Source organism: Choloepus didactylus, chromosome 10, assembly GCF_015220235.1.
Source record: "Choloepus didactylus isolate mChoDid1 chromosome 10, mChoDid1.pri, whole genome shotgun sequence".
Classification (NCBI taxonomy): domain Eukaryota; kingdom Metazoa; phylum Chordata; class Mammalia; order Pilosa; family Megalonychidae; genus Choloepus; species Choloepus didactylus.
In genome coordinates, this window is record NC_051316.1 from 16,903,361 (window position 1) to 16,975,449 (window position 72,089).

The window sequence follows — 72,089 nt, forward strand, 5'->3', positions numbered from 1 at the left end:
GACTTCTCCAGCTGAGATTTTTCTGTTTCTTTGATACAGCATTTTCAGAGTCATTCTTTAGTCTCTACTACCCTCCAGAATTCTAAGCAAGTGGAATTTGTCTTTTTATTTGCTAAATCTCTGGAGAGGCTTTCTCAAGGGATGTCTTACATTGCCATGTTGATGACCTCACCTGTTGTGTTGTTTTGGTTGAAATGTATGAAGAAAATCCAGACTTAGATATGGAATTGTAAATGGGAGGGGTACTTTAATCATCTTTCCAAATAATTGTGTATATTCTTCTTTGACAGTATCCCCAAATTTGACAAGTGGTTGGTTCTTAAAGGTTAGTTGCAAAGTGGAATCTAGAACCATAGTAATAAATTTGTCATATTCTTTTGCATTATAATTCTTTGGTCTACCTTGCACTTTGGATGGCTCTTTTACCCATGTATGATCTTGACCTTGTGGCGTCCTTGAAAGGGTCACTTTTGAACCACATCTTAAGAATTGTTGCAGTGAATCAAAGATGCTATGACGGAACCTGAATGCGGGAAGTGGTTAGAGAAGTTGAAAGGAAAAGTGGAAGTGTATAGAGATGGATAGATACGGCATCACCAGGGAACTGTGACTAATTCTATTTAGTGGAAAAGGGAAATTCTGCTATTATGAAAACCAGAACTTTGCTGTGAAATTTCTGGCCTGGGTAGATGATGGTACTGTTCACTGATAATAGAACACAATGGGAGACATAGTTTTGGGCAAAATGAGGTGGATTCTTTTGGATATGTTGGTATTTGGGTGCTTATTAAGACATTAAAGATAGACCTGTTTTACACACACACACGTGTGTGTGTGTGTGTGTATATATATATAATTACTCTTCAGAAAATCTGTAAACTTCTGAATTCCTAACAAATTCACAGGATTTCAGATAAGAGATTGTGGATCTTTATGGTCTCTATTTCACAGACAAGGAAATGAGACACAGAATGGTTAAGTAATTTTCCCATATTCACACAGCCAATCAGGCTGCCACACTAGGCTGTAATCCTACTATGATATCCAATATCAAGTAAAGCTTTACATCCACCCATCTCTTGTCCATTTATCCAGCCAGCCAGCCATTTATCTATTTCAAAACACTTACTGAGACTCCTCTGTATCTCAGACTGTAAGACAATGGTTCAAAGTTACTGTGGAAGTGATAAAATTTTCTAAAATAAATAAGCAAGGTTTACAGAAAGTATTATTTTCATAGATGTTACTCAAGGGTTCTGAGAACTGAAGGGGTGATTTAATATTCATCTGAGTCCTAGCTGTGTTGGGTATTGATCAATAGGGTTTGCCCACACCTCTCACTGTTTCCTCAAGGGCAGAGACCACATCTCATCTCATATATCCTTTCTATTTTCCCAGTGGGACCCATGTTAGCATTTGAATACTGTGGTATCTCAAAAAAATTGACAGAGAGGAACTGAATGATGAATTTGCTTTGTAGTACAAGAGACAGCAGGACAAAAACAGAGCTTTACAGATGCAATTCATATAGCAGCCTCCAGAGGAATTGCAAAAATATTTTCTGAAAACAGAAGAAAAAGAAAAAATGTCTTATAATTTCATTAGAGAAAACTGCTGTCAAAGGGGAAGTAAAAGATTGTGGGAATGGAATACAAAATAATATAGCCTAGCGAATACTCCTGCAATTATGGGGAGGCCCATGGGTAAAGCTATTTAAGAATCTTGAGCTTACAGCAAGCTCAGAGGTAATAGCATAATAACTGGAGAAGAGATTCACTGGTTCTAGGCCAAAAAACACCCACCATGCAATCTCAAGTGAGTGTGTGGGGGAGTAGATGAAGAAATTCAACTTGGAGGAATTGAGGGCAAGGGTGAAATTGCATTGCATGGCAGAGAACAGAATGACATCTACATTACAGGGGGTGGGCACAGATCTCAGATTGCCTGGAAAATACCCACACCATTTCTGGGAATTTTGGCTGAATCGTGTTTGGAGACCTGGAAATGAAACTTCCCACAGATTTTGCTTGGATGAAATGGTGTGTTTCGGACTTGACTCCACTAATGTGTTAGATCAAATTATATATACCTTCAAAAGACAAGTTCTTAATCTGCATTTCTGTGGGTGTGATCCCATTTGTAACTAGGACCTTTTGAGGATGTACTGTCAGTTAAGGTGTAGACTTATTTGTGAATAGGATTTTCTGAGAGTCTATTTAGGGATGGCCAAACTGAAGCAGCAGAGGCCTTAATCTGTATTACTGGAGGCTTTGTAAAAATCAGAAGTCAGAGAAAGACACAGGAGACCAAGGGCATCTTCCTGTGACAAGAGGCAGAGATGCAAGCCAAGGAACCTCAAGGATTGCTTCAAGCCAGCCCCACGTTCTACAGACGTTGAGGAGATAGCATGGCCTTGATGATGCCTCAGTTTGGGGCTTCTGGCTTCTAAAACCATAATCCAATAAATTCCTGTTGTTAAACCAACCCATCGTGTGGTGTTGTTTATAGCAGCCTGGCAAACTAAGACACCTAATAGCCAGTTGGAGATCTGCAGGAAACCAATTTAACCTGTTGGGTTCTTAAGGAGACCTGGACTTTTGCATGAACACAACCCAAACCACTATTGGAGGAAATGACTCCAGACACACTGGGTCTTCATTGCAATTCCAGCACCTTGTCTGATAATCGACCACAATGTGCCTGCATCGGGCCTCCTTCGGGAACATGCCCTGCTTCCATGTTAGGGTCAGTGGCTAATGCTTCAGAAGCTCCCACTTGGGCTCTGTGTTCACCCATGAGCTAAAGGAGCCCTACCGTGCGCTCACCACATAAGTAAGCCTTGCCTGCCTCCTGGGCCTTGGCTCAGCATCTCTGCCTTGTTGTGATGGTCCTGAGCTGTGAACATGAGGAACCTGAACCCCAGGGTCCTCATGTGCTAACTTTTGACAAAGGATGTATTTTGTGTAACTACATCAAGGGTACACATTTATGATATGCATACATACTTATATGTGATAAGCATATTTTGCTACACTATATATTATACTTTAATAAAAATTGAAACAGTTAATTGATTAAAAAAAGCTAAAGATGTAGATCATATATCTAATTGAAAAAAAATTAGAATCTGGTTTTGCAGTATCATGGTTAAGATCATATTTTATTTAGAGAAATTAAAACCACAAAGATGAATCTAATCAATGTATGTGCTGCCTGTTAGTTTTTGAAAAAATTTTATTTAAAATATCATGTCATGTTTATCTCAATTCCTGAATTCCGAATGAAATTAAAATGAACTTTAGAGACCCTCCCTTCATTCCATAGAATAGCTGTTGAAGGGACTTAGAATTCACCACTTTTGGCCTTCATTTCTCAACCTTAATCAGTTTCTCCTGGTGGAGGGAGAGAAATGGAACTTTATGGACTGAGGCTAGAGACTAAAAGAAAGACTACAATGACTAAAAATCCAAATACATAAAATAAAACTTTCCTATTGCCATGCTAAACCATGTAAAGAAAAGAAGGAAACAGACATGTGTGAACTGTCCTCCAGAAACAATGACAAGTTTCCAGAGGTCTTTAATGTTGGGGAACCCGGGAGCAGAACATTTGCAAGCTGTAGTGGGGATGCTTTAACAATCTTTACTCCCTTTCCTTTTAAAATGCATTTGTTGCTAACTGGGACAAATTGATCCCCTCCTGTTATAAAACCATCCCAGGGGAATACCTGTTGTCATGTGTGGGCATGCCTTATCAATGCAGCCACACCTGGCAGATCACAGGGGCCCTGGGGTATTCAGAGAGTGACTTGTGAAGGTGCTGTAAGGGGATATTGGAGATGGGCCCTGGGTCTTCTCCTGCACATCTGGCCACCATGCTCTGAAAGCAAGAAGATAGAGGCCATTTTCTGCAGCCCAAAGGGTCTTGTTGGGCTGTTTTATTCCAAAGGGAGTGCAAAGAATCTGGCTCAGGAACAACACCCTAAGAGAGAATCTCCTTCCTCTCACACAGACTCAGAAATCTGTTATCTCATTCTATTATATTTTATTTAAAGTTGACTCATTACCTTCAGCAGATAAATATGTTCAGGAATCTCCAATCAGATAAACACCTGCACCCTACCCACATTTCCCCTACCTGCACACCTGTCTTCCTGCCCTTCCAGCAATCACTGTACCTGGCTTCTTCTCTTCACACCTGAGTTAACAAAACACAGGTGAGGGCCATCTCCCATTCTGCCCCAGTCTGGCTTCTATTCCCTATATTACACCAGAAGTTTCTCTCTAGGTCCACCCAATTGCCAAGCCCATTGACACTCATGGTTCAGAGCACAGGATGCTTCTATGCCCATGAAGGTGGGAAACAGTCAATGGAAGTGGACTGGGTGAGGATAGGGGTGACTTGAAAACTAGTATCTCTTCTCCCAGTCTCTCCCAGTCTTCACAAGTCCAAAATGAGCTCTTGATTTTCCTTCTTCCCCAGTGTCTCTTCTCTCAGTTCATGGAACCTCCTTGCACTACATTGCCCATGGCAATACTGTGGTGACATCTTTGATTTCTCTTGCACTCCATATCTAAATGCATGTGCAAATTATATTTCAAAAATGTATCCTGTTGTTTCAGTTTCTGAGGCTGCTCCATCAAATACATGAAAAGGGTTGGCTTTATTAAACAGTGGGAATTTATTAGCTTACAATTTTAAGAACAGGAAAATGTCCATATTAGGAAATCATCAAGGTAATGCTTTCTTCCCAAAGACCAGCTGCCGGCAACCCTTGGCTTCTCTGCCACAGGGCAAAGCAAATGGTGGCATCTGCTGTTCTCTCCCTTCTCTTCCAGGTTTTGTTGATCTCCACTTCTTGCTTCCATGGTTTTCTTTTCTCTCTCTCTGTATTCATTCCATCCCTTATAAAGGGCTCCACAAATAGGATTACAAATAGGATTAAGAACCATTCTGAAGGAGGTGGGTCATACCTTAACTTAAATACCCTCATCAAAAGGTCCCATTTGCAATGGGGCTACACCTACAGGAATAGACTAGATTTAAGAACATGTTTTTCTGAGTACAGACAGCTTCATACCATCACATATCCAAATACTTCTCATCACCTTCATCTCAACTCTACATGTCCATGCCACCACTGTCTCTCTCCAAGACCACTGCAATTGCCTGTTCACTGGCTTTCTTGCTTCCACCTTGAACCTCATGTTGTATTCTCCTCACAGAAGCCAGAATGTTCCTTGTTAAAGTAGAATCTGATGATGTCAATTCTGTGCTCACAATCAACCATTGCTTCTCATCACACTTAGAAGAAAATCCAAAGTTTCCATCATGGTCCATCATGGCTATTCTCCAACTTCTTCATTTCCCTACCTCTCTTCTTGCTCACTGGGCCTCCTTGCTCTTCCTCCAACACAGAAAGTCCACTCTTTACTCCAGTCCTTTGCCTCTCTGCTTCCTCACCTGCAAAACTCTTTGCCTTCACTTAACTGAGATTACTCATCAGAGTGGTTTTCCCTGACCACATTCTCTCCCCACACCTTTCCTTTTTTTCAGAGCATTTGTCCTCACCAACATTACACTACTGACTGACTCACTTACTTGTGCATTTATTGGCTTTTCACTCGCTGGTCTGTCAGCAACACTAGGGTTGGGGCTTTGCCTGTTTTGTTCACCACCTTATTCTCATTGTCTATAGCTGCACCAGTCCAGTGAATGCTGAATCCATAACCTTCTGATATTTTCAACTCCTGTATTACTCTCCTCCATCCACCCCAGTCACATGCTGGGTCCACAATGTCAAAGGAGAATTTTTGAAATGCAAAATTTAAAATACTAATAAAAAACCTTTAATATTTTAAATTAATTTTTTAAATCCTTTTAATTTTCTACAAGTTTAAGGATAAAATCCTCAATTCTCTAATCCAACATGTGATGTCCTTCATGATTTGGATTGTGCCGGGACCCCTGCCCTTGCCTTTAACCACTCTTCACAAGTATCTGTGGATGGAAACCATGTAAACTAACTTGTAATTTTCCCTTGAACCATGTCTTCTTCTGTCCATGCCTGTACCCTGTTGGAACTTTCCTTTCCCCTCTTCTGCAACTATATAACCTCTGCTTATTTTTAAAGATCCAGATAAAGCATGGCATCCTCCAAAAATCTTTTCCGACACCCCCATCCTCCAGGCTGTATTAGATGACCCTGTGCAATATCCATCACAAAAATTACCATGGTATGGGAAACTGTCTGTTTATTCATTTGTCTTCCTTACTAAAATCTATGGATAGACCCTCCTTTTTATTGTACCCTGGATTGCCATATTGCCTACTACAAAAAGTCCAAGGAATATTTACCAATTGAATGGATGGAAGGTTGGATGCCTCCTTGCTCTATATTCTTTCAAACGATACAAAATTATGTCCAAACTGTTGGCTATCCCATGTTTAAAAAATTTCAGCTGTGTGTACAATTGCCAAGAGAACTTGCTTTTTCTGCTAGTTTTGGCAAGTTATTGGAAATAAGTGGATTCTATGCCTACTGGAGAAAATAAAACCTTCACTATACTGAGAACTGTACATGGATAATCTCATTTATCTCTCACAGACTCCTAGGATATGGATATTACTGTCATTGTCTAAAAGCACATAGTTAATAATGAGGTAGAGTAATGATTCCTACTCAGATAGCCTTGGTTAAAAACCTGGGGCTTTTAACAATTAGTCATAAAGTGAAATATTTTAGTGTGGAATAAGAGGAACAAAACTATATATTACTCTAATTAGTCACTAGAATGTGTAACTATTTTGGCAATGACCCCATTAATTTGTAAACATTTGATGGGAGGAAAGTCCCATTGATGAGTACAGTCTTCAAAAATTGGAATCATGTATTCATCATTTTCTTGGAGTTAGCACACATGTAATGCTTTATTTTAGATATATAGGGAAAGCAAGAAATGAACAGACAGTAAGGATTCAAAAAGGTAAACATACAACAAGAAAAACTTTCATTAAAGAAATATAGATCATCAAGGGTTAGTGAGTTTATTTTCTTTTCAGCACTATAAATATATCATTCCATCATCCTCTGTTTTCACTGTTTCTGCTTTGAAATCATTCATGTGTCTTACTGTTGCCTCCTTGATGTTAATACATCTTTTTAAGTATTTGTGGCTTATCTAAAGATTTTTCTTCTTTTTGTTGGTTTTCAGCAGTTTACCATGATGTTCTCTAGCTATGATTTTGTTTTTATTACTGTGACTCGGATTCACAGAATTTCTTGCATTGGTGATTTGTATGAATTTGGGGAAATTGTGAGCTATTAACTTTTCATATATTGTTAACCATCATGTCTTCTCGTCTCCTAGTTGCCCCTCAATTATATTTATATTTGACTTCTTCATTTTGCCACAGTTACTTTTGACGTCTTTTTTTTTTTTTTTTTTGTATGTTATACTCTTTTTGATTCTGTATCATTCTGGATATTGTATTCTAGTCTATCTTCCAGTTTACTGATCTCTTCAACTGTGATCAATTCATTGTTAAACTCGTCTATTGAGGTCTTCTTAATTTCAGTTCTTGCATTTATCAGCTCTAGAATTTTCATGATTCCTTTTTTTAAATCAATTTAAGTTTTCTGCTAAATCCTCATTTGTCTTTGAATTTCTTTCATCATATTAATCACTGTTATTATTAAATCTATATACCATAACTCTCACATCTAGATGTGTTTCTATTATCTATTTTTTTCCTTTGGTCCTATCTTCTAGTAAACCTGGAAATTTGCTATTGCATGGTATATATGTATAAGAAATTATAGAAGCTTTCTATGCACTTTCCCATAAGGTTACCACTAACCACCATGGTAATTAAGCACTTGAAATGTGCTTGGTTTTGTAGAAAATGCTCACTGGATTTCAAAGACTTGGCAAAAAATATAATGTAAAATAACTCACAATTTTATATTGATTGCATGTTGAAATGATAATATTTTAGATATACTGGTTCAATAAAATATAATATAAACATTAATTTCACCAGTTTATACTTTTTTAATGTGGGTGCTAGAAAATTTTAAATTACATATTGGCTCAAATTATATTTCTACCAGGCCATGTTTCTCTAGATGATAGTATCTCCCTCCAGGGAGGGTTTACCTTAACTATTTTCTGTCAAGCAGGTATAGAAGGGAAGATCACACCAATTCAATTATGATTGAGATGATTTGAGGCTGCTTGGCACTCTTTTCAATGCCTGGTAGAGTTCCGGTGTACTGTAGTCCTTCAGGGATCCTAACTGAAAGACTGGAGAGTTTATTAGGGCCCCTTCTCAGTGACAAACCCTTACCTCAAATTCCTCAGCACTGTGAAACTGCTGAAAGTTCTGTTTAGCTTGCCAACCAAATGTTTAAAATATGAAGATTACTCAAGGGAAAAATTGGCACAAAATGTCAGGCCCACTTCTCTGTACTTTTATACTCACTAGGAGGTTGATTCCTCAAGTCTCATGCTTTCTGGTACCTTTAAACCTCTATTTTTGCCTTCCCAACCCCATGTGACTTCTGAATGCTGAGCCTTTCCACTCCATGCTTTTTATGAATCAGTAAATTCCTGGAGGAATAAAACTTTATAGAATGCTCAGCTTACCTCAGAGTGTTTCCCTTCTCTCTGGGATGTTGGCCAAGTTCTAGTTACCAGATGGTTCTCCAACATCTTTGAACAGAAGCCTTGGTGTTTTATCCAGCTTTTCTAATGAGATATCAGCAGGATCGGGCTGTTACACACTAGACTGTTAAAGTCAGAAGTAGAAGTTCCCACAGCCATCTCCCAACACTACTTCCTTCCCCATAAATATTAACCTCCTTTCTTTTCTTCTTTGTTCATCTCTTGAATATATAAATTCTGTTAGAATATACCTTCCAATGTCAAGCTTTCCAAAGTGAAAATGGAACACCTTGCATTCCACTCAAGATAAGCTGCCTAAATAGGACCTGTCTGTCCTTGTCCTGAGGCTTGGGCTCTGTTGGGAGCAAACATGGGAGTTCTAACAAATTAATAGTTACATTTTTGGCTTTTGTTAGGTTTTTAGCTTTAAAAGTTTGGAGACTATCCTCAAGTTCATTTCTGTCGTTGTCATAGTCCAAGAGGGCCATGCCAGTCCAAAGGCCAAAGAAGACAATGAGCATTTTCTGATACATGAACTTTTATTCAGGACTTACAGGGTGGAGAAGTTGTGGAGAGATCATGACGGCTCTCTCAGGCTGGGCAGGCATCGCGTTCACAGGGAAGATGACTGAGTGATGCAAAAAGGGCAGAAAGCCTTTCATAAGGGTTTAAGACAAAGGCCCTCCTAAGGGTGGGGGGAGCATAGATGCAGGAACAGGTTACTTTGACCTGGGGGATGGTGCAGAAGGACTGGAATAACACTTGAACAATTACATTTTGCTCTTTTTGTGAGACTAAGAGCCTCTCACTTCCTGCCTGCTTGCATAAAGTTACATTTTAAGGTCAATTTACCCTTTTTCTCTTTACTGGCTTAGAAAGACAATAGGTTAAACATTTAGCTGCCTAGATCATGCAGACTGCTGTGCACCAAAGATCTGCAGGCCTGTTTTGCTCAGGCCACAGGTTGCCACAGTTGTATAGAACTTTGGGAGCTGTAGTGAGATCAAACCTACTAGTTCACTATCACTGGGATGTTCTTTCCATTCACCATGCCCTCTAATGTGTCAATTAGTGGCCATTCTCCCTCTGCCCTGGTAAGAACCCTTCATTTAACACTTGACTGTTCATGGGGAGGCAGTGCCCTCCAGCTCCAGCCAGGGAGCATGACCTTGAACTTACTGCTACTCCATACTCAGCAGATGTCAAGTGGAGAGTGACTTGGCAGTCCATTTTTTCCCCTATATAAGTAATTATCTGTGCCTGGATTAAATCACACTGCTAGCTGTGTACACTGATCACACCATAAGGGGAGCTAAGAATCTTTATTGAATTACAGTTTGGGTTAAAGTCATCAGTAGCCATGGAAGATTACAAAAGAAAGAGCTGATTTCACTTGAGGACATATTTCCTTCGTTAAATATTACCTTCTTTTGAAGACCATTGGAAACTTTCTCTCTGGTGTAGGATGAGGAATGACTATATTGCTCCTCGGAAAGTCTTTTTATTTTTGCATTACGAACATTATGAATTATGTAACTCATGGTGTTTGCTTCTCTGTGTTGACCACTTAATAGCTTACAGTCATAATTATAGCTTTCTTCTAACAAGTGTATGAGATTTCATCGCATACATTTGCTATGCTCACCTCAAGTCTGGTTTTGTAGTGTCTTTCCTAACCATAGCTTTCTCTGCACACCTCTTGGCCTTGGCCATGGACAGCACTCAAAATTAGACTCACCTCTTCAATTCCTTCAACAACTGTGGTTGCCATTTTATTGGTCTCTCTGTTTCCAGTCTCACCTTCTCCTCCCAATATTCTCTGCATTAGGCAGAATAAACATCTGTATTAGTTATCTATTGCTGTGTAACAAATTACTCACTAAATTGGTGTTTTAAAACAACAAACATTTATTATCTCACCATTTCCATGGGTCAGGAAACTAGACATGGCTTAGCTTGGTGTTTCTAGCTCAGGATCTCTCCCAAGGTGAAGTCTGGGGCTGTGTTCTAGCTTGCTAATGCTGCTGGAATGCAAAACACCAGAAATGGATTGGCTTTTATAAATGGGGGTTTATTTGGTTACACAGTTACAGTCTTAAGGCCATAAAGTGTCCAAGGTAACACATCAACAATGGGGTACCTTCATGGGAGGATGGTCAATGGCATCCAGAAACCTCTGTTAGCTGGGAAGGCACGTGGCTGGCATCTGCTCCAGAATTTTGCCTTCAAAATCACTTTCTCCCAGGACATTCCTCTCTAGGCCTCAGCTCCTCAAAAATGTAACTCTCAGTTGCTCTTGGGGCATTTGTCCTTTCTTGGCTTCTCCAGAGCAAACATCTGTTTTCAGGGGCGGTCTCCAAAATGCCTCTGTAAGCTGAAGCTCCTCTCTCAATTCCAGTGTGTTCTTCAAAGTGTCCCTCTTGGCTGTAGCAAACTTGCTCCTTCTGTCTGAGCTTATATAATGCTCCAGGAAACTAATTCAGACCCACCCTGAATGGGCAGGGTCACACTTCCATGGAAGTTATCCAATTAGAGTCATCTTCCTCAGTTGGGTGGGTCACATCTCCATGAAAACACTCAAAGAATTATAATCTAATCAGCACTGATTATCTGCCCACACAAGACTACATCAAAGACAATGGCATTTTGGGGGACATAATACATTCAAACCAGCACAAGCTGTGATAATCTCTGAAGCTCAATTGGGAGAAGATTCACTTCCAGACTCACTCACACGACTGCTGGCAGGCCTTAGGTCCCAGTTCGCTGTTGGTTGGAGATATCGTTTCTTTGCCACATGGATTTCTCAATATGGCTGCTGACTTCCCTTAGAGGGAGTGAGAGAGAGAGTGGGAGAGAGTGTTCAAGATGGAACCCGCAGTCTTTTGGTAACTCATCTTGGAAGTAGCATCCCATCCCTTTAGCCATGTTCTATTGGTTTGAAGCTAGTCACTAGGTCCAGTCTATACTCAAGAGGAGGTTATTACAATAATGTAGAGATTCTGGGAAGTGGGGATCATTGGAGGCCATTTTGGAGGTTGTCAACCATATCATCTAATTACAAAAGGCTGAGCCCACCTCTGCTGAAAATCCTTTGTTAGCTCCCTAGTGCTCTTCAAATGAAGTCCAAACTCCATGATCTATGACTGCTGCCCACTCTTCTGGCCTTATTTTGAGAAGCTTCATTTCTGGCCCATTTATTTTTTCTAGAAAGAAGAAAATGTATTACATTCAGTTTCACCTTCTTTCTGTCCCAGATGCTATTTTCAAAAAAAAAAAAAAAGAAAAACAGCAAACTTATCACAAGTATGAAATAGAATATAGGAAATGTTGCCAGAGTAATGCACAATGCAAGACTTTGTCCATGAATCATTTACTGTTGGCTATAACTGAACAAAAATAATAAAAACAATAGTAATACCTAGTATTACCCTGTGTCAGGCACTGCTCAGAGAACTTCACATTTATTAACTTATTCATCCTCAAAACACCCTATGCAATTGTCCTTCTCATTTCACAAATGAGGAAACTCAGAGTCCATGACCTTAAGTAATCTGCATACTGCCATGGCTAAGGCAAGCAGACATGATCCAACAGGCAACTCCTTGGAAGTGAGTTCTTCTTTCCATGCCTCTCCAAATGTCCAGTGCCAGTGCTCTCTCTACTTCAGGGGGTCAGCACCATGTTCTTGGAAACTGATTCAAGGATGCTTCCTGAAAATAGTGTTTGCTAAGATAGAGGGTGATAAGGCAAGTTTCTGAGACATTTTTAGTATGTATTAGGATTTCATGAATTTGGTAATATAAGAAGAATTTTTTGTTTATTTACTTTTTCCCTGAAATAATCCTTTTGGAGCAAAGATTGTGTTTAGGGGGACCTTTTTCTAGAAAGCTTTCAACCTGATTCTTTTCTTTCCCAGAAAAATGAGCACCATGACAACTGTGGTTGGAAACTGGTCTGTACAGGGTGACTTAAACTTCCTCTTATCTGTTTCTTCTTCATTCACTGAAGTGGGCTGATGGTGGCCCCAGAGATATGTTCATGTCTCAATCCCCAGAACCTGTGATTATTATCTTATATGGCAAGACCATTAAATTCTATGGCAAAAGATGTGATTAAGGATTTTGAGAGGAGGAGCTTATCTTGAATTATACTAGTGAGCTTTAAATGCCATTACACAGAGGAGGATCCAAGATGGTGGATTAGGAGAGACAGAGCAAAATATTTCTCCAAGAAAAACACTAGATAAAAATCAGAAAGTGCTCCAGAATACCAGTTCCAGGGTTGTACCAGCTGGAAAAGGTCTGCTACATCCACAGTGACTGTGCACTTGGGGAAACTGAGAGCCTGCATTCGGAAATGAGTGAGTGAGGCTGCTGGGGAAATGGCAGCCCCAATGCAGTGGGGAGAAACCTGGGGTTGGCAATCGGTGGTGGGTTATTTTAAAAACCCAAAAAATGGCTGAGGATCTGGCAGCTAGAAACACGCAGTCGAGTGTGGTGGGGAGTGCCTTCCATGCCCCAGGCACCCACCTCAGTGTCTGGTGTGGATGATAGTCTTTTGCACACCCACAGCTAATTGTCCTGGAGCTAGGAATGGCCCACTGCAGCAGGAGGAGGTCTGCAGAAGTGGGAAGTTACCACACTCCATATGGCCATCCTCTCAGTGGGCTGGGAATGCCCCTGCATGGCGCCATGGCTGGGAGCTTCCCTAGGGGATTTAGTTCACCTGTGACATTGCCCAGACTTCCTCCACAGAGTGCACAGCTTGGAGGCAGGGTCCTGCATAGAAGTCCCAAGGGCCCTATACCAATCCCAGGAACTTGTGGGCCTGCAACAGAGAGAGACAGTGGGGTATCTGAGCTGAAGGGTTGGACCCATGCAACAGTTTTAAGACTCCAGGAACAGCTGGGAGATGTGAATCTTAAAGCCTTCTTCCCTCCCTAACTGTACAGGGCACACCCCCCACCTTCAGGGCTGGCAGCACCAACTACACATGGAAATTTTATGCACTGATTGGATGGATGTCCACAAAGTTCAGACCTCCACTTGCCACAGAGATGAAGTTTGGGAGAACTGGCTTGAGGGTAATAGGTGGCTTTGGGGTGCCTTCTGCTGGTAAGTCAGGGAAAGTGCACTCCACCAAGCTGTAGCTCTGACAAATTATAGATAATTGTTCAAAAAAAGCCCGCATATCATAAAAGAACCCTATCAAGATAAGCAAATGCCAAGAGGCCAAAAAACAACAGAAAATTTTAAAGCAGATGAAGAAACCAGAAGATATGGGCAACCCAAACCCAAACACCCAAATCAAAAAATCAGAGGAGACACAGTACTTGGAGCAATTAATCAAAGAAGTAATCACAAACAACAACATCATGGCACAGGATATAAAGGACTTGAAGAATACTGTAGAAGAGCATAAAGAAGAATTTGCAAGAATGAATGGAAAAATAGACAATCTTTTGGAAATAAAAGAAACTGTTGATCAAATTAAAAAGATTCTGAATACATGCAGTACTAGATTAGAGGAAGCTGAGGAAAGAATAAGCAAACAGGAAGTGAGCAAGCTTGGAAGTGAAAGTACAAAAGAAAGAATGGAGGAAAAAATAAAAAAATTCAAAATGGAGCCCAGGGATATGATGGACAACATAAAGCACACAAATATAGGAGTCACTGATGTTCCAGGAGGGGAAAAGAAGGGTAAAGGTTTAGGGAGATCATTCAAAGAAATTGTTGGGAAAAACTTCCCAGCCCTTCCAAACAACATAAATACCCAAATCATGGACTCCCAGTGAACTCCAAACAGAATAAATCCAAATAAACCCACTCTGAGACATATTCTGGTAAGACTGTCAAATGCTGAAGAGAAGGAGCAAGTTCGGAAAGGAGCAAGAGAGAAGCAATACACTACATACAAAGGAAGCAACATAAGATTAAGTAGTGACTACTCAGTGGCCACTATGGAGGCGAGAATGCAGTGGTATGACATATCAGAAATTCTGAAAAGAAAAATTGTCAACCAAGAATTCCTTCTCCAGCAAAACTCTCCTTCAAATTTGAGGGAGAGCTTAAATTTTTCACAAACAAATGCTGAGAGATTTTGCTAATAAAAGACGTGCCCTACTTCAGATACTAAAGGGAGCCCTACTGGCAGAGAAACAAAGAAAGGAGAGAAAGGTATGGAGAAGGGATCAGAACTAAAGAGATTTAGTAAGGGTATATTAAAAGAAATAAAGAGAGAGGGGGACAAAACACATCTAACAAACAAAAACCAAAGGATGGGATGGCTGATTCAAGAAATGCCTTCACAGTAATAACATTGAATGTGAATGGATTAAACTCCCTAATTAAAAGATATAGATTGGCAGAATGGATTAAAAAATATGAACCATCAATATGTTGTTTACAAGAGACTCAGACACAGACACAAGAAATTGAAAGTGAAGGATGGAAAAAAATATTCCATGCAAGCTATAGCCAAAAGAAAGTAGGAGTAGCAATATTAATCTCAGATAAAATAGACTATAAATGCAAGGATGTTATAAGAGACAAAGAAGGTCGCTATGCACTAATAAAAGAGACAATTCAATGAGAAGAAATAACAATCATAAATGTCTATGTTCCCAATCAAGGTGCCCCAAAATACATGAGACAAACATTGGCAAAACTGAAGGAAGCAATAGATGTTTACACAATAATTGTGGGAGACTTCAATACATCACTCTCTCTTATAGGTAGATAAACCACACAGAGGACCAATAAGGAAACTGAAAACCTAAACAATATGATAAATGAATTTGAATTAACAGACATATACAGAACATTACATCCCAAATCACCAGGATACACATTCTTCTCTAGTGCTCACAGAACTTTCTCCAGAATAGATCATATGCTGGTCCATGAAACAAGCCTCAGTGAATTTAAAAAGATTGAAATTATTCAAAGCACATTCTCTGATCACAATGGAATACAATTAGAAGTCCATAATCATCAGAGACTTAGAAAATTCACAAATGTCTGGAGGTTAAACAACACACTCCTAAACAATCAGTGGGTTAAAGAAGAAATAGCAAGAGAAATTGCTAAATATATAAAGATGAATGAAAGTAAGAACACAACATATCAAAACTTATGGGATGCAGCAAAGGCAGTATTGAGGGGGAAATTTATAGCTCTAAATACATATATTAAAAAAGAGAAGGAGCTAAAGTCAAAGAACTAATGGAAAACTGAGGAAGCCAGAAAATCAACAGCAAATTAATCCTAAACTAAGTAGAGGAAAAGAAATAAAAAGGATTAAAGCAGAAATAAATGATATAGAGAACAACAACAACAAAAAAAGCAACAGAGAGATTAAATAAAAACCAGAAGTTGGTTCTTTGAGAAGACCAACAAGATTGACAAGCCCCTAGCTAGACTGACAAAGTCAAAAAGAGAGAAGACCCAAATAAACAAAATAATAAATGAGAGAGGTGACATTACTGTGGATCCTGAAGAAATTTAAAAAATATAAGGGGATACTATGAACATCTGTGTGCCAACAAACTAGATAATGTAGAGGAAATGGACAATTTCCTGGAAACACATGAACAACCTAGACTGACCAAAGAAGAAATAGATTCAACCAACCAATCACAAGCAAAGAGATCAGTCTTCAAAAAGCTTCCCAAAAATAAATTCCCATGGCCAGATGGCTTCACAGGGGAATTCTACCAAACTTTCCAGAAACAATGGACACCAATCTTACTTAAACTCTTTCAAAACATTGAAGAAAATGGAACACTACCTAACTCATTTTATGAAGCTAACATCACTTTAATACCAAAACCAGGTAAAGATGCTACAAGAAAGGGAAACTACAGGCCAATCTCCCTAACAAATATCGATGCAAAAATTCTCAACAAAATACTTTCAAATCAAATCCAAAGACACATTAAAAAAATCATACACCATGATCAAGTGGGGTTCATTCCAGGCATGCAAGGATGGTTCAACATAAGAAAATCAATCAAAATGGAAAAATCAAATAATCATCTAAATTGGTGCTGAAAAAGCATTTGACAAAATACAGCATCCTTTTTTGACAAAAACACTTCAAAAGGTAGGAATTGAAGGAAACTTCCTCAATATGATAAAGGGTATATATGAAAAACCCACAGCCAGCATAGTACTCAATGGCAGGAGACTGAAAACCTTCCCTCTAAGATCAGGAATGAGACAAGGATGCCCATTGTAACCACTGTTATTCAACATTGTGCTAGGAATGTTAGCCAGAGCAATCCAGCAAGACAAAGAAATAAAAGGCATCCAAATTGGAAAGGAAGAAGTAAAACTGTCATTATTTGCAGATAATATGATCTTATGTCTGGAAAACCCTGAGAAATCAGTGACACAGCTACTTGAGCTAATAAACAAATCTAGCAAATTAGCAGGATACAAGATTAATGCACATAAATCAGTAACATTCCTACACATTAGAAATGACCTAACTGAAGAGACACTCAAGAAAAAGATTCCATTATCAATAGCAACTAAAAAATCAAGTACCTACAAATAAACTTAACCAAGGATATAAAAGACCTATATGTAGAAAACTACATAATGTTACTAAAAGAAGTAGAAGGGGACTTAAAAAGATGGAAAAATATTCCTTGTTCATGGATAGGAAGGCTAAATGTTATTAATATGTCAATTCTTCTCAAACTCATTTACAGATTCAATGCAATTCCTATCAAAATTCCAACAACCTTCTTTGCAGACTTGGAAAAGCTAGTTATCAAATTTATCTGGAAGGGGAAGATGCCTTGACTTGCTAAAAACATTCTAAAAAAGAAAAACAAAGTGGGAGGACTTACATTTCCTGACTTTGAAGTTTATTATAAAGCCACAGTAATCAAAACAGCATGGCCCTGGCACAAAACTAGATATATTGATCAATGGAATCAAATTGAGAATTTGGTGATAGACCCCCGGATCTGTGGTCAACTGATCTTTGATAAGGCCCCAAAACCCACAGAACTGGGATGTAACAGTCTATTCAACAAATGGGGCAGGGAGAGCTGGATTTCCATATCCAAAAGAATGAAAGAGGACCCCTACCTCACACCCTACACAAAAATTAACTCATTAAAGACCTCAATATAAGAGACAATACCATGAAACTCCTAGAAGATAATGTAGGGAACATCTTTAAGACTTTGTATTAGGAGGTCACTTCTTAGACCTTACACCCAAAGCACAAGCAACAAAAGAAAAAATAGATAAATTGGAACTCCTCAAAATTAAAAGCTTTCGTACCTCAAAGGAATTTGTCAAAAAGGCGAGAAGGCAGCCAACTCAATGGGAAGCAATATTTGGAAACCATGTATTTGACAAAAGACTGATATCTTGTATATATAAAGAAATGCTACAACTCAATGACAATAGTACAGAAAGTACAATCATAAAATGGGCAAAATATATGAAAAGACAGTTCTCTGAAGAGGAAATACAAATGGCCAAAAACACATGAAAAATGTTCAGCTTCACTAGCTATTAGGGAGATGCAAATTAAGACCACAATGAGATATCATCTCACCAATTAGAACGGCTGCCATTAAACAAACAGGAAACTACAAATGCCAGAGAGGATGTGGAGAAACTGGAACTCTTATTCATTGTTGGTGGGACTGTATAATGGTACAACCACTCTGAAAGACAGTCTGGCATTTCCTTAGAAAACTAGGTATTGAGTTACCCTTTCATCCAGCAATTTTACTTCTCGGTATATACCCGAAAGATCTGAAAGCAGTGACAGGAACAAGTATCTGCACACCAGTGTTCATAGCAACATTATTCACAATTGCCAAGAGATGGAAACAACCCAAATGTCTTTCAACAGAAGAGTGGATACACAAAATGTGGTATATACACACGATGGAATACTATGCGGCAGTAAGAAGGAATAATGTCAGGAAACATATGACAACATGGATGAACCTTGAAGACATAATGCTCAGAGAAATAAGCCAGGCACAAAAAGAGAAATATTGTATGTTACCACTAATGTGAACACTGTGGAAAATGTAAAATAAATGGTTTATTTTGTAGAATGTAGGGGACCTAGTGATAGCAAATAGTGAAGGTGGAGCGATAATCTAATAAGAACAGATAAGTTATGGAGGGTAAACTTAATGTTATGGGAATGCTCAGGAATGAGTATGGTTTGTTAATTTCTGGGTGGTATGATAGGAACGAGTTCGCAGAAATGAAGTTATTTTAGGTTATTTGTTTTTCTTATTCCTTTTTCTGGGTTACAGTTTGTTTATTTTCATGGGGTAGAGTAGGAACATGTTGGAAGCAATGTAATTATTTCAGGTTATTTGTTTTTTCTTATTCTTTTTTTTGGTTTTGTTTGAAATGGTTTCTTATTGTTTGTTTTTAAATTTTTTGATAAAATTAAAAAAATAAAAAATAAATCAATGAAGAATACCTAAAAAAAAATAAATAAATAAAAATAAATAAATAAATGCAATCACACATATCTTTACAAGAGAAAGCTTTGAGAAAGATACACAGAGGAGAAGGCAATGTGACGACAGAGCAGAAAGAGATGTGGCCACAAGCCAAGGAATGCTGGCTGTCAGCAGAAACTGGAAGAGGCAAAGAGCGAATTGTCCACAAGAGTCTCCAGAGGTAGTGCAGATCCGCTGATAACTTGGTTTCATACTTCTGGCATCCACCACAGTGAGAGAATAAATTTCCGTTGCTGTAAGCCACCAAGTCTATGGTAATTTGTTACTGCAACCCCCAGCAACTAGTACGGTCATCCTCTGGCAACCATGGTTTTATTTTTGGGAAAAAGTCAGGTGATTTTCCAACTCAAGGCATCAAGATGAAGCTGATTTGGGTTCAACATCAGGAAGAACTCTCTTACCAGTGAGCATGGTGGTCAGGCAGAGCCTCCACCTTACTATATAAGATGTTTGGTTGCTGGATGGCCCCAGCAGAGAGAAGGGAGCATCTGCTGTGGGATCCCAGGACAATGTGCTGTTATTGGGAAGAAAGTTGGGCAAATGCAGATGCCCATTGCTAGCTCTAAGTTTCTCTGATTCCATAGCTATCATTTCTTTCCTGGCCCTAATTCTAAACCATTTACCATTAAAATGACTTTAGTGTGGTTTGGAAAGAAATGCAAACAGAACTATCATGCTTCCTTTGCAAGTATTAGCCTGCACATTTTTTTGAATAGAATGTTTGTAAGAGATCTAGATCTCTGATAACAACAGCATGTGCATCCAATTATTCCAGAAATCGGTTTTATCCTACATGATCAGGAGCACAAGGGACTTACCAGCATTTTCATCTGTACAATCGCTCAACATTTAGACCTATTATTCTTATCTAAAGTATAACTTTTTCACTTATCCCACCATATCTGCCTCCCCCAAATTCCAAGTATTTTAACATGTGCTTTATTAATGGTGAAATGACTTTCTCAAATTATCCTTTATTTTGCAACCTCAAGCAATAAACACAAGAAAACAAAAAATGTTTTACATATAGATATATAAAGTAGTATAAATTCCAACTGACCTTTTCAAAATTTAAGTGCCTTCTCTGCCACTTAAAAGTCAGGCTTCCTGTCTTCTCAAGGAATGGAAGTTTATTTCCAAGCTGAGTACATTCTTAAATGGGCTTTTAAGAAATTAATCATATTATGGAGCGGACTAACACCATTGCTTAGAGTCTCTGCATTAAGTCTCTTTCTGGATGGCAATGTCCCAGAGATGCTCTCAGACCAGCTTATTGTGATACGCTATCCCTTTCTCCTGCCTAACTCTATCTCTTTTTTTTCCTCCCCCCATTTCTTAGCATTGCTTTTTGTGGAAAGGAATCTGCTAGAATTTTTTTAAATGTACATTTTCACACCCCTCACCACACTTGGGAAAATAACCCTGTACGTTGTACGCATATCCCAGTTTACATACTCCCATCATATCCTCATTTAATCCTCATCAAAGCCCAGTGCAGTCCAGGACACTGCCCTCTTTTTAGAGATAAAGAAACACAGACACACAGATACAAAGAGACTTTTCCAAGGATGTGCCCTTGGTGTGTACACAGACATCAATTTAACACAAGCTCCTTTCTCTGTGCTACAAAGAATTTTCAGATGTATAACTCACTGTTTTGATTACTCTGGTTGAGTGTTCCTGGCCATGGTTTTCATAGGCCCCTGCCATTACCTCCTGTCTCCATTCCTTTCCTGGAGCCCAAGACTTCCCCGGGCCACACATTCACACCCATTAAGGCTCATGTGTTGAGAGGACATTGCATCTCTGATGGTGGGACGAGGACCAAGTAATGGGGTATAAAAATGTGATACAGGGAGTGGAGGGGTGATCCAGGACACAGAATTATAAATGCAAACTTACATAAGAAAGTTGAATTGGCTTAGAATAAGAAAAGAAAGATCAGTAAATTACACATGGTGGAAAGTTGACAAAAACCATGTGTATCTCAAATGTCATACAAATAACAGCTTTTCCAAATAACTGTCTGACGTACCTCTAAAGCACTTCTTTCTTCCAGAATTATAGTGCATTATGTATGTTTCATCTGGAACTATATACTTCATGAGGATAAATCCATGAGAATCTCAAACCTATAAATTGCCACGCTGTGATGCGTGAAACGTGACTTCACATATGGATGTGCTCACTGTGTAGTACTGCTGCTGCTTTTTACCCCATGAAATAGGAATTCTGATAAGTGTTTCACATGGTTCCCATCAAAATGAAAAAAGAAAGCTTAGTGAGTTTATAATTAAATATGCTTCATTTTAAGAGTTTTCCTGGCAAGAGAAAACTTCTGTTTTGACTAGGCATCCCTGAGAACTGCTCACATTTTATAAGCCTCATCACTGAAAGAGTTTTAATAGACTAGCTTCTGGCTCCATACCTTTTAAACCTAGCTTCTCCTCCACCACACACATGCCCATGATAATATAGGAAATGTTCATACTGCATATACCTGTAGACCTTGCACCTTCATGTCAAGACACGAAGGAGGGTCAAACAGAGTGGGCAGGGAGAGCATTCCATAATGACATTCCTGTGCTGGAATGGCGATGAGTAAGTGAACTATACATGGAAGTGACTACAACCCCCCAAAATATGTTCCCTGCCCCCAAAACTCAAATTAAACATATCTCCCGGTCACCATCCTGTGAGTTTCTATAACTCACACTGGAGGAAAGGCAAGTAATAAATGGGGTTATGCAATTGAGAAAGAATTAAATGATAGAGAGTAATGCTAAGGGATGGATTAGAGAACAGACTTGACAATGACCTGTGAGGCAAAAGAGCCAGGGAGGGAGGTTCAGCAGAGGCCCCCAGCTTCCTGAGCAGCTGATACAGAAGTTGCCTTTAAGGATGCTCTGTGACTTCTCGGTATATACCCGGAAGGTCGGAAAGCAGTGACACGAACAGATATCTGCACGCCAATGTTCATAGCAGCATTATTCACAATTGCCAAGAGATGGAAACAACCCAAATGTCCTTCAACAGATGAGTGGATAAATAAAATGTGGTATATACACACGATGGAATACTACGCGGCAGTAAGAAGGAACGATCTCGTGAAACATATGACAACATGGATGAACCTTGAAGACATAATGCTAAGCGAAATAAGCCAGGCACAAAAAGAGAAATATTATATGCTACCACTAATGTGAACTTTGAAAAATGTAAAACAAATGGTTTATAATGTAGAATGTAGGGGAACTAGCAATAGAGAGCAATTAAGGAAGGGGGAACAATAATCCAAGAAGAACAGATAAGCTATTTAGCGTTCTGGGGATGCCCAGGAATGACTATGGTCTGTTAATTTCTGATGGATATAGTAGGAACAAGTTCACAGAAATGTTGCTATATTAGGTAACTTTCTTGGGGTAAAGTAGGAACATGTTGGAAGTTAAGCAGTTACCTTAGGTTAGTTGTCTTTCTCTTACTCCCTTGTTATGGTCTCTTTGAAATGTTCTTTTATTGTATGTTTGTTTTCTTTTTAACTTTTTTTTCATACAGTTGATTTAAAAAAGAAGGGAAAGTTAAAAAAAAAAAAAAAAGAAAAACAAGGAAAAAAAAAGATGTAGTGCCCCCTTGAGGAGCCTGTGGAGAATGCAGGGGTATTCGCCTACCCCACCTTGATGGTTGCTAACATGACCACAGACATAGGGGACTGGTGGTTTGATGGGTTGAGCCCTCTACCACAGGTTTTACCCTTGGGAAGACGGTTGCTGCAAAGGAGAGGCTAGGCCTCCCTATGGTTGTGCCTAAGAGCCTCCTCCCGAATGCCTCTTTGTTGCTCCTCAAGATGATTATCATAGTTAGATTTATAACTAAGCCAACTTGAAAGGTGAAATCACTGCCCTCCCCCCTACGTGGGATCAGACACCCAGGGGAGTGAATCTCCCTGGCAACGTGGAATATGACTCCCGGGGAGGAATGTAGACCCGGCATCGTGGGACGGAGAACATCTTCTTGACCAAAAGGGGGATGTGAAAGGAAATGAAATAAGCTTCAGTGGCAGAGAGATTCCAAAAGGAGCCGAGAGGTCACTCTGGTGGGCACTCTTACGCACACTTTAGACAACCCTTTTTAGGTTCCAAAGAATTGGGGTAGCTGGTGGTGGATACCTGAAACTATCATACTACAACCCAGAACCCATGAATCTCGAAGACAGTTGTATAAAAATGTAGCTTATGAGGGGTGACAATGGGATTGGGAAAGCCATAAGGACCACACTCCCCTTTGTCTAGTTTATGGATGGATGAGTAGAAAAATAGGGGAAGGAAACAAACAGACAAAGGTACCCAGTGTTCTTTTTTACTTCAATTGCTCTTTTTCACTCTAATTATTATTCTTGTTATTTTTGTGTGTGTGCTAATGAAGGTGTCAGGAATTGATTTAGGTGATGAATGTACAACTATGTAATGGTACTGTAAACAATCGAAAGTACGATTTGTTTTGTATGACTGCGTGGTATGTGAATACATCTCAATAAAATGAAGATAAAAAAAAAAAAAAAGGATGCTCTGTGGTCATCTGTTATCTGTTTGGTTCTGCTTTAGACCAGGGACTAAAGCTCTTCTTAGACAGCCATTCTAGGGAGTACATGGAACAACAGTGACTTGCGTTTCTAAAATAGCTTGGCTATCAGACTGTCCCCCTATCGGTTAAGGTCTAATAAGAAACAGATGGTATATTCAAATTAGTATATTCTACTATACACCTATAAAGGTGCTGGCAGGTGAGAAAGACCGCAAAAGATAGTGAAGTCTTCTAAAACCAGGATTTGGGGATCCATACCACCCTAGGGCTTGGAAAGTGTTCTGGTTTGATAATGCTGCCATTATGCAAAATACCAGAAATGGATTGGCTTCTATAAAGGGTGTTTATTTGATGACAAGGGGTCACACCTCCATGAAAAGAATTCAATCAGAGTTATCAGCTACAGTTGGGTGGGTCACATCTCCATGGAAACAACTTAATCCAAAGATTCCAACCTAATTAACACTAATACTTCTGCCCCCACAAGACTGCATTAAAGAACATGGTGTTTGGGGGGATATAATACATTCAAACTGGCACAGAAAGGAAAAGAAGGAGAGCAGTCTTGGGGTTCAGAAGAAGAGTCAAGTACAGAAAGCCACCTTGAATCAATCCAAGATATCCACACAGAGGAATCTGCAGAAATAAGTACCCTGACTTCGCTCTCATTCCTTCCCTCTGATTTCCATCTGGGGCATCCTACTGGTCTACCTCAACCAAATGCCAGCAAATAAAGGGGACTGTTGACCCAGCCCATTCAGGTCAGGCTTCCAAGGCAGATAGGAGAGTTGAGAAGGGTGGAGAGTGGAATTATAAGGGGAAGTGTAAGACATTCAGCACCTTCTGAGGCTTAATCACTCTGACATTGAGCCAACCACCAAATAAGTGAGTGAGGCCACCCTAAGCCATCCATTCCCAGCCAAGCCACCCTCTGACCTCAGGCACACATGCAGGTGAAGCAGAGACCAGTCAAATATGTTCAGACTAGAAGAACAGCCTGACTGACCTACTTAACTGTGAGAAATAATAAGTATTTGTCATTTTAAGCTTAAGTTTTGCGATGGTTTGTCATGGAGCAAAAGCTGGCTGGTAGAACTTCACAAGATTGATTGTCATGAAGAGTAAGTGACCTGAGGTGAGTAAAGCATTTTAGAGCAGGGTCATGATATAGTAAGTGTTCAGTAAATATTAGCCATCATTAATATTGGGCTGTACATTTTATGGGTTGCTTCTCCTTTTTGGTAATTTGTTTCATTGTGTGGTTTGCAATGTGATTTTTTTCTGTTGTTTATTTTAAATGTGAGTCCTTCCTTGGCAGGAAACTTTTATTACCTCTCTGGGATTTCTATAAGTCCAGGAATGGCTTGATGTTTAATTCGGCTAGATCACAGTAGGTTTTACATTAATTTCTTAGCTGGGGATATGTGAATATATGGGTCATATAAATTTTTAGATGATACAGATTTGAGTTTTCAATTTGTCACTTAATACTTTCTTCCCATCAGAGTCCAGAAAAATGTTAAGATTCCTTGGGTGCTCCCCATGACCAATGGTAGTTTTTCCTTTCACCTTTGTATCAAAGGATTATTAACTGTTTCCAGGTCCCAGACTTATCCAGGCACCCTAATTCCATTCCCAGCCTTGCGTGACTTTTTTTTTTTGAGTGTAGTGTAACTTTTTTTTTATTAAATTCAGTTTTATTGAAATACATTCGCACACCATACAATCATCCATGATATACAATCCACTGTCCACAGTATGATAACATAGTTATGCGTTCATCACCACAATCTATCTCTGAACATTTTCCTTACATCAGAAAGAACCAGAACAAGAATAAAAAATAAAAGTGAAAAAAGAACACCCAAATCATCCCCCCATCCCACCCCATTTGTCCTTTAGTTTTTATCCCCATTCCTCCACTCATCCATACACTAGATAAAGGGGGTGTGATCCACAAGGTCTTCACAATCACACTGTCACCCCTTGTAATCTACATTATTATATAATCGTCTTCAGGAGTCCAGACTGCTGGGTTGGAGTTTGGTAGTTTCAGGTGATTACTTCTAGCTATTCCAATACATTAAAGCCTAAGAGGTGTTATCTATATAGTGCATAAGAATGTCCACCAGAGTGACCTCTCGACTCCATTTGGAATCTCTCAGCCACTGACACTATTTCGTCTCATTTTGCATCCCCCTTTTGGTCAAGAAGATACTCTCAGTCCCACGATGCCAGATCCACATTCATCCCCGGGAGTCATATTCTGCATTGCCAGGGAGATTTACACCCCTGAGAGTCGGGTCCCACGTAGGGGGGAGGGCAGCGAGTTCACCTGTCGAGATGGCTCAGTTAGAGAGAGAGAGGGCCACATCTGAGCAACAAAGAGGTACTCAGGGGGAGACTCTTAGGCACCATTACACTTGCATGACTTTTAAAACCATATTCTCATGTGTCTCAGTCTGCCAGGCTGCTAAGACAAATACCATATAACAGGTTGGCTTAACAACAGGAAAATATTGGCTCACAGTTTTGGAGGCTGGAAGGCTTGTTTCCTCCTGGGGTTGGCAGCATTTTGACAGGCTGACAATCCTTAGGTTCCTTGGCTTTCACGTCACATGGCAATGTCTTCTCCTTTCTCTTCTGGGTTCTGTTGACTTCTGGCCTCCAGCTTTTCCCCCTGGCTTTCTTTGATTATGTCTGAATTCCTCCTGCTTATAAAGGACTCCAATAATCCAGCTCAAGATCCACCCTCATTCAGTTGGGCCACACCTTAACTATCTGACATTTTCAAGGTAGCCCATTTACAATGGGTCTGCACCTGCAGGAATGTGACTCAAGATGTGGAACATGTCTAAACTGGGGAACATAATTCACTCCACCTCCCAATGGATGGAAAACACTTCTTCTACTCTTCAGGGCCTAGATTCATGTCCAATATTCCTTTGGGCTGCCTTGTATTCAGCTTGTGCTTTAAATTTCCACTTTGTTTCTGGGAATATTCCTTTTTATTCTTTTAATCTAGGCTATGTTATTTCAAAATGTTAGATTTTTGTCCATTGTGTCTGTGTCTTTGTAGTGATAGGAAATCCGATTTGTTCAATCCGACATTTTGCTGGAAGTCATCAGCCATCTCTTTCTTGGCAAATTAAATGGGCGTTTCTCGGTCATCCTTCTTCTTGGGTAATAGGAAATTTTTTAATTTTTTTTTTAAATTTTATTTTGAAATAAATTCAAAGTTACAGGAACAGTTGCAAAAACAATACAAAGCCCATACACAGAACTCCAGCATACCCCGACCTCCCTCCCTGATATCCCTGTCCACCAACTTTAACATCCTGTCACACCACCATTTCTTTCTTTCCCTCCCTCCCTCTGCATCATCCATCATCTATTGCTCTATCTTCTGAACATATGAGAGCAAGCTGCACACATCCTTGAACAAACAACATAATTCACATATACATTTTCCATGAACAAGAACATTCTTTTATGCAATCCCATTAAGCACAGCTAAGAAGTTCAAGAAATTCAACATTGATACAAAGCTTACATTCTATGTTTCCTTTTTTTCCTTTCTTATGTTCCAACTGTGTCCCTTTGAGCCTCCTCTCCTCCATCCTCAGATCCCATCCAGGATCATCCTTGGCATTTAGTTGTCATTATCTATTTAGACTGTCTTTTTTTTTTTTTTTAATTGTGGAAACATATATACAGCCTAAATCTTCCCATTGCACCCCCTCCCTAGCATTCCATTAGTGGGATTAATCACATTTAGAATGTTGCAATGCTATCGCCTTCCCACCATCCATTACTAGAAATTTCCCTTCACCCCAAACAGAAACCCTACACTGATTTCTTAACTCCCCATTGCCCCTTTCCCCACTTCTCGTAACCCATACTCTACTTTTCATCTCTCTGGTCATATTCTCTGATACTTTCTGTGCCAGTTTGAATGTATTATGTCCCCCCAAACGCCATTATCTTTGATGTAATCTTGTTTGGGCAGATGTATCAGTTTTGATTAGATTGAAATTCTTTGAGTGTGGAGATTTGCCCCACCCAACTGTGGGTGATGACTCTGATTGGATAATTTCCATGGAGGTGTTGGCCCACCCATTGGGTGTGTCTGAGTTAAATTACTGGTGCACTGTATAAGATCAGACAGAAGGAGTGAGCTTGCAGCAGCCAAGAGGACACTTTGAAGAAAGCACAGGAGCTGCAGATGAGAGAAAGTTTGAAGATTGCCATTGAAAGCAGACTCTTGCTCCAGAGAAGCTGAGAGAGGAAAAATATCCCAAGTGCAACTAAGAGCGACATTTTTGAGGAACTGCAGCTTAGAGAGGAATGTCCTGGGAGAAAGCCAATTTGAAACCAGAACTTTGGAGCAGACACCAGCCATGTGCCTTCCCAGCTAACAGGTTTTCTGGATGCCACTGGCCATCCTCTAGTAAAGGTACCTGATTGTTGATGTGTAACCTTGGACACTTTATGACCTTAAGGCTGTAACTGTGTAACCAAATAAACACCCTTTTATAAAAGCCCATCCATTTCTGGTGTTTTGCATTCCAGAATCATTAGCAAACTAGAACACTTTCTTTGTGTTTACCATGGGGCTTAAATTTAACTTCTTAAATCTATAACAATCTTGTTTTTCTTTGATATCAACTTAACTTCAATAGGACACATAAGCTATGTTCCTATACTCCTCCTTTCCCCCACCTTTATGTAGTCCTTGTCAAAAATTACATATTTTACATTGAGTACAAAACCACTGATTTATCATTACAGTTTATATATTTCAGATCCTGTAGGAAGAAAATAGTAGAGTTACAAATCAAAACTACAGTAGTATTTGTATTTATATTTACCATGTGATCTTTACTGGAAACCTTTATTTCTTCATGTGGTTTCAGTCAATTGTTTAGTGTCCCTTCCTTTCAGCCTGCACAATTCCCTTTAGTATTTCTTATAGGAGTGCTCTACTGGTGATGAAGTCCCTCAGCTTTTGATTATCTGGGAATTTTTTCATCTCCCCCTCATTTTTAACCTCCAGTTGTTTGTGAATTTTCTAAGTCTTTGATGGTTACTGACTTCTATTTGTATTCCACTGTGGTCAGAGAGTGTGCTTTGAATAAATTTAATTTTTTTTTTAATTTATTGAGGCTTGTTTTATGTCCCAGCATATGGTCTATTCTGGAGAAAGATCCATGATCACTAGAAAAGAATGTGTGTCCTGGTTATTTGGGATGTAATGTTCTATGTATGTCTTTTAAAATTCTCTATATCTCTCTCTCCTTTCTTTGTTTCTCTGTTGGTAGGGCTCCCTTTAGTATCTAAAGTAGGGCAGGTCTTTTATTAGCAAAATCTCTCAGCATTTGTTTATGAAAAATTTAAGCACTCCCTCAAATTTGAAGGAGAGTTTTGCTGGATAAAGTATTCTTGGTTGGAAATTTTTCTCTTTCAGAATTTTAAATATGTCATGCCACTGCCTTCTCACCTCCAAGGTGGCCACTGAGTAGTCACTGCTTAGTCTTATGTTGCTTCCTTTGTATGTGGTGAATTGCTTTTCTCTTGCTGCTTTGAGAACTTGCTCCTTCTCTTCAGTATTTGACAGTCTGATCAGAATATGTCTTGGAGTGGGTTTATTTGGATTTATTCTATTTGGAGTTCACTGGGCATTTATGCTTTGTGTATTTATATTGTGTAGAAGGTTTGAGAAGTTTTTCCCCACAATTTCTTTGACCCTTTACCCTTTCTAGACCTTTACCCTTCTGTTCCCCTTCTGGGACACCAATGAGTCTTAAATTTGGACATGTTATTTTATCTATCATATCTCTGAGATCCATTTTGATTTTTCAATTTTTTCCCCATTCTTTCTTTTGTTCTTTCATTTTCCGTTCTGTGGTCCTTGAGGAGGCTGAGTTGTTGTTCAACTTCCTCTAATCTTGTATTATGAGTATCCAGAGTCTTTTAAATTTGGCCAACAGTTTCTTTCACTTCCATAAGATCTTCTATTTTTTTATTTACTCTTGCAATTTCTTCTTTATGCTCTTCTTGGGTCTTCTATATGTCTTTTATATCCTGTGCCATGCTCTTCTTCATGTCCTTTATATCCTGTGCCATGCTCTCATTTGTCCTTCATTCTTTGATTAACTGCACCAAGTATTGTGTCTCTTCTGATCTTCTGATTTGATCAGAATAGACACAATATCATCTGGTTTTATCATATGCTTTAAGATTTTCTGCTGTTTTTGGCCTCTTGGTATTTGCTTTACTTGATAGGGTTCTTTCAAGACATAAAAAATACCGATCTCTAATTTGTCAGACCTACAGCTTGGTGGCATACACTTTCTCTAACAAGCAGATGGCACCCATGAGTCTCCTATTCCCCTCAACTCGGTTCTCCCCAACTTTGTCTTTGTGGTGTGCAGGGATCTGATTCTTGTGGGATACAATTGGTGCAGTAAGTTTGGGGGTGTTGTTAGTGCTGTCTGCCCTGAGTGTGGGGCATGTTTCTGGGTGGTTAGGGAGGCAGGGGAGCTTTAATAATCAAACCTCCCAGGTGTTCCTGGAGATTTAAGGCTGTTGCAAGAGTGTAAGCCTTCGTTTCAGTCTTGCCACAGATTGTCTCTGCTGCTGACCCACAAGACCTTGGTGTTGGCATAGGGTCCCTGGGATTTCTGAGTGGGACCCCTTCTCAGCCATGCTCTTCCAGGACCTCTGCTGAGGGATGGTTGTGCCACGTCACAAGTGTGCTCTGGCTGTCCAGGGAACCGCTGGGCTGCTGGACCGTGCAGGGGCATTCCCAGCTTGCTTTAAAGATGGCTGAATGCAGTATGATAACCTCCCCCTCCTCGCACAGCTCCGCCTAACCAGCTCCGGGACAACCAGCTGCGGGTGCACCAAAGGCCACTATCCACAGCCAATACTGTGGCATGTGCGTGGTGCTGTGGGAAAAACTCCCTGTCACACTGGGTTTCTAGGTGTGGCTCTGGGCTGTGGATTCGGCCTGGGCAGGAGCATCCCCCACCCTCCGGGGAGGTGGCTGCAAGGGGTGCAGTTTCTTTCTCCTTTTGGCTCCCTTCTGCCCCCCTGCCCCTGAGGCAATCAGCAGCAGTCTATCCTCCATGCCAGACACCGAGACATCGGCACAGCCCACTCCTGCCGTGCTTCACTGCTCAGTTCTCACTGTCATAACTGCAGCTGCTCCTGGGGTGTTTTTTTTTTTAAAGGAACTAGTCCATCTCCAAACGCCAACCCATGGTTTCCCCACACTGCAGCGTGGCTGCTGGACATTCAACTGGCTTACTCACTTGTTTCAGAATGCAGACTCCCAGTTTCACCAAGTGCACAGTCCCTGTGGATTTAGCAGAACTTGTCCAGCTGGTGCATCACTGGAACTGGTGTTCTTGGTCACTTTCTGGGTTTTATCTAGTATTTTTCATGGAGGTGTTTCTTTTGCCCTGTCTCACCTAGCCACTATCTTAGGTCGCCATTGGAAATTTTTTAATTAAATTCAGTTTTATTGAGATACATTCACATACCATACAATAACCCATGGTGTACAATCAGCTGTTCACAGTACCATCATATAGTTATGCATTCATCACCACAATCTATATTTGAGCATTTTCCTTACACTAGAAAGAATAAGAATAAAAAATAAAAGTAAAAAAGAACACCCAAATCATCTCCCCATCCCACCCTATTTTTCATTTAGTTTTTGTCTCCATTTTTCTACTCATCCATCCATACACTGGATAAAGGGAGTGCTATCCACAAGGTTTTCCCAATCACACTGTCACTCATTGTAAGTTACATTGTTATATAATTGTCTTCAAGAGTCAAGGCTACTGGGTTGGAGTTTGGTAGATTCCGGTATTTACTTCTAGCTATTCCAATACATTAAAACCTAAAAAGGATTATCTACATAGTGCATAAGAATGTCCACCAGAGTGACCTCTCTACTCCATCTGAAATCTCAGAGCCAGTGAAACTTTATTTCATTTCATTTCACATCCCCCTTTTGGTTAAGAAGATGTTCTCAATCTCACGATGCTGGGTCCAAGCTCATCCCTGGGAGTTATATCCTGTGTTGCCAGGGAGATTTATACCCCTGGAGTCAGGTCCCACATGGGGTAGGGCAGTGATTTCATCTGCCGAGTTGGCTTAGCCAGAGGAAGAGGGCCAAATCTGAGCAACAAAGAGGTACTGAGGGGGAGACCCTTTGACACAATTATAAGTAGGTTTAGCCTCTCCTTTGTAGTAACAAGCTTCATAAGGGCAAGCCCCAAGATAGAGGACTCTACATACCAAGCAGTCGGTCCTCAATGTTTGTGAGAACATCAACAACAATCCAGGTAAGGAAGTCCAACCCTTCTGCATTTTCCCCCAACTCCTCAGGGGGGCCCTGCATATATATTTTTATTCTCTGATGAAATTAGTTTGGGATGTATTGACATTTCACACTAACCTATACAAACCTACCAGATCTCACTTCCTATTCAAAGTTCCATGTAATTATGGTGTTTGAACAAACTGACTGTAGAAGTTACATTGTTTAGAAAATATAGATCCTGCACCAAATAAACATCTCTTCCCCTGGTCTTACATGGAAGTTAGTTTTAAAATACAGTCAGTTTCAACCTTTACTCTGTGGTCTGATTTGCCCTAGTCTTAATCAAATCCACTTTATTCGTATCTCTAATTGAATTCTAGGCCTCTTTTACAGCTTTGTTTTTTAGCAGTTGCTGTATACACTAATACTGACATTCATATTTGCTGAGCTCTAGCTCTGAGCTTCAGGTGTCACACAGATGCCCAACATTCCAGAAATTGATCAGCTTATACACAAAGGGATCAACATCTCAGAGTTTGGAGATAGCCTTTACAATTCAGGAATAGATTTGACTGCTGTAAAAGCTTACAATCTAGGGACCATTACAGAATCTGGAGATAGCCATTACAGTTCAGGAATAGATCGGACTACTGTTAAGAGCCTACAATCTAGGGACTATTACAATAAGCTTTCCCGTAATAAGCTGTTCTCTAAGATTCAATTCTGAGTTTACACATTGTAGTTAGTCCATATTGGTGAGGCATTATAGTGTTTGCCTTTGTTTCTGGCATACTTCACTCAGAATATTTTCTACAGGATCCCTTCACCTCCTTGCATGTCTCACAGCTTCACTCCTTCTCTTAGTTGCTCAATATTCCATTGTATGCATACACCACAGTTCACCTTTCTGTTCCTCAGTTGATGTACCCTTAGGCCACCTCCACTCATTGCAAATCTTGAATACTGGCTCCATAATCACCATAAACAAAATGTCTTGGCATTGGCAGTCCATCCCCAAGGGCTGGATGGAAGCCAAGTGTCTGAGTACCCTTGGGTGGTACCATCCAGCATGTCCCTGGGCTTTTGACCCAGCTTTGATGGTCACATCTACAAGGGAAGGAGACACGAAACAGCCTTTTATGCTTGGTATTGAGGTTAGGTTAAACTTTTGCTAAAATAAGTTCAGCCATGGCAAACCTGGTAGTTTTCTGAGACATGGTAGGTGAAGGGTAGCAATTTTGGTTTGGTATCAAATCGAGATAAAATGGTGTACTTTTTTCCACTTTTATTGATCAGAAATACGTATTTAAGGTGCCAACCCCACGATATCACAGATTACATGGAATGGTGGTTTTTCCTCTTTTCTTTCAGGTATTTCTTTAGAAAAATATAAAAGGATAGGGTTATTAAGAGTGATTTAGGCTGGCTGCAGGGCAAGATGGCGGCATAGACAGGAGTAGAAGCTAAGTAGTCCCCCTGGAACAACTACAAAAACCGGAAACAACTAGTAAATATTACAGAATAACTGCGATGGGTACAAACGAGACCATCCACTCATCATACACCCAACCTGAATTGGGAGGAATGCCCGAGAACACAGCATAAAATCTGTAAGTAAAACCTGCGGAAACCAGGTCGGGAGACCTCCTCCCCCATAGCCCGAGCTGGAGAGCCGCGTGTGCCACAGAGAAAGCTCTCTCCCAGCAAGCGAATACAGCTCAGCTGAGCTCCAACTGGGGTTTTAAGTAGCGAGTGTGAACTGCTCACTACAGGTACGCAGCCCCAAAAAACAGACAGAGGCTTTGGGTGATGACTGACCTGGGAGAGCCGGAGGGTTGCCTCGGACTGGGTCTGAAGGGGACTATCTGTTTCTTTTTCGGCTCAGTGGAGAAAGCCCCAGTCATTTTCAGTTTCCAGGGTGGTGACTGTGGGAAGGGTGGAGACACCACAAGCAGAGAGCGAGACCATTGAAATGCTAATGACCTCCACCTGAGGGGTCTGTCTTCTCTAGGAAGAAAGGGGTGGAGCCCTTTCCATTCAGAACCAGACCCCAGAGCCTGGGGGAACACGGCCATACCTCCTCACACCAGTCAAGAATTATAGGCTAACAGGCATCACCTGCTGGGCAGAAAAGCACAGTGACCCGAGGCATCAAAGGGTGGAGCAATTTTCTAAGACACACCCACAGGGAAACCAGATACTGAATATTTCTTCCCTCTGGGACCTGAGCCTGTTCTGGTCTGGGAAAACCTGATTTGGATAACCAAGGAACCATGCCTAGACAACAGAAAATTACAACCTACACTAAGAAAAACAAAGTTATGGCCCAGTCAAAGGAACAAACGTACACTTCAACTGAGATACAGGAATTTAAACAACTAATGCTAAATCAATTCAAAAAGTTTAGAGAAGATATTGCAAAAGAGATAGAGGCTGTAAAGGAGCACTGGACATGTATACGGCAGAAATCAAAAGTTCAAAAAACCTACTAGTAGAATCTATGGAAATGAAAGGCACAACACAGAGATGAAAGACACAATGGAAACATACAACATCAGATCTCAAGAGGGCAGAAGAAAAACACTCAGGAACTGGAGAACAAAACACCTGAAAGCATACACGCAAAGGAGCAGATGGAGAAAAGAATGAAAAAATATGAGCAACGTCTCCGGGATCTCAAGGATGAAACAAAGTACAATAATGTACATATCATTGGTGTCCCAGAAGGAGAAGAGAAGGGAAAGGGGGCAGAAGCAATAATAGAGGAAATAATTAATGAAAATTTCCCATCTCTTATGAAAGACATAAAATTACAGATCTAAGAAGCGCAGCGTACTCCAAACAGAAGAGATATGTATAGGCCTATGCCAAGACACTTAATAATCAGATTATCAAATGTCAAAGACAGAGAATCCTGAAAGCAGCAAGGGAAAAGCAATCCATTACATACAAAGGAAGCTTAATAAGACTGTGTGCGGATCTCTCAGCAGAAACCATGGAGGCAAGAAGGAAGTGGTGTGATATATTTAAGATACTGAAAGAGAAAAACCACCAACCAAGAATCCTGTATCCAGCAAAGCTGTCCTTCACGTATGAGGGAAAGCTCAAAATATTTTCTGACAAACAGACAATGAGAGACTTTGTGAACAAGAAACCTGCCCTACAGGAAATACTAAAGGGAGCACAACAGGGTGATAGAAGACAGGAGTGTGTGGTTTGGAACACAATTTTGGGAGACAGTAGCACAACAATGTACGTACACTGAACAAAGGTAACTATGAATATGGTTGAGAGAGAAAGATGGGGAGCATGTGAGACACCACAAGAAAGGAGGAAAGATAATGACTGGGACTTTGTAACTTGGTGAAATCTAGAGTATTCAACAATTGTGATAAAATGTACAAATATGTTCTTTTACAAGGGAGAACAAGCAAATGTCAACCTTGCAAGGTGTTAAAAATGGGGAGGCATTGGGGGAGGGATGCAATCAGCATAAACTAGAGACTGTAACTAATAGAATCATTGTATTATGCTTCCTTTAATGTAACAAAGGTGATATACCAAGGTGAATGCAGATAAGAGGGGGGGATAGGAGAGGCATGTTAGACACTTGACATTGGTGGTATTGTCTGATTCTTTACTCTACTTTGATTTAAGGTTATTTTTCCTTTTGCTGCTTCCTAGCTGTCATTTTTTTTGTTTCCTCTTTCTTTTGCCTCTCTGCCTTCTTTGACTCTCCCTCCTGCCTTGTGGAAGAAATGTAGATGCTCTTGCTTAGTATCAGCAGAATGTTCAATTAGGATGAACTTAAATGTTTGGAAATGAACAGGGGTGTTGGTAGCAAGATGTGAGAATAACTAACAGTGCCGAATGGTGTGTGAATGAGGTGGAAAGGGGAAGCTCAGAGTCATATATGTCACCAGAGAAAGTTGGAGGTCAAAAGATGGAAAGGTATAAAACTGAATCCTATGGTGGGCAATGTCCATGATCAACTGTACAAATACTAGAAACCACTTCATGAACCAGAGCAAATGTATGACAATACAATTAGAAGTTAATAATAGAGGGGCATATAGGGAAGAACTATATACCTATTACAAACTATGTACTACAGTTAGTAGTATTTCAACATTTTTTCATAAACAGTAACAAACGTACTATATCAATACTAGGAGTCAACAATTGAGGGGGGGTTGGTTAGGGATAGGGGAGGTTTAGAGTTTCCTTTTCTGTTTTTCTTTTTTCATCTTTCACTGTATTTCTTGTCTGGAGTAATGAAAAGTTTCTAAAAATTGAACAAAAGTTAAGTGTGATGGATGCACAGCTGTATGAGGGTACCCAGGGGCAAGTGATTGTACACTTTGGATCTTTGGATAATTGTATGGTATCTGAACAATCTCAATAAAAATCAAAAAAAAAAAAATAATAAATAAATAAAAAGAAAAAAAAAGAGTGATTTATTTGATACTTTCCAAATTCTCCAAATTTTATTTAATAAACATGGCTCATTTTTATAAGCAAAGAAAAATTAAGTTAAACAAAAAGGATATTAGATTTGGATGAACAGGAGCCACCTGTATGTGGTCCATTGTACCCACAACTTCCCATACGATGGAGTTTGAATTTATGTTTAATTCAATAAAACAACATACACTTGCTTTTGCATGCTTTCCCATGAAATCACAGAGAAAACAGAGAAAAATAATCTTCCTTAACTGCTAGGAAAAATGTTTTATATAAACTCTGTCTAAGCAAAGTTATCTTTTGTTTGTTTGACTTGAGACAATTAAAGAACAGCAAGAAAATTGTTAAGAGAGAAAAAAAGAACTGTGGGTCTCTAAAGATTCCATCTTCAAAAGATAAGGCATGCCAGCAAGTGAGGCAGGCTTTACCCAACAATTAAGGCATCCGGGCTTGAGCCAAGCTCCTGGGTTTACATGTGTTCAAAAGATTTCTGTTCCCTCCCTTGAAATGTTTTACTTGTTTTTCAGGAGCACCACAAAGAGATTAAAAAGGCCCCACTCGTTTTAGTTTTCCAAATTAGCATGTATCTTAAAAAGGAGGCAGGACCGGGGGCCCAGTGCTGGCATTTAAAGTCCCAGACCCCATCCACGTGGGGAGGGACGGTCAATTATATGACCGCCCCGTGCTCCTCCTGGGTGAAGAAAGTGTGCTGGCTTGCAAAGAATGACACGTGGAGGGCTTTATTGCTTCTGAGCTGGGCAGTCTTTCTGGGCTCCAAAGGACACACCCCTGCACGGAAGTGTCCTCTGGCCTGGCCTGGGCCTTGGGCAGGAGGGAGGAATGAGCAGTAAGGCTCGCGCACTTTCTCCATGTGCGTTACAACTCGTTGTGTGGCTGGGCGCACCCCAGTACATAAGCGCGCTACCTAAACTGACGCCTTCCTGGCTGTTAAAGTGATCATGAGATCCACGATCCAGGCTAGTCTAATATATACCCTGCAGCCCAGCCTTCTGACACAGAGTAGAGACAGAGAGATGGAACGACTTGTCCAAAGGTGCACAATGGGTGATGGGGACCCAGGGCGTTTAGCTCTCCTGCAGCTCCCACCCCTGTACATCCAGGGCATCCTAAACTGTGGAAGAAAGCTGGGATGGAAGGAAGGCGATCATTAAGATGTGAGGAATTTTAGGGGGTGTCACAAACATTAGAATTTTTACAATTTAATATTTCTTAAAAGTATTTTTTTAAGTTTGTGTTTATGTATAAATATAACAAAAATTGCCATTTTAACCATTTTTAACTGTACAATTCAGTGGTGTTAGTTACATTCATAATGTTGCACTACCTTCACTGCCATACAGGACCAAAACTTATTTATCGTGCCAGAGAAACTGTCCCCACTAAGTAATAACTTATCCCTCCCTCCAGCCCCTGGTAAACTCTGATCTACTTTCTGAATCTAGGAATTTGTTTATTCTAGATATTTCATATAAGTGGAATCATCCAATATCTGTCCTTCTGTGACTGGTTTCTTTCACTCAGCATGATGTCTTCAAGGTTTATCCATGTTGTTGCATGTATCAGAACTCCTCTCCTTTTATGGCTGAAAAATATTCTACTGTGTGTATATAGCACATTGTATTTATCCATTCACATGATGATGGGGAACTGAGTTGTTTCCATCTTAAAAGCTTTTTGTGAAAACTTAATTGTAATGTTTTACCCATTTGTTTCTATACAGTTGTAAAAACATGCACTGGGCAAATGCCACTGTCAAAACCAGGACTGGCCTTTTCAGGGATTGGGAGTTTAAAACAATATCACCAGATTGCTCTACTCTCAGTTAAATTCAATGGGGAGAGCTGATTTCCATCAGTAGTCCCCATTGAGAGTTTGTAATTCTCTCTTGAAAGCAGCAGTTGTCTACAGCACTAAAAATATTTATATATTGTCAGTATATCCCCGGAAGGAGAAAGTAAACAGAGGCTGTGTCAAATCTGAGACCAAGGCTGGGCCACAGCTGTGTCCCTGGGGTGGAGACTCCACCAGAGCAGCGTGGAGCTACAGTTGTGCCAGGGACATGGTAGGTACCAGTAAATAGATTTTTGTACAAATGCCCATCAGTGTTCTTCAAGATATTAATAGGAATCTCAGAGTACAAAAAGTTCTGGAAGCCCCGTTAGTTTGGGAAACTACTGAAGTTGAACACAGGGCTTGCTGTATGTCCTCCCCGTGACTTTTACGTCCTGGTGGGTGCCAGGAATGTCCCAGGCAGGGGATAAGTGTGGCTGTTTCTTAGTGCCCCTGAACACGTGCTTTTTGGAGAAGGGGCAAAGAACTTATCAGTGGCTTTCAGTATAATAGTGTGCAAGGAACATAAGTTTGGAATCAGTGATCTTGCCAAGCCTCTTCATTTTGCATGCCAGTGTTCCCAGCAGCATTATTCACAATTGCCAAAAGGTGGAAGCAACTCAAGTGGCCATCAACAGATAATTGGATAAACAAAATGTGGTCTATCCACACAATGGAATATTATTCAGCCATAAAAGAAATGAAGTCTGGTGCATGCTGCAACATGGATGAACCTCAAAGATATCATGATGAGTGAAATGAGCCAGGCAGACAAGCTCAAATATTGTCTGTGCTCACTAATATGAAACAATTAGAATAAGCAAATTCATAGAGACAGAAGGTGGATTACAGGTTACCAGGGTCAGTAGAGGGAGGGGGAAATGGGAATTCATACTTATGGGTACAGAGTTTCTGTTTTGTGTGTTGAACAAGTTTTAGTAATAGAAGGTGGTACAATGGTAGCACAACATTGTAAGAGTAATTAATGACATTGAACTATACACTTAAAAATGATTAAAATGGCACATTTTATGCTATATAACATATGTGACCACAATAAACAAATAAAACACAGATACACACACAAGAGGCCCTTGGTTTAATGAAAGAGCTGGAATGTCAGAAAACCTAGGCTCAAATCTGCTCCTTACTGGTTGTTGTAATATTGGAAAACTATTCCTATGTATCCATTTTCCCATCTGAGGAAGAGAATTGGTTGACAATATGTAACTTTTCCTCTGGGCATGATAGAGTGCCTAGAACAAAGGAGGTGTTTAATAAATAAGTCTTAAAGTTATGACTGGACAACTGTCCCAGAGAGTACCAATTGGCCGGGGGTGACCAGTAAGTGAGGAGTGGAGTCTGGGTTTCTTGTCTTTTTTCTAATATTCCTTGTCCTGCACTACAATGGCTGATAATAGAAATTGCCCATGGACACATTTCTCTCATAAGCATAACAATTTCAATAGACGTTTCCAGATGTTTCCATTCCACAGAAGAATGAAGTTAATGGACATGTATCAGGCTCAAACCTAAGACTTAAAGAAAGATCACTGAGCAAGAGTGGCCATAAAAAATGTGTAGGTTGAGACATCAGCATTCCTGGGCAAACATAAACCACCTTTGGTCACATCTGGTCTCCATCAGGCCTGAAGTGTTACATAAATAAATGCAGGGTTTATGGGGTGAGGGGCCCTGCTGAGAAAGCCCAGGCTAGTTTCTAACTAAGCTCTGCTGACGAGGTGCAGGGGGCTGCCTGACAAGTCCTGGAAAATGCTCCTGACCCTCCCCCCTTGGACAGAGCTCTCAGCTCCCATCTATGTAGATGGATCAGGGATGCAGAGCTCTCCACAACCCACCTGGATGTGCCCCCAAAGGAAGTCTCTGTCTACAGCAACCTGGTGGAATTCAGTTCAAAAGTTAGGGAAGACCAAGGCACTTCAATGACCCTGTGAGTGTCATCATCCATCCATCCGTCTGTCCATCCATCCATTCAACCATCCACCTACTCATCCATCCACCCACCCATCCATCCATCCATCCATTCATCTGTCCATCCATCCATCTATGCATCCACCCATCCATCCATCCATCCACCCATCCATCCATTCACTTATTAAATAAATTTGAGCTCCTAGTATGTGCAAAGCACTATTATAGGCACAGAGAATCCAGCTGCAAACAAGTCAGGTGTGGATCTGACTCTTGTGCCACATTCCAGAGGGAGAGACAGACATTAAATAATTGCACCATTATTCATTGGGCAGGGAGATATATTCTTAGAAGCATTAGCAAGTGCTGTGAGAGTGTGAAATAGGAGATGCTTCCCATCTAGGAGGACAGAAAAGGCTTCTGTGAACCCAGAAGCCACCCAACCGGGGGCAGCCTCAGAGCTGCCTCAGCTGGTAGCCGTCTACACCGACTCTCTGCTGCAGCCTTGTTTGCTCTTTCCCAGTGCTGTTGGTTTTACTGTTCACTCTTTTTTCCAGCACATAAACCCCCAAAAAGTCCATCCCTTCTCTAGACAAAACCATTACTTTTATTCTAGTGTAAATCGCACCCACCCCACCCCACCCCACCCCACCAAACAATCTAACCAAAGGATTGAATCTCAAAAAGGAAAAGTCTCTGTACCACAGTGAAGGATGGAGAAAAACAAGAATTCCTACACATTGCCCCCTGACCCCCACCAAAGTCCCTTCCCCAGACGCCATCCATGGGCTCTAATTGAAGGCATTCTGAAGCTCTGTGTACAGAGCTTCCGATCACAGCACCCTGTGCTTTGTTTTCCAAAAGGAATGAAAAAACACAATCTTCCTTACTCCAACCCTCCCCCCACACTCACACACAAAGTTGGCCCTGCCTGTCAGGAGACATTTTTCCATCTGAGGTCTCTACCCTCTGCTTTGCACCCCTGCTTGTTGAACTAGACCCAGATGAGCTACACCAGGAAGAGAGATTTCCCTCCTCCTTGATGCAGGGAAGCTGTCATTGCACATACACAAACAGCCCCATTTCTTTGAGGATAACCATGGTAATCATGCCTTAGAGGTAATTACACTGGTCTTGTATCCTGTCTGTGGCAATGCCTGGATCTTCAAGAAAGGGAGCCTCTGGTTTTATGCTAGAGTATAATTTCTTTGTAGGGGCAGGGTTTTTATGCTACTCCTAAACCGGCTACCTGTGTCTTGACCATTCATTTCCACTGTGCAAAGTGGCAATTAGGGAGCCCCAAGGGCGGTCCCTGACAGATTTGTTCTTGTCTGTGACATGTATTTTGTGAGGTAGGAGAGAGGTCCTCTGTCTTCTGCAAGCTGCTCTTAAAATAAATACTGCAGGCTCCTCCAATGAGGATCTGCCTGGGAAGAAGAAGGGAATCTACTTGTGTCCAGTGGGTCTTTTATGTGCTTTGGAGGGTCAACCCAGGGAGAGGCACAAGGGGAAAAGAACCCTCCAGTCAACACCTACACATGGTCACTGGAAATATGGAATTTGTCCACAAGGTAACATGAGCTGATGGATGCATTGCCTGAAGGTGGAACCTAGGACAAGCTGCATCCCTAATTTTGTTGTTGTTTTTGTTCAGCTTAAAACATTCTTGGAGAAACTGATTTTTTTCATCAAAAACATCATGGTCTAAGAAACTGGTGTGTATGAACTTATTTACAGGACAAAGGCTCCGATGGTCACAATGCACAGCTCCGTGATGTTTTTGTAGGACCCCACAAAAGCTAAGAGAAAATAAGCTGTTCTTGAGAAATGGAAACAGAAGTCACCTTGGACATTCAGTCACCTTAATTTAGGGAGAAGAAGTTGAAGACCACGAGGTCAGCTGCATTGTCCAACATGACCCCTAATCTCCCAATGTCCAATACAACGTTGGCAATGCTGATGACATCCAACCATGACTATAATTATGCAGCTCAAACTCATGCTTTGCTGAGGCTGTGGAGCACTGAACTTTTATTCACTGTTTGAAATCTGAGTGCTGGGTTGGGCTCTTTGCTTTTCTTTTCATGTCAAGATCACTTACATAAAGAAAGACAGTCATCAAAATGCTTTTCTTGGGGCTCTGCTTACAGAATTTGGGCTTGTTTTAAACGGTTTTTGCTCTCATTTTGTAGGGAATGGTCAGGATAGGAAAGCAATTTCCTCTGTAATTGTTAGGAACGGTGCTTTGCCCATACCAACTCTCCGAAGCTTTTTTGCTGAAGAAAAGTAATATGAAATAAAGTGAGGCTCAGCCTGAGGTGCTCCCTGGAGAGGGAGGAAGATTTGATCACACATTTAACATTTTAAACATCATTTAAAGGAAAGCACAGTTCTTGTTTTCTCCTAAACTGAAACAGCAACATTAGGTAAAAGCTATCTTTGAACGCATAGATCTCTACCTTTCACTTTCTCCTTATCCTGCCTTCTTTTCCTTCCTTGTCCCTATCTCTATTTCTATAGTCTGTAATCTCCAAAAATTCTGTATATTCTCTATCTTTTCTAACATTTCCAAGTACTTACATTAAAAGCAACTGCAACAATCCTTCATTAATTTGGACCCCATTTTTTGTGAGTAAATAAGCAGATGAGTTTTGTCCCAATTGGCAAACGAAGTCACCATGGGCAAAGGAACTGCTTAAAACCCACCCAGTGTTTTGGAACAATTTTTGCATCTAGGATTTTTTTTAAAGGTATCATTTTGATTTGCTTCCCATGTTTAATATCACCCAATTTTTCTTTTACTGAGTCTGCTTCCTCATTGATTGAGTTGATAAACCCATGAGGAATTTTGGGGAAGGGCACATAGATCTGAGGATTAAAATATCTCTGCCAGATGGCAGACCTTCTGATTGCATACCCATCTCCCATGTGCTCAGCCTCCACCATAGTCCAGGGAGAAGGTAGAACAGAGACAAAGGAGAGCAAAGTGGGAGCTTGACTCAGAGTCTAAGGCAAGGAAAACACAGTAACACAAAAATGATGCCAGGCACAAGTTTTAAAAGATAAACTCTCGGAGGATAGGTGCCCTGATTTGTGTTTGTTTCATGTGGCACTCAAAACAAATTTTGCAACAGAAAAGTTTTAACAATTGTATGAGTTTTCTGACTGCTAAAACAAATACCACACAGTGGGTGGGCTGAACAACAGAAATTTATTTGCTCTGGGTTTCAGAGGCTGGAACGCTTGCTTCCTCCTCGGCCCCATATTCTTCTGCCTGGCTGGCAATCTTTGGGGTTCCTTGGCTTTTCCGACATGTGACAATGCACATGGTGGTGTCTTCTCTTGTCTCTTCCAGGTTCCACTGACTTCCAGCTCCTGGCTGCTCCCCGTGGCTCCTATTTCTGTGTCCAATTTCCTTTGCCAATAAAGGGTTCAGCCATATTGGATTAAAGCCCACCCTCTTTCAGTTTGGCCTCACCTTAACTAATAACCACTTTAAAGGTCCTACTGACAAATGGATTCACATACACGGGGAGTAGGATTTGCGTAAGAGACATGATTCAGTCCCCGCCAACAACCAACAAAAGGCCTAGTGTAGTGGATCATAACTTTTGAGTTTCATGGATCAGCAGTATTTCAAAAAGAAATTAAAACAACAAAACAAGCATTTATCATCATTCTCAATACATAAGAGAAAGGACAGTTTAACATCCAAACTATAAAAAGTACATAATCCCAGAATAAGGAACCATCTTTAAATAGAATAAACTTGACTTTATGAAAATCTCATTTCATTTTTGTGCATATTTTTCTAGCTTCATTATGGACTTGTAGAAACTTCATCCCTAAGATCCACTGGTTCTGTGTTTAGGACTATTAACCTGGAGCAAGGATGTCAAATGGGCTTCAATTTCAGTGCCAATTGCATTCCAGTTGCTGACTGGGACACCACGTTGAGAAGGATTCTGAAAGGGAGACCAGGCTCAACTATTACTAATTAGCAATATTTGAGATGGGCATTTTTGTGATTTAAAAATATGTTCATAAATTCTTTGGCACTCCTCTCATCAAAAGATAGAGTCTGATTCCCTCTCTTTAGACATAGACCAGTTTTAGTGACTTTCTTCTAACAAATAGAATGAGATAGAAATGATGCTGTGTGACTTTTGAAGCTAGGTCATAAAAGACAATGCAGCTTTTGCTTGGTTCTGTCTCTGTCTCTTGGAGCATTCACAATTGGAATCCAGCCACCATTGTGTGAGGAAGCTCAAGGTACACGAAGAGGCCATGTGTGGGTTTCCTGTCTAACAGCCCCAGCTGAAGTTCCAGCCATCAGTCAGCGTCACCCACCAGATGTGTGTGAGTCTGCAGACGATTCCAGCAGCCACCTTTGAGCTGCCCCAGCTGAAAACACATGAGGCAGAGATAAACTTTTCCTGCTAAGTCCTGCCCGTACTGCAGATTTGCGAGTTAACAAATTGTTTCAAGCAAATAGTTTTGGGGGTGGTTTGTCAAGCAGCAGTAGATAACCAAAACAGTCACAGAATGGAAAAGTGGCAGCAAATATTTGCCATCTTTATCCTAGAGCATCTGAAAAAAAAACCACTCAAAATTATTATTTTTCTACTAACCTATTCCTGTTTTCCTTTGGAACTTTAAAAATTTAAGATGATGAAAAAGGCCCAGGTCATGATATCAAGTAGTTACATTCAAATTTACTAATTCTCTATGTTGAGTTTAACATCTGCCAACCCTCTAAAAAATGATGTAGGGTTAACACAGCAGACAGCATGAGCTGAGTAAATGCAGAGCCTTTATTACTGGGAGTATGTTTTCTATGGTATTTTGTTGTCTTCCAGGCCAGACTGTTTGCAGCTGGTCTTCTCTTGGCAAGAAGTTCATCCAACAATGTATTTTCCCTCCTATAGAGACAAAACATTCCCTGGAAATCAGAGATTAAAAATATTCCCTTCATATCACTCAAAATAAATCTCCCCCAATAGCTTTGGGCAGAACAAACATGAACAGGGACCACGAGATTGCTTTCTTTGACCCCTCCAGATGCATCAAGTAGAAGTCCTTGCCAACTCACCAAAGCTCTCCAGTTAGAAACCCTCAATCTAAAAGACTTGGTGTTGACATCTGTGATCTGCTTTCTAAGATGGTTGCAACAGGAAAATGCAAGTTGGAGATTGAACCAGGGCCTGAGAATTTCAGAATTCAGAAAAGAGAAGTCCTATTTGCAAACATCTAAGGAGGTGCCCCTTCTAAGACCATGCTCCCTGGGCAAACATTCAGACGTGTTGAATGGTACTTTTCTAGGGCTCGGTCATTTTATTAGAAATTCTTTCTCTTCAGTGACTCCTATTGAAACATTGGAAATGTGATCTACCTCCCTTGTCCACTATCCTCAAGGTCACTGCATTACAAACCACACACAGACAGGTGATGGCTCATCTACCTATCTATCTATCTATCTATCTATCTATCATCTAATGTCATTTAGTTTAATTAAATTAGTATTTGTGTTTACATTTGAGTGTAAAATGATAGCTAAGACATACAGAGGTTCAGCCTTTAAGGACTCAAGCAGAGTGGAGACAGTTTGACACAAAACCACCTACTTTCAGTACAATGTAAGGAAAACAAATGAGCGAAGGCAGCTTCCTGGACAGCATGGCCTCTGTGCTCCCTTCTTAAGGATGAATTAAGTGAAAGAGACAAAAGTGACTGAAAGAATGGAGGGTTGTGGATAGGGGGACAGCATTGGCCAGGGTGCTGAGCAAGAAAGAGCCCAGTGCACGGAAAGATAGCAGGACACTGGGTACAGCCGGTGCGTCTGATGTGGCAGGAGTGTGGGTGCTCTACAGGCCAAACCGAAGGCAAGCAGAGACCATGGTGGGAGTGTGAGAAGTCAGGAAGCTGCAGGAGGGAGCCTAAACAGCAATTCAAGTACCATAGGATCAGTTGGGAGTATCTTTAAGCACCTGTCAGCTCATTCGTAGGAAACTGCAGACAAAGAACGGGTGCAGGATGAGATGGTCAGAGTGGGACAAGAGGGGCCTGCTGGGTCCACAAGTGAAGGACAATCTTGGGCAGAGTTTCCCACCTTCTCCTGCTGGAGTGCTCACTCCCTGCACATGACAGTCTAAGGAGAAGAGGGTTGGAAAGGCTGCAAAAGGAAGACCCAAAATCCATAAAGCATTTCTTGTTTATAAAAGTTGAAGCCCCTTAGTTTAGTTTTCAAAATCCTCCCCAACTTGGGCTTCTGTCTCCTTTTCCTCACTTGTCCCTCTTGACTGGCCTCAGTTTCCCACACCCCACTTTCATTGCACTCGTGCCTGCCTGAACCCACCTGAGCCCACACCACAGCATATCTGCCCTGCACTGCAGTAGTGTGAGGGGCAAGCTGCCTCCAGGCTCAACCTGCAAATGCACTGCTGTCCTTCTACCCTCAGACCTCAACTTGTCCAGTTATGGATGGGGAAGGAGTAAGAAATCTATTAGAGCAGGAGTGGCATGGGTGGCAGATCCCCCAGTTCTCGAATCTCACTCATTTGTTTGTCCCTTCTCCCTTCCTGATTGTGTTCCTGGATCTTTCCTAAGGGTTTGTGACTCTACCACTCTGGGAAGCCTCTTCTTTTGTCTTGTCTTTGACACCTAATTTCAACTCATGCTGCAGATCTGGGATCAAAAGCTACTCCTGAGGGAGGTTTTCCTGGACCCCTGGGTATATACACCCAGAGCTCCTTGTACCTTGCCCATATCACAATTTAAATTATGCTTTTAAAATTAAATTTTTACATTTATGTGTTCACTGTTGAATTCTCAGCTCCAAGAAGAAAGCTTGACATCTAGTAGGAGCCGAGTCAAGATGTACTGGCATGTGAGTGTATGAATCCTTCTGTGCAATCATTTGTTCAAAGCCCACCCCAGCACTGCATTATAGGGAGGCACAAGCCACAGCTGTTTTGTTCATCACTATATCCCCAATACCTGCACAGCACCCAGGGCTCTGTTATTTCCAATAAATATTCACTGAAAGATTGAATGAATCATGTACCAGATGCTACGGCTGCATAAGACATTACAACAAAACTTTAGTGGCTTAAAACAATGACATCATTATTTTGTTCACTAATCTGCCTCCTGGACAGGGATTGGGGAAAACTGGTCTCTGCACCACTTGGCAACAGCTGAGGCAGCTTGAAGAATGGGGATGGAATTGCCTCAACTGGGGACTGTAGTCAGAATACCTACACGTGGCCACTGCCCGTGCCGTTGGCTTCCACAGAACATGGCAGCTGGGTGCTAAGGATGAGTGTCCAAGGAAAGTGGGAGAGGAAGAGGGATGAGGGTTGAAGGAGTGAGTGTGTCAGGAAGAAGCTGCATTGCCCTTTTTGAAAAAATTAAGATAAAGTCACATAACATAAAATTATCCATTTTAAAGTGTACAATTCAGTGGCATTTAGTATATTCACATTGTCATGCAATAATACTGCTATGAACATTGGGGTTTTTTCAATTCTTTTGGTAGTGGAATTGCTGGGTCTTGTGGTAATTCTATGTCTTTTACCTTTTGAGGAATTGCCAAACATTTTCCATAGTGGCTGCACCATTTTACATCCTCACCAGACGTGTGTGAGGATTTCAACTTCTCTACATCTTCACTGACACTTGTTATTATCTGAATTTTGGATTATAGCCATCCTGGTGGGGGTGAAGTGGTATCTCATTGTAGTTTTTGTTCACACACCATACATTCTGTCCTAAGTGAACAATCATTGGTTCCCTGTATAGTTGTGTATTTGTGTATTCAGCACCATCGCCACTATCTACATAAGGACATCTCCATTTCTTCCGTAAAGAAGCGTAAAGAAGGAGGAAGAGTCAAAGAAGGCAGAGAGACAAAAGAAAAAGAAAAGAGAAAGAGAGAGAGAGAAAAAACAAAGCAAAACATGACAGCTAGAAAGCAACCAAAGGAAAGACAACATTAACCTGAAGTGGAATAAAGAGTTAAACAACATCACCAATGCCAGGAGTCCCATACCCTTCCCTTATCTGCCCCCCATATGCATTTAGTTTTGGTATATTGCCTTTGTTACATTAAAGGAAGCATAATACAATGATTCTGCTAACTACAGTCTCTAGTTTACATTGATTGTATTTTCCCCCCCAATCCCACCCTATTGTTAACACCTTGCAATGTTGACATTCATTTGTTCTCCCTCATGCAAAAACATATTTGTCCTTTTATTACAATCATTGAGCACCCTAGGTTTCCCTGAGTTATACAGTCCCAGTCTTTATCTTTCATTTTTTGTTCTGTTGTCCCACATGGTCTTAAACTTCCTCTTTCAACCATGCTTACAGTCATCTTTGTGCAGTGTACTTACATTGCTGTGCTACTATCTCCCAAAATTGTGTTCCAAACCTCTCACTCCTGTCTTTTCCTTTCTGTCTGCATTGCTTCATTTAGTGTTTCCTGTAGAGCAGGTATCTTGTTCACAAACTCTGCCATTGTCTGTTTGTCTGAGAATATTTTAAACTCTTCCTCACATTTGAAGGATAGTATTTCTGGATATAGGATTCTTGGTTGGTGGTTTTTCTTTTTCAGTATCTTAAATATATCACCCCACTTGCTTCTTGCCTCCATGGTTTCTACTGAGAAATGCACACATAGTCTTATCAAGCTTCCTTTGTATGTGATGGATCACTTTTCTCTTGCTGCTTTCAGGATTCTCTCTTTATCTTTGACATTTGATAATGTGATTATTAACTGTCTTGGCATAGGCCTATTCAGATCTATTCTGTTTGGGGTACGCTGCACTTCTTGGATCCATAGTTTTATGTCTTTCATAAAAGATGGGAAATTTTCTTTGATTATTTCCTCTATTATTGCTTCTGTCCCTTTTCCCTTCTCTTCTCCTTCTGGGACACCAATGACATGAACATTCTTGCTTTTCGTTTTGTCCTTAAGTTCCCAGAGACATTGCTCATATTTTTCATTCTTTTCTCTATCTGTTCTTTTGTGTGTAGGCTTTCAGGTGCCTTGTTCTCCAGTTCCTGAGTGTTTTCTTCTGCCTCTGGAGATCTGCTGCTGCATGTTTCCATTGTGTGTTTCATCTCTTGTCTTGTGCCTTTCATTTCAATAGATTCTGCCAGTTGGTTTTTTGAACTTTCAATTTCTACCTTATGTACACCCAGTGTTTTCATTATGCGGTTCATCTCTTTTGCCACATCTTCCCTAAACTTTTTTAATTGATTTAGTATTATTTATTTAAATTCCTGTATCTCAGTTGAAATGTAAGTTTGTTCCTTTGACTGGACCATAACTTCATTTTTCTTAGTGTAGATTGTAGTTTTCTGTTGTCTAGGCATGGTTTCCTTGGTAACCCCAATCAGGTTTTCCCAGACCAAAATGGGCTCAAGTCCCAGAAGGATGAAATATTCAGTATCTGGTTTCCCTGATGGTGTGTCTTAGAAAATTGGTACACCCTGTGATGCCTCAGGTCACTGTGCTATTCTGCCCAGCAGGTGGTGCCTGTCAGCCTGTAACTCCAGACTGGTATAAGGAGATATGGCCCGTGGCTGTTTTCCCCCAGGCTCTGGGGTCTGGTTCTGAATGGAAGGCAGGTAGTAGAGCTGGACCCCACTTCTTTACTCTTAGAGAAGATAGACCCCCTAGGGAGAGGTCATTCACATTTGAATGGTCTCTCTCTGCCTGTGCTGTCTCCACCCTTGTCTGGGTCAGAGTGCTGGGAACTGAAAATGGCTGAGGCTTTCTCCATTGAGCTGAAACAGGGATAGAAAGCCCCCTTCAGGACCAATCTGTGGTGACCCTCCAGCTTTCCAAGGTCAGTTATCACCAAAAGCCTTTGTCTGCTTGATGGAGATTCATATCTTGTATTGAGCAATCCATGCTTATTAATTAAAACCCCAGTTGGCGCTCAGCTGAACTATATTCACTTGCTCAGAGAGTGCTGCTTTCTAGCACCATGAGGCTTTATAGTTTGGACCATGGGGGGTGGGGCATCCCAGCTTGGATCCGCAGTTTCTACCTACAGATTTATGCTGTGATCTCAGGCATTCCTCCCAATTCAGGTTGGTGTAAGATGAGTGGACGGTCACATTTGTCCCCCCACAATTATTCTGGATTATTTACTAGTTGTTCCTGGTTGTTTATTAGTTGTTCCAGGGGGACTAACTAGCTTCCACTCCTCTCTATAATGCCATCTTAGGATCTCTGTGGCCATTTTTGAAAGATACAATCTGCCATAAATTATCTGGAGTTCAAGCTGCAGTCAGGAAACATAACTAAGTGATATAGTTGCATATTCATTTTCCTCTTCTGTTAACTCTGGACCTACTAAATGAACAGTTCAGCCATGCTCTTCTTTTTCTCAACACCTAGATTTCTTAAGCGAGCCTCTTGATATCTCTGATGCTCAGTTTTCCTCATCTTTAAAAAGAGAGGATCATTTATCTGCTCCATTTTAGTTACAGAATTCTTTTTCAATCTCATCCAAAATAGTAACAAATTTTTAACCTGTTTAGCTCTGAATTTCCCTATCCTTTAATATGAAGACCCTCTATCACTAAGAACCATTCTCAGCTGTTTATTTTCATTTCTTTTCTTTAAAAGGCTTAGAGCAAAGATTCATCAGGTAGTTAATAGTAGACCCCTGAAAAGCCCCATGATATTTGTATTTATATTTGGCTCTCGGGATCTGTAGTGTCAATCACATTATTTGGTTAGTAAGGGACAGAGATGGGTGTGGCACCAAGAGCCCCGTTACTGAAAAGGTTTAGTGTGGCCAGTCGTCTCAACCTCTCCTTCAAAACCAGAGCTCCCAGCAAGAAAGAAATAGATGAGAGAACATTCTCATGGTTAAAAGGTCAAAATATCCACATAATTCACACACATAATGATCTCTTTCTAAAGCCCCTGATCAGGAAAGGAATACATCTCTCTGCTTTTATGCCTAATTATCATTTCATGTGCCAAAATTCAAATGCAAATATGATCTTCCAGAAATAAATATCAAGCATGCCTTAAAATAAATTAACCAGGCTTTAAAACCTCTAAAAACTGAAAAATAGCATTGGATCTGAAGAGGTAAATCATGTTGAATAGATTTACCATTTCTGACTCCAATTACTTTTCCATTCTGAAAGCAACCTATTAATACAGCTTTCCAAAACAAACAAACAAACAAACAAAAAATCAAAATAGCAATGAAAGGGTTTGGAAACAACATTCAAATTTATATCACGTTAAAAATTGTGTACAACCTTTGGAAATATGTTTGAGCAGACTTTACAGCTTCACTGCTTCTGTGAAATTGGTTTTCTTTGAAAGAGAGAATATGAATTTTCTTAAATCTTTATTATTTGTTGTACTCCATCAGAGTCCCCATGACCTAGCATTCTGTTCTGCATTTATTTTTCTAAGGAGAGAACTGGGTACATCTGTGAATTAAAGCCATACAGCTGACCCAAGCCAGGAGGGAACAAATTTATTACCGGGTTCATTGTTCCTGCTCTGTGGGAAACCCCCATACAGTAAATTCAGATTGAGGAACAAGGATGAAGGAATAATGTGCAAAAGATCAATGCTTACCAAATTATGAAAGGAATTTTGAATGCCTCATTCAATAACCAATGCCTCCTAAAGCAACCCCCACGGATAGCCCGAAGCAAAGAAACATCTGCTTTCAGTATGGTTGGAGCCCATAGCTGAAAGCACAGTTCAAACTGTTCTTTAAAAGAACTTATCATGGCCCTAGATTCTGTAACATTCTGCAGGGAGAAATTTTGCTGTTAAAAAAAATAAAATAAAATAAAACTTGACCATCTCTTAGATGGTCATCATATCTAAATTATATATAAGAGTTAAAAAATAGAAATCAAGCCATGCACCAAGCAGCAAGCATATCCCTGTTTTAAGCTGATCCAACCGATCTCTTTAGTAAGAGTGAGGCTTGACTCAAGTTCCCAGCATCCATGAATTTGGGCTTGAACAGCTTCTAAAAGGTCATTGTACGAAAGTCTCCCAGATCCTGAAACATAAACATTGCATAATAAAAAAGTTTTTTCTAAAAAAAGATGTTTTCCATCATTTTCTCAGCTGTCTTGAGTTAATGGGCTGCTTCTCTGAGAACTAGAGAGATTAGCCATAATAGGAGATACAGATGGCACCGTGCTAACCACAGGGGACTGAGCACTGGGCTCTTTGCACAGCTGCTTCCTGATTGACTTTCCTTCTTCCATAAACACTTGGGTGAGCTGCTGGTTTGGAAGCAGAGCCGGGAAAGCAGAGACCCTTTGATGTTCGGGGAGAGTGCAAGTGGACATAGATTTCAGTGAACACTGAACTAGGTCAAGAAACTCAGTGGAACTTCTCCAACCCTCCGGAGTATAAGGATTTATCAGCTACTTATGGAAAGAGATGTCTGTTCTGAGCAACATTTTGGAAATTTGCTTTGGAAGGTCACAAATGCTACATCCACTCACCACCTTGCCCCTTTGCAAAATAATGATCGTTTCAAAGGGCCAGAATTAATAGAAACATTTCCATTCTTTATTTCTATAATGACAGGTCAAGGTTTCCCTTACAAACTCTCTGTTGAAATATTCCCACACAAGGATTGAAATCTACACACAAAAACCAGGACCTCAGAAGTGCCTGGAAACCAGTGGCCTATACCAGAAGTGAAACGGATGTGTCTATATTTAGGCTGCATCAGTTAGAAGCAGGAGCTGGGATATAGTGAGCAGAGTTATGGAGACACAGTGACGGGGTGTGGGCAAACAACGAATGTCTGGACATGAAATTATAATCCCAACTGGAAAAGGGGTTCAGCTCTGTAATCTGATCTGGGGTGATGTGCTGCAAATCATATAAAGGCAGCTTGTGAGTGGATCTGAGGGTATGTCCAGATCACATGGTGGACAGGGCACAGAAACTACCTTAGTTATGTAGTGTTTCTGAGCTTCTGGTCGTGCATCTCCAAACTGATGTGAATGATACTTCCCTAATAAGCCTGTTGGGAGGATTTTGCAACTGGACAGAGTTTATAACCAATACAGGTTAGTTCCTTTCTTGCCCTTTCCATCTCCTTATCTGTATTAGTTAGGGTTCTCTAGGGAACAGAATCAACAAGAGATATCTATAAATATAAGATTTTATAAAAGTGTCTCACACAGCTGTGGATATGCCCGAGTCCAAATTCTGTAGGGCAGACAGCAAACTGGCAACTCCAATGAAGGTGTTCGATGGACTCCTCAGGAATGAACTGGCAATTCAATGAACTCCTCAGGAAATGCTTTGCTGGTCAGCCGAAGAAGTGAAAGTCCTCTATCTGTCTTGCTTAAAAGTCTTCAACTGATTGGATTAAATCATTGCATTCTCTCATTGTGGAAGACACGCCCTTCGTCAATGTAATCAGTCACAGCTGCAGCCAATTGACTGATGATTTAATAAACCAGACTTCTGGTTTATTAACCAGCCACAAATGTCCTTGCAGTAATGGTTAGGCCAGTGCTTGCTTGACCAGACACCTGGGCGCCATCACCTGGCCAAGTTGACACATGAACCTGACCATCACATTATCTAACTCTGAGATGCCAGATAAGTTATATCTTAGCATGAATATGTAGAAGACAGGACACAAGCTCCTGTTCTGCATTTTACCTTCCTGCTATATCATATTCTCAGAAACTTTTTCTATTCCTGAAACTTCTTATAAAATAAAAAATATTTATTATCTTGCAGTTTCTCTGAACCAGGAGTCCAGGCTTGGCTTAGCTGGGTTCTTCTGCCTGAATGTGTCTCACAGGGCTGGGGCTGGGGTTGAGGTCTCACTGCTGGAGGATCTTGTTATATTCAGGGAACCATCATCTCTCCAAGCTCAGTGAACAGAGACTTATTCTGCTCTGCAGGAATAAGGGCCTGAAGACCACTTTTAGGAAGCCAGCCCAGAGCCTCACTGATTCAAACTCCAGCAGGCCATAAAGCACATTTTTCACAAGACGGAGGGCTTTTCAGATTGGAAGAGCCCTTAGTTGTTATGATTCCAAATTGTTTCATTTCAGTAATGAAGACAATGAAGTCCAAAGGCTTGATTTGTCCATGTGAAAGAAGCAGTGCCCGAGAGTCCTCCCCAAGGCTCTTTCCCCACCTCCATGCTTGGTGAAGGCAGTTCTAAACCCAACCTTCTCTGAAACACCGGGTCCCTGGCTTGTAAGCAAATGGAATGTACCCCCAATAGCTGCATGTATAGGACAATGGTGAGAAGTAAATAGGACCCTCTCAGGGACATCCCAAGTCCTGCAGAAATGATCAACTGGATTCTTATGGGAAAACGGCTACCAATAAGAACTTAGCAATCACTAAAACATCAGTCCTGGCAAAATAATTCTAAAATCTTTCCTTGAGGACGTTTTTAAGCTCAATAAGTCTCTTGAAGGGAGGGACCATGGGTTTTCAATTGATACATCCCAAATGTGCCTCAGTCCTGTCACACTTCATGAAGTTAAACAAATGTGTATTGAATAGATGAACAAACAAGCAAATCTCAAAGCTTTCATGTCTTTGATAAGTTGAAAAACATCAATAAAAAGCCTAATTCAATAATTAATGATCATTTTTAGAACAAAGTTCCATTGCAGTGAAATTTGTGGGATGGATATAAGATTTTTTTTTAGCCATTTTATTTTGAAATAATTATAGATTGACTGGAAGTTGCAAAAATTGTACAGAGATGTCCTACTCAATTTTTCATAATGGTTACATATTGCATAACATATTGCATAATTGTAATACAATGTCAAAACCAGGAACTGACATTGATACAATGTGTGCCTGTAGTTCCTTGCTATTTATCACATGTAGATTTCTGTAACTGCTACTGCAATTGAGATACAGAACTATTCCATCTCTGCAAAGAGCTCCCTCCTGTACCCTTTTATGGTCACATATGCCCCTCTCCACATCTCCCACCTCACTCCTTGTAACACCTGGAAGCTGCTGAGCTGTTCTCCATCTTTATAATTTTGTCATTTTAAAAATATTTTATAAATGGAATGGTGCAGTACATGATCTTTTGAGATTGGCTGTTCTCACTCAGCATAATGCCCTTGAGATCATGGACATTGTGTGTATCAATAGTTCATTTCTTTTCACTGCTGAGTTGTACTTCATGATACAGATGGACTGTGATTTGTTTAGCCATTCACCTAGGGAAGTTGCTTCCAGTTTTTGGCTATTACAAATAAAATTGCTGTGAACATTCCTATAGAGGTTTTTGTGCAGAGGTAAATTTTTATTTATTTGGGATGAATGCCCAGAGTGCTATTCTGGGTTGTATGGTAAGTGCATTTTAGATTTTTAGAAATGTCCCGTGATATTCCAGAATAGCTGTACCATTTTATATTTCCACCAGCAATGTATGAAATGTGCAGTTTCTCTGCATCATCTCCAGCACCATGTACTGCAATTTTTTTTTAATTTAGCTGTTTTCCTAAGTGTGATAGTCAGTCCTTAATTTGCATGTCTTTAATGGCTCATGAAGTTAAGCATCTTTTCAGGTGCTTTTTTCCCATCCATATATTCTGTTTTGTAGTAAGTTTTGTGATTTCTTTAATATTCTAGATATAAGTCCTTTGTCGGATATATGGTTTGCAATTATTTATCCCAGTCTGTATCTTGTCTTTTCATTGTCTTCACCTGGGCTTTCTCACAGCAGCAACTTTGATGTTGATGAAGTCTAGTTTATTGATTTTTTTTCTTTTATAGATTTGCTTTTGGTGTCACGTTTTAAGAATGCTTCACCAAGCCATAGGCCATGAAGATTTTCTCCTGTTTTCTTCTTAAAGTTCCACAGTTTCATGCTTTTCATTTAACTCTATCCCTAATTTTGAGATAATTTTTGTATAGGTGTGAGGTTAGTCAAGGCTCATTTTTTTTACCTATGGATGTCAATCACTTTAGCATCATTTGTTGAAAAGACTGGGATATAAGATTTTTTTAAAAGTTGTTTTAATACCATTTTATTTCCAAATATATGCTTGAAATTACATTTCTTTGAGAGAGGATTTGACAGTGAAAGCCCCTTCTAAAAGGCTCAAAGGCCTCCCTGGCCAACTTTGCTGATTGATGAGGTCCTACACTGGGTCATGGTTTGATGGCTGGGTAGGTTTCCCATTGTGGGCAATATGACAGTGCAATGGCTAGCTGATAATTTAATGAAATTAATTTAACGAAAGCTCTCCCTGTGTTCAGTGCTATAGTAACAAGCACTTTTTTTCAATTAACACAGGCACCCAGAACTTGCTCTGGGTGTACATACAGCATGTTTGTGGCCACTGACTGCCATTTGTAACTGCAGGACCTTGCCCTGTGCAGAGTAAAAATAAATAAACAAACACACAAATGAATGACTACATGAATGGTAAGTCAATAAAATATTGTCAGTATGACTTACAGTATGGCTTTAGTTCATTAGGCAACACTTTTCCCTTCATTCTTAATAAGGAAATGTAACTTAAATTTTCTCTCTCACCCTCAAAGCAAGAATAATTTGCTATGTGTGTTTTGCAGCACTGACATTGGGCACGCTTTCTCCTTTGGGCCTGGTTTAGATAAAAAGCTGTGGCAACAATGACTTTCATTCTATTGTCCTACAAGGCTGTGCCAGTTTGTATGTATTATGTCCTCTAAAACACCATGTTCTTTAATGCAATCTTGTGGGAGCAGATGTGTTAGTGTTGATTTGGTTGGAATCTTTGGATCAGGTTGTTTCCCTGGAGATGTGACCCACCCAACTGTGGGCAATACCTTTGATTAGATTATTTCCTTGGAGGTGTGGTCCTACCCATTCAGTGTGGGTCTTAATTAAATCACTGGAGTCCTATAAGAACACACAGTCAGAAGGAGCTCAGTGCTGCAGCCAAGAGAGGCACTTTGAGAGCTGAGAGAGGAACTGGAACACAACCAGGAATCAGCAGATGCCAGCCATGTACCTTCCCAGCTAACAGAGGTTTTCCAGATGCCATTGGCCTTCCTTCAGTGAAAGTACACTTGTGTTGATGCCTTCATTTGGACATTTTCTTGGCCTTCAGCCTGTAACTTTGTAACCAAATAAATCCCCTTTATAAAAGCCAATCCATTTCTGGTATTTTGCATAATGGCAGCATTAGCAAACTGGAACAGAGGCTCTCTAGGAATCTTACTTGTGAGGTTGAGGTTCTTTTTCTTCTTCGGTCACACCAGGCATACACCTTGACCTGATTACTCTATCAGTTATTTAGTTTTTCACATTTTGCCCCTTAGGTCACGAAGTCTTCTTTGGGGGTGGAGGTGGATGAGCTTTGGGGCAAAGTCCTGGTGGTAGCAGGGAGAGAATCCCTGTAGCTGCTTGATTCGCGTCCCTCTCAGGTCTCTCAACCACACCTAATATTCACTTTAGTACATGGAGAGACGTGCAAGCTGGGAAGATGGTGGGGTTGCCATCCCAACTCCAGGAATTGGGCTCAGGTAGAAGCACAGGTAGAATCCTCTGGAGAACATTGGTCCCAGCTGATTTTCGGTAGATCACTCAGTCAACATCCAAAGCAAGGCTGTGTTCTGCATGATTCTGAGAAAGGAGCACTGGGAGAATATTAACAGAATAATACGAAACCCCACTTCTTTCCACCTCTCTCCCCATGGCTCACTACAGATGGTGGAATAAATTGAGTGCCTCTTGTGCATCTGGAACTGTGCTTTACACAAGGACACTGACAAGCCAGGCCAGTCAACAGGCATTTCCATCTTGTTATTTCATCCTCTACAACCTTAATACTCAACCAAATACTGAAAGCCCAGAGGACTTTCAATAAATGATTTTTAATTTTTAAAAATACCAAAACAAGTCATATAAAAGAATACTTGGAAGAGGCGGGGCAAGATGGCAGACTGGTGAGCTGTAAGTTTTAGTTACTCCTCCAGGAAAGTAGGTAAAAAGCCAGGAACTGCGTGGACTGGACACCACAGAGCAATCTGTCTTTGGGCATACTTCATACAACACTCATGAAAACGTGGAACTGCTGAGATCAGCGAAATCTGTAAGTTTTTGCAGCCAAGGGACCCGCGCCCCTCCCTGCCAGGCTCAGTCCCGGGGGAGGAGGGGCTGTCAGCTCCGGGAAGGAGAAGGGAGAACTGCAGTGGCTGCCCTTATCGGAAACTCATTCTACTGATTCAAACTCCAACCATAGATAGACTGAGACCAGACACCAGAGAATCTGAGAGCAGCCAGCCCAGCAGAGAGGAGACAGGCATAGAAAAAAAACAACACGAAAAACTCCAAAATAAAAGCGGAGGATTTTTGGAGTTCTGGTGAACACAGAAAGGGGAAGGGCGGAGCTCAGGCCTTGAGGCGCATATGCAAATCCCGAAGCAAAGCTGATCTCTCTGCCCTGTGGACCTTTCCTTAATGGCCCTGGTTGCTTTGTCTATTAGCATTTCAATAACCCGTTAGATCTCTGAGGAGGGCCGTTTTTTTTTTGTTGTTTTTTTTGTTTTTTTTTTAAATCCTTTTTTCTTTTTCTAAAACAATTACTCTAAGAAGCCCAATACAGAAAGCTTCAAAGAATTGCAATTTGGGCACATCAAGTCAAGAGCAGAACTAAGAGAGCTCTGAGACAAAAGGCAATAATCCAGTGGCTGAGAAAATTCACTAAACAACACAACTTCCCAAGAAAAGGGGGGTGTCCGCTCACAGCCACCATCCTGGTGGACAGGAAACACTACTGCCCATTGCCAGCCCCATAGCCCAGAGCTGCCCCAGACAACCCAGTGTGACGGAAGTGCTTCAAATAACAGGCACACACCACAAAACTGGGCGTGGACATTAGCCTTCCCTGCAACCTCAGCTGAATGTCCCAGAGCTGGGAAGGTGGAGCAGTGTGAATTAACAAAGCCCCATTCAGCCATCATTTGAGCAGACTGGGAGCCTCCCTACACAGCCCAGCAGCCCAGAACTGCCCTGGGGGGACGGCACTCACCTGTGACATAGCACAGTCATCCCTCAACAGAGGACCCAGGGTGCACAGCCTTGAAGAGGGGCCCACTTGCAAGTCTCAGGAGCCATACGCCAATACCAAAGACTTGTGGGTCAGTGGCAAGGACAAACTGTGGCAGGACTGAACTGAAGGATTAGACTATTGCAGCAGCTTTAAAACTCTAGGATCATCAGGGAGATTTGATTGTTAGGGCCACCCCCCCTCCCCGACTGCCCAGAAACACGCCCCACATACAGGGCAGGCAACACCAACTACACACGCAAGCTTGGTACACCAATTGGGCCCCACAAGACTCACTCCCCCACTCACCAAAAAGGCTAAGCAAGGGAGAACTGGCTTGTGGAGAACAGGTGGCTCGTGGACGCCACCTGCTGGTTAGTTAGAGAAAGTGTACTCCACGAAGCTGTAGATCTGATAAATTAGAGATAAGGACTTCAATAGGTCTACAAACCCTAAAAGAACCCTATCAAGTTCAGCAAATGCCACGAGGCCAAAAACAACAGAAAATTATAAAGCATATGAAAAAACCAGACGATATGGATAACCCAAGCCCAAGCACCCAAATCAAAAGACCAGAAGAGACACAGCACCTAGAGCAGCTACTCAAAGAACTAAAGATGAACAATGAGACCATAGTATGGGATATGAAGGAAATCAAGAAGACCCTAGAAGAGCATAAAGAAGACATTGCAAGACTAAATAAAAAAATGGATGATCTTATGGAAATTAAAGAAACTGTTGACCAAATTAAAAAGATTCTGAACACTCATAGTACAAGACTAGAGGAAGTTGAACAACGAATCAGTGACCTGGAAGATGACAGAATGGAAAATGAAAGCATAAAAGAAAGAATGGGGAAAAAAATTGAAAAACTCGAAATGGACCTCAGGGATATGATAGATAATATGAAACGTCCGAATATAAGACTCATTGGTGTCCCAGAAGGGGAAGAAAAGGGTAAAGGTCTAGGAAGAGTATTCAAAGAAATTGTTGGGGAAAACTTCCCAAATCTTCTAAACAACATAAATACACAAATCATAAATGCTCAGTGAACTCCAAATAGAATAAATCCAAAAACACCCACTCTGAGACATATACTAATCACACTGTCAAACACAGAAGAGAAGGAGCAAGTTCTGAAAGCAGCAAGAGAAAAGCAATTCACCACATACAAAGGAAACAGCATAAGACTAAGTAGTGACTACTCAGCAGCCACCATGGAGGCAAGAAGGCAGTGGCACGATATATTTAAAATTCTGAGTGAGAGGAATTTCCAGCCAAGAATACTTTATCCAGCAAAGCTCTCCTTCAAATTTGAGGGAGAGCTTAAATTTTTCACAGACAAAGAAATGCTGAGAGAATTTGCTAACAAGAGACCTGCCCTACTGGAGATACTAAAGGGAGCCCTACAGACAGAGAAACAAAGACAGGACAGAGAGACTTGGAGAAAGGTTCAGTACTAAAGAGATTCGATATGGGTACAATAAAGGATATTAATAGAGAGAGGGAAAAATATGGCAAACATAAACCAAAGGATAAGATGGCCGATTCAAGAAATGCCTTCACGGTTTTAACGTTGAATGTAAATGGATTAAACTCCCCAATTAAAAGATATAGATTCGCAGAATGGATCAAAAAAAATGAACCATCAATATGTTGCATACAAGAGACTCATCTTAGACACAGGGACACAAAGAAACTGAAAGTGAAAGGATGGAAAAAAATATTTCATGCAAGCTACAGCCAAAAGAAAGCAGGTGTAGCAATATTAATCTCAGATAAAATAGACTTCAAATGCAGGGATATTTTGAGAGACAAAGAAGGCCACTACATACTAATAAAAGGGGCAATTCAGCAAGAAGAAATAACAATCGTAAATGTCTATGCACCCAATCAAGGTGCCACAAAATACATGAGAGAAACACTGGCAAAACTAAAGGAAGCAATTGATGTTTCCACAATAATTGTGGGAGACTTCAACACATCACTCTCTCCTATAGATAGATCAACCAGACAGAAGACCAATAAGGAAATTGAAAACCTAAACAATCTGATAAATGAATTAGATTTAACAGACATCTACAGGACATTACATCCCAAATCACCAGGATACACATACTTTTCTAGTGCTCACGGAACTTTCTCCAGAATAGATCATATGCTGGGACATAAAACAAGCCTCTATAAATTTAAAAAGATTGAAATTATTCAAAGCACATTCTCTGACCACAATGGAATACAATTAGAAGTCAATAACCATCAGAGACTTAGAAAATTCACAAATACCTGGAGGTTAAACAACACACTCCTAAACAATCAGTGGGTTAAAGAGGAAATAGCAAGAGAAATTGCTAAATATATAGAGACGAATGAAAATGAGAACACAACATACCAAAACCTATGGGATGCAGCAAAAGCAGTGCTAAGGGGGAAATTTATAGCACTAAACACATATATTAAAAAGGAAGAAAGAGCCAAAATCAAAGAACTAATGGATCAACTGAAGAAGCTAGAAAATGAACAGCAAACCAATCCTAAACCAAGTACAAGAAAAGAAATAACAAGGATTAAAGCAGAAATAAATGACATAGAGAACAAAAAAACAATAGAGAGGATAAATATCACCAAAAGTTGGTTCTTTGAGAAGATCAACAAGATTGACAAGCCCCTAGCTAAACTGACAAAATCAAAAAGAGAGAAGACCCATATAAACAAAATAATGAATGAAAAAGGTGACATAACTGCAGATCCTGAAGAAATTAAAAAAATTATAAGAGGATATTATGAACAACTGTATGGCAACAAACTGGATAATGTAGAAGAAATGGACAATTTCCTGGAAACATATGAACAACCTAGACTGACCAGAGAAGAAATAGAAGACCTCAACCAACCCATCACAAGCAAAGAGATCCAATCAGTCATCAAAAATCTTCCCACAAATAAATGCCCAGGGCCAGATGGCTTCACAGGGGAATTCTACCAAACTTTCCAGAAAGAACTGACACCAATCTTACTCAAACTCTTTCAAAACATTGAAAAAAATGGAACACTACCTAACTCATTTTATGAAGCTAACATCAATCTAATACCAAAACCAGGCAAAGATGCTACAAAAAAGGAAAACTACCGGCCAATCTCCCTAATGAATATAGATGCAAAAATCCTCAACAAAATACTTGCAAATCGAATCCAAAGACACATTAAAAAAATCATACACCATGACCAAGTGGGGTTCATTCCAGGCATGCAAGGATGGTTCAACATAAGAAAAACAATCAATGTATTACAACACATTAAAAACTCGAAAGGGAATAATCAATTGATCATCTCATTAGATGCTGAAAAAGCATTTGACAAAATCCAACATCCCTTTTTGATAAAAACACTTCAAAAGGTAAGAATTGAAGGAAACTTCCTCAACATGATAAAGAGCATATATGAAAAACCCACAGCCAGCATAGTACTCAATGGTGAGAGACTGAAAGCCTTCCCTCTAAGATCAGGAACAAGACAAGGATGCCCGCTGTCACCACTGTTATTCAACATTGTGCTGGAAGTGCTAGCCAGGGCAATCCGGCAAGACAAAGAAATAAAAGGCATCCAAATTGGAAAAGAAGAAGTAAAACTGTCATTGTTTGCAGATGATATGATCTTATATCTAGAAAACCCTGAGAAATCAACGATACACCTACTAGAGCTAATAAACAAATTTAGCAAAGTCGCGGGATACAAGATTAATGCACATAAGTCAGTAATGTTTCTATATGCTAGAAATGAACAAACTGAAGAGACACTCAAGAAAAAGATACCATTTTCAATAGCAACTAAAAAAATCAAGTACCTAGGAATAAACTTAACCAAAGATGTAAAAGACCTATACAAAGAAAACTACATAACTCTACTAAAAGAAATAGAAGGGGACCTTAAAAAATGGAAAAATATTCCATGTTCATGGATAGGAAGGCTAAATGTCATTAAGATGTCAATTCTACCCAAACACATCTACAGATTCAATGCAATCCCAATCAAAATTCCAACAACCTACTTTGCAGACTTGGAAAAGCTAGTTATCAAATTTATTTGGAAAGGGAAGATGCCTCAAATTGCTAAAGACACTCTAAAAAAGAAAAACGAAGTGGGAGGACTTACACTCCCTGACTTTGAAGCTTATTATAAAGCCACAGTTGCCAAAACAGCATGGTACTGGCACAAAGATAGACATATAGATCAATGGAATCGAATTGAGAATTCAGAGATAGACCCTCAGATCTATGGCCGACTGATCTTTGATAAGGCCCCCAAAGTCACTGAACTGAGTCATAATGGTCTTTTCAACAAATGGGGCTGGGAGAGTTGGATATCCATATCCAAAAGAATGAAAGAGGACCCCTACCTCACCCCCTACACAAAAATTAACTCAAAATGGACCAAAGATCTCAATATAAAAGAAAGTACCATAAAACTCCTAGAAGATAATGTAGGAAAACATCTTCAAGACCTTGTATTAGGAGGCCACTTCCTAGACTTTACACCCAAAACACAAGCAACAAAAGAAAAAATAGATAAATGGGAACTCCTCAAGCTTAGAAGTTTCTGCACCTCAAAGGAATTTCTCAAAAAGGTAAAGAGGCAGCCAACTCAATGGGAAAAAATTTTTGGAAACCATGTATCTGACAAAAGACTGATATCTTGCATATACAAAGAAATCCTAGAACTCAATGACAATAGTACAGACAGCCCAATTATAAAATGGGCAAAAGATTTGAAAAGACAGTTCTCTGAAGAGGAAATACAAATGGCCAAGAAACACATGAAAAAATGTTCAGCTTCACTAGCTATTAAAGAGATGCAAATTAAGACCACAATGAGATACCATCTAACACCGGTTAGAATGGCTGCCATTAAACAAACAGGAAACTACAAATGCTGGAGGGGATGTGGAGAAATTGGAACTCTTATTCATTGTTGGTGGGACTGTATAATGGTTCAGCCACTCTGGAAGTCAGTCTGGCAGTTCCTTAGAAAACTAGATATAGAGCTACCATTCGATCCAGCGATTGCACTTCTCGGTATATACCCGGAAGATCGGAAAGCAGTGACACGAACAGATATCTGCACGCCAATGTTCATAGCAGCATTATTCACAATTGCCAAGAGATGGAAACAACCCAAATGTCCTTCAACAGATGAGTGGATAAATAAAATGTGGTATATACACACGATGGAATACTACGCGGCAGTAATTAGGAACGATCTGGTGAAACATATGACAACATGGATGAACCTTGAAGACATAATGCTGAGCGAAATAAGCCAGGCACAAAAAGAGAAATATTATATGCTACCACTAATGTGAACTTTGAACAATGTAAAACAAATGGTTTATAATGTAGAATGTAGGGGAACTAGCAGTAGAGAGCAATTAAGGAAGGGGGAACAATAATCCAAGAAGAACAGATAAGCTATTTAACGTTCTGGGGATGCCCAGAAATGACTATGGTCTGTTAATTTCTGATGGATGTAGTAGGAACAAGTTCACTGAAATGTTGCTATATTATGTAACTTTCTTGGGGTAAAGTAGGAACATGTTGGAAGTTAAGCAGTTATCTTAGGTTAGTTGTCTTTTTCTTACTCCCTTGTTATGGTCTCTTTGAAATGTTCTTTTATTGTATGTTTGTTTTCTTTTTAACTTTTTTTTTCATACAGTTGATTTAAAAAAGAAGGGAAAGTTAAAAAGAAAAAAGAAAAAAGAAAAAAGACAAACAAGGAAAAAAAAAAAAGATGTAGTGCCCCCTTGAGGAGCCTGTGGAGAATGCAGGGGTATTCGCCTACCCCACCTCCATGGTTGCTAACATGACCACAGACATAGGGGACTGGTGGTTTGATGGGTTGAGCCCTCTACCATAAGTTTTACCCTTGGGAAGATGGTTGCTGCAAAGGAGAGGCTAGGCCTCCCTGTATTTGTGCCTAAGAGTCTCCTCCTGAATGCCTCTTTGTTGCTCAGATGTGGCCCTCTCTCTCTGGCTAAGCCAACTTGAAAGGTGAAATCACTGCCCTCCCCCCTACGTGGGATCAGACACCCAGGGAAGTGAATCTCCCTGGCAACGTGGAATATGACTCCCGGGGAGGAATGTAGACCCGGCATCGTGGGATGGAGAACATCTTCTTGACCAAAAGGGGGATTTGAAAGGAAATGAAATAAGCTTCAGTAGCAGAGAGATTCCAAAACGAGCTGAGAGGTCACTCTGGTGGGCACTCTTACGCACACTTTAGACAACCTTTTTTAGGTTCTAAAGAATTGGGGTAGCTGGTGGTGGATACCTGAAACTATTAAACTGCAACCCAGAACCCATGAATCTCGAAGACAGTTGTATAAAAATGTAGCTTATGAGGGGTGACAATGGGATTGGGAAAGCCATAAGGACCAAACTCCATTTTGTCTAGTTTATGGATGGATGTGTAGAAAAGTAGGGGAAGGAAACAAACAGACAAAGGTACCCAGTGTTCTTTTTTACTTCAATTGCTCTTTTTCACTCTAATTATTATTCTTGTTATTTTTGTGTGTGTGCTAATGAAGGTGTCAGGGATTGATTTAGGTGATGAATGTACAACTATGTAATGGTACTGTAAACAATCGAAAGTATGATTTGTTTTGTATGACTGCGTGGTATGTGAATATATCTCAATAAAATGATGATTAAAAAAAAAAAACTGAAAAAAAAAAAAAAAAAGAATACTTGGAGAGAAGGCCATGGTGTGATCTGGTCAGGACAGCCTTTAAACTGTGTGATCTGTCAGGCACACTTTAAACTGGACTTTGGAGGGAGTGTGCAAATCCAGTGGTATATCCTCCTTTTTCTTGGCACCCTTACAAGTCTCCAGTGGCCTCTTTCTGGTACTGGCCTTGGTGTGGGCAAACCAGAATGCAAGGGTTAAACAATAGAGAGCCTGATTGCATAAAAAGAGAGTTTCTGATTTAGGAGGAAATCTGAGTCGATACAATCCAGACTCCATTCCCTGGGGAAATATAGAGAAAATGTGCTTCACAGCTGTTGGTGCTGGAGAAAGTACCTTCAGACAGAGACCAGTGTGCAGAGAGGGAGGGAATGGGGACTGGGTGAAGAAAGCCATAATCATGATTTTCCAAGTTCCCAGTTCCAAATCCAGGGCAGAAGGAGAGTGCTATGCTACCATCAGCATCTCTGGACTGGATTATAAATGACATCAATCAGCACAAGTAGCCTTGGCATTTCCTGCAAACTCCATGGCAGCCTTGATGGGGGACATTCAACATTCCTCTGCAAAAAGCTCTGGGAGATGCTGCCACAATTAAAATTATTTATCCACTTGGCAGAATGGATAAAAAAATTATGACCCAATTATATTCAGTTTACAAGAAGCTAATTTCAAATTCAATGACATAAGTGGGTTGAAAGTACAAGGATGAAAAAATATATATCATGTGAACATTCATGAAAAAAATCAGGAATAGCTATATTACTATCCAATAACATACAATTCAGAACAAAGAAAATGACTAAAGACAAAGAGGGACATTACATAATGATAAAAGGACAAATCCACCAAGAAGAGATAATGAGTATAAATGTGCAAGCAAAAAATAACAGCTTCTTGAAATACATGAAGTGGAAACTGATAGAGCTGAAAGGAGAAATAGACAAATCCACAGTGACAGGGACTACAAAATCCCCTTCTTAGCAACTAACAGAACTAATAGAAAGAAAATCAGCAAGGATATAGAAGCTTTGAACAAAACAATCTACCAAGAGGAACTAATTGACATATATAGAACATGCTACCCAACAACAGCAGAATGCACATTTTCTTCAAGCACCATAGAACATTCATCAAGATAGACTACATCCTGGGCCATAAAACACATACAAAAATATTTGACAGAATTGAAATCATTCAGAGTGTATTATCTGACCATAAAAGAATAAAGCTGGAAACCAATAATAAATAGACAAAAGGAAAATCCCTAAACATATGGAAAATAAACAACACATCTCTACATAATCCATGGGTCAAAGAGGAAGTCTGAGAGGAAATTCTAAAAATGTAGAACTGAGTGAAAATGAAAACATATGAAAACATATGGAGTATAGCTGAAGCAATGCTGAAAAGGAAATTTATAGCACAAATGCTTATATCAGAGAAAAGGAAATGTCTCAAATCCTTAATCTAAACTCTTACCTCAAGAAACTGAAAAACAAGAGCAAAATAAATCTAAAACAAGCAGAAGGAAGGAAATAATAAAGATCAGAGCAGAAATCAATGAAGTCAAAAATAGGAATACAATAGGGAAAATAATAAAATGAAAGACTTGGTTTTTTTAAAAAAAAATGAATGAAATTGATAAATCTCCAGCAAGAAGTTTCACCTATATCAGAAATGAAATGGGAGATGATACTACAGATCTCACAGTCATTAAAAGAAGTTTAAGGATAATAAGAAAATACTGTGAACAACTTTACACTGATAAATTTGGAAAATTAGAAGAAATGGACCAATTCTTTGAAACACAAAACTACCAAAATGCAACCAAGATTAAATAGGTAATCTAAATGGTCTTGAAATTAAATACATTGAATTTATAAAGAAAATCTCCTGAAAAAGAAATCTTTTAACCCAAGTATTTTCATTGGAGAATTAAACCAAATATTTAAAGTGAATTAACACCAGTTTTACCCAATCTTTTCCAGAAAAGGAAAAGAGGAAGGAACAGTTCCCAGTACATTTTATTAGGTCAATATTACCTGCTACCAAAACAAGACAAAGATAATTCAAAATAAAATCTATAAAAAAATCACTCATGAATTTAAACAAAATTTTCAACAAAATATTAGCAAATCAAATCCAACAATATATAGAAAATATATGCAATGACAAAGTTGGATTTATTCCAGGTATGCAAAATTTGTTCAACATTCAAAAGTACATATAATCCTCCATATCAACAGGGCAAAGAATAAAAATCATATGATCACATCAATTGATGCAACAGGTATTTGACTAAATTCAACACTGATTTGTGTTAAAACTCCTTCTGAGTTGAGTTTGGAATAGAGAGAAACTTCCTCAACTGTATAAAAAGCATCTACCAAAAACTCTGCAGTTAACATGTTACTTTATGATGAAAGACCAAATATTCTCTTGCTAAGATTGGTAAGAAAACAAGAATGAACACTTCCACTGCTCTTATTCAATATGGTACTTCCATAAGTATAGACACTGCAATAAGATAAGAAAAAGAAATGAAAGATATAAAGTCTCTAAAGGAAGAAATATAATTGTCCTTATTGCATGATTATCTATGTAGAAAATCCTAAGAAATCTACAAAAAAAAAAAACTTCCAAAACCACCTACAATGAATAACTGAGTACAGCAAGTTTGTGTGATACAAGACCAGTGCACGGAAATCGATTGCATTTCTATATTCTAATGTTCCAGATTGCTAATGCTGCCATTATGCAAAATACCAGAAATCGATTGGCTTTTATAAAGGGGGTTTATTTGGCTACAAAGTTACAGTCTGAAGCCACAAAGTGTCCAAGGTAAGGTGTCAACAATCAGGTACCTTCACTGAAGGATGACCATTGGCATCCGGGAAAACTTTTAGCTAGGAAGGCACATGGCTGGTGTCTGCTTGCTTCCAGGTGGCATTTCAGAATGGCATTCTCCCAAAATGTTGCTCTTGCAGTGTTTTGTCCTCTCTTAGCTTCATCTGCTCTTCAAAATGTCACTATAAGTTGCTCTAAGGCCCTTCTGTTTGTGAACTCTTTTATACAACTTCAGTGATTTAATTAACACCCACCCTGAATGGGTGAAGTAACACCTCCATGGAAATTATCCAATCAAATATTTCACTCACAGTTGATTGAGTCACATCTCCATGGAAACACTCAAAGGATTACAATCTAATCAACACTAATACATCTGCCCCCACAAGATTGCATCAAAGAACATGGCATTTTGAATACATCCAAACTGGCACATCTAACAATGAAGATAATGAAGTCATAATGAAAAATAAAGCACTATCTATAGTCACTCAAAAAACAAAATGAAATACTTAAGTGTAAATCAAAATATATATACAGAACGTGTGTTTTGAAAACTACAAGACACTGATTAAAGAAACCAAGATGATCTAAATAAATGAAGGAACATACCATATACATGGGTTGGAAGTAAAGATGTTGATTCTGTACATATTAATCATGGGTTTAATACAATTACTATCAAAATAACAGCAAGGTGTTTTGTAGACATAGATAAACTTATAAAATTTATATGGAAGGCACACAATCTAAAATAGCTAAAATTATATTGAGAGAGGAATGAATGGGAGGAATCACTTTACCCAATATTAAGACAGATAAACACATGAAAAAGATGATCAATATCATTAATACAGTAATCAAGGCAGTGTGGTACTGGCAGAGGAATAGATACAGATATGTAGAACAAAACAGAACCAAGGAACGGAACTACGTAGATATACTCAACTAATTTTTGACAAAATTGCAATGGAGAAAGGGCAACTCTTTCTCAACAAATGGTGCTGAACTTCCATAAGCAAAACAAAACAAAACAAAGCCCTCAACTTAAAACTCACACCTTATTTAAAATTTAACTAAAAATGAATCATATACTTAAATGTGAAACCTAAAACTACAAAATGTTAAGAGAAAACAAAGGAGAAAATCTTCAGATCTAGTATTAGGCAGAAAGTTCTACATTTGAGACAAAAGTACAATCCATAAAAGGGGAATTTGATAAATTAGACTTCAACAAAATTTAAAAATTTTACCCTTTGAAAGTCCTTGTTAAAGAGGATGAAAAATAAAGCACTACCTATTTTCCGCACTGCGAGAACATATTTTCAAAACATGTGTCTGACAAAGTCTAGTATTTAGAACCTATAAAGAAGCCTCAACACTCAACAGTAAAATAAACAAAGAATCCATGTAGAAAATGAGTGAAACACTTAAGTAGATTATTTACAGAAGAAAAGATATGAATGACAGATAAACACATGAAAAGATGATCAATATCATTAATATTAAAGGAAATACAATGTGAGATTATTTATGCACCTATCAGAATCATTAAATAATGAATATTGATAATACCAAAAGCTGGTAAAGATGCAGGGAAACTGGATCATTCATACATTGCTGGTGGAAATGCATAATTGTACAGTCACTCAAGAAAACAATTTGGCAGTTTCTTGGAGCATCAACTACCATATGACCCAGCAATTACACTCTTGGCCATTTATCCCAAACAAATGAAGACTTGTGTTCACACAACAACCATATGTGTATTTTTATAGCAGCCTTATTCATAATAGTCCCAAACTGGAAACAACTCAAAGCCCTTCAATGTGTGAATGGTTAAACAAACAGTGGTACATCAATACCATGGAATACTCAGCAGGTAAACAAAAAACCTTTAATATGTGCAATAAACAACTTCAAGAAATTTCCTGAAAAGTATACTGAGTGAAAAAGCAAATTCAAAAAGGTTACATACTGTATGATTCTATTTGCATACCATTTTCAAAATGAAATAAAAAAAGTGGAAAACAAATTAGAGGTTAGAGTGGGGGAGGTATGGAGTGGCTGTGGCTGTCTAGTGCAGCATAATTTCATTCCTTTTGGGGGCTGAATAATATTTTGTTGTGTATATATACCACAATTTGTTTAGCCATTCATTGGTTGATGAACATTTGGGTTGAACCTTGGAAACAATATGCTAAGTGAAAGACCAGGTACAAAAGGTTATACAGTCAAATGGGTGAATTCTACTGTATATAAATTATACTTAAACAGGAAAAATAATTAAAGAGGATGATATTAACAATAAAATAGGAATAAACTTAACGAAACTATGCCAGCCATCTACATAGAGAAATACAAACCAGTACTGAGAAAATATAATGAAGAAATGAAATGATAATTTGTGGAAATTGACAATTTTATTTGACATTCACATGAAAATACAAAGCCAAAAAATAGGCAATATGCTGTAGGGAAAAAATAATAAGATGGAAGAACTTACATAACCACAAAATGAGACTTATAAGCCTAAAACAATCAACAGAATTCTAATGATTGAATAATAGACCAATGTACCAATAAATCAAAATATGGATTTCAGAAATTGAATACACTTACATGGATACGTTAGTTTTTTTTTTCGGCTCCTGGCACACAAAAAAATCTTTGTCATATCACAAGCTAGATATAAACTTAAGAAACAGATGCCCAAGGAACTAAATCCCACAGTTATCACCTTAAAATATTAAAATGTGCAGCATGTAACAAAAGATTACAAGTCAACCAACCAGGAAATGATGGCCCATACAAGGAAGAAGATAAAAATTCAGGAAACATCAATGAAGAATGCAAGATTTTGGACATATTGGACAAAGATATTTAAAAATTGATCTTCAGTATGCTCAAGGAGATAAAGGAAAACACAGAGAAAGAACTAAGGGATATGAGAAGAATTATGAATGAACAGTATGAGACGCTCAATAAAGAGATAAATATTTTTAAACAGAACCAAATAGAAATAATGTAGTTCAAGGCCACAATAACTGAAATGAAAAATTCTCTAGAGTATTTCAACAGC